This window comes from Lolium rigidum, chromosome 6 (genome assembly GCF_022539505.1).
Source record: "Lolium rigidum isolate FL_2022 chromosome 6, APGP_CSIRO_Lrig_0.1, whole genome shotgun sequence".
NCBI lineage: Eukaryota > Viridiplantae > Streptophyta > Magnoliopsida > Poales > Poaceae > Lolium > Lolium rigidum.
Window position 1 is genome coordinate 89219356 of NC_061513.1, and position 72089 is coordinate 89291444.

The 72089-nt window shown below is 43.7% G+C and overlaps 3 protein-coding genes across 3 annotated transcripts; 2 read left to right on the forward strand and 1 right to left on the reverse strand.

Annotated features, from left to right (window-relative positions):
* The first annotated feature begins 3033 nt into the window (after positions 1-3033).
* On the forward strand, positions 3034-17943 carry LOC124662930. Its single transcript, XM_047200708.1, has 24 exons — positions 3034-3208; positions 3945-4006; positions 4776-4863; positions 4949-5010; positions 5116-5212; positions 5374-5805; positions 5919-6770; positions 6873-7004; positions 7098-7214; positions 7651-7728; positions 8089-8218; positions 8317-8362; positions 8754-8881; positions 9358-9671; positions 10737-10793; positions 10889-10983; positions 12686-12742; positions 13564-14138; positions 14244-14344; positions 15042-15309; positions 16160-16265; positions 16620-16710; positions 16804-16866; positions 17080-17943. Exons 1-24 carry the CDS (start codon positions 3113-3115, stop codon positions 17743-17745), a joined length of 4713 nt encoding a protein of 1570 aa, XP_047056664.1. The 5' UTR covers positions 3034-3112; the 3' UTR covers positions 17746-17943.
* Positions 17944-22555: 4612 nt separating this feature from the next.
* Positions 22556-24060, forward strand: LOC124666690 (non-specific lipid transfer protein GPI-anchored 5-like). The gene is made up of 3 exons (XM_047204023.1): positions 22556-22842; positions 23181-23261; positions 23718-24060. Exons 1-3 carry the CDS (start codon positions 22602-22604, stop codon positions 23831-23833), a joined length of 438 nt encoding a protein of 145 aa, XP_047059979.1. The 5' UTR covers positions 22556-22601; the 3' UTR covers positions 23834-24060.
* Positions 24061-24754: 694 nt separating this feature from the next.
* On the reverse strand, positions 24755-29787 carry LOC124661543 (type I inositol polyphosphate 5-phosphatase 10-like). Its single transcript, XM_047199405.1, has 12 exons — positions 29500-29787; positions 29114-29236; positions 28952-29027; positions 28231-28293; positions 28073-28142; positions 27879-27983; positions 26975-27593; positions 26710-26903; positions 26518-26626; positions 26201-26349; positions 25519-25727; positions 24755-25157 (listed from the first exon to the last, which is right to left on the reverse strand). The coding sequence occupies exons 2-12, from the start codon at positions 29144-29146 to the stop codon at positions 25120-25122; spliced, it is 1665 nt and encodes a 554-aa protein (XP_047055361.1). The 5' UTR covers positions 29147-29236; positions 29500-29787; the 3' UTR covers positions 24755-25119.
* Between the last annotated feature and the right edge of the window lie 42302 nt (positions 29788-72089).

Consider the following 72089-nt stretch of genomic DNA (forward strand, 5'->3'; position numbering starts at 1 on the left):
ACGCCACAACGGCAACGAACCATCGCACGCGTCAGGCGATAATTGGAAAAACAAACGGATAAATAGCTCATCTACAGTGCATGAGTTAATCTAAGTGCGGTAATTTGATCAACTTTTATATAGTGTATTATAAGTGTAATCCTGTGACAAGTAGTAATAAATAGTAAATAGTAATAATCAGTGGAAAATTAAGGTACTAAGTAAAACCGTGGCAACTAATAAAATATCTCCCCACTTTGGGGCCCAATTTCCAACCTCTCGGATAGCTGTTGTATGTCGACTGGGCCAGCATAAATGGCGCTGCACTGGTTGGATCATATCGTGTACCTTCTTCGACTTCTAAAAAGGTAGGGTTTTCTTCAAAATTCCCTTTCGAAGAAAATAGTACTAGCACAGGTTAATAAAAGAAAAGTAAAGCAGCATCTTTAAACTTTTTTAATGCGTGTAAAGTTTAATCAGTTAGAAAAATGATGGGTCATATCAATTTTAGCGAAATCCCATGAAATAATATCTATGTTGTTGGCATTTCCCTAGATTTATTCCAGGATTTAACTGACGATATTCTTTTAGTGGGATGTTCGTTAACAACAAGCTGACTACGATAACTTCATCAACCTCAAGATATGTCGGCTCGATCACTCGGAAATGCTTATAGGATATGTTGTGTTGTGTGTATATATATTGGTGAGCGTACATTCCGCGTTTGATTGTGAGCGTCTGTGCGTTCTCAAAAAAATATGAATATCTATGGATTTTCTATAATTAGTTTATTAGATTACACTAGGGTTAATGGCAAGTGTCGTGGCTCCCAAGTTTGAGTGATCCTTTTCATTACAAAAAATAATAAAATTAATATTTGCGAGTTTTAGAAAATATATATTGTTTTCTGTACATAATCAATGATGTACATAACCTACAAGCATGCAAAATTACAATGCATAATTCTTCATAATATGGGCTAAACAAAAGTGACAAAATATGATAAAGTTGTCATTTTCATGTAGCTCAAAATACACATCCAAAATTTAGCAAATCTAAGACATCTATTTATGGATAGAGGTAGTATTTAAAATTTTATATTTTGCAGTTGTGGTATAAATCATCGACTACATCTGGATCTTTTAAATTCTTTAAAACTCTTAAATGTGATTTGTTTTAAAAATAGGATCATTAGGGATTGAGAGCCAAAAATCTCCACTTAGGCTCAAGATGGCAGTTTTCCCCGTGGGGACAGGTATCCGCGGGTATCTCGCCTGTTAGTGGCGGGGATGGGGGACCATTTCCCCCCCGCGGGGATGACGGGGCGGGTACCCGTTAGCTAGCGGGTACGGGGATGGGGATCAATTTGGCCCCGTGCAGCCCCGACGGATACCCGAGAAGCACCTGACATGTGGGCCATCTAATCTAGAAACCCTAAAAACTTGTCTCTGTTCAATTATCACCACCCTCCAGCCGCCTCTGTCCCTCCCCGCTCTCTCTCCCGAAGACGCTTCATGGCCACACACTTCCCACCCGCACGCCAGCAGCCGCCCAGCAGGCCATCACCTTCTTCTCCAATCTCCACCGGCGGCCGGTCAAGCAGCACGCGGCAGAGGCGCAGTCGAGCAGAGAGTCAACCTCCCCCGCGCCCTTAATCTCGACGGCCAGGAGCAGGAGTCTTGCAGCAGTGGTGCGTTGAGGGAGAGGAAGACGCTGGTGGATGTCGCGGCGAGGGCGTCCAGGACTCCAGGAATCGCTGGTGCGTCGCGGGGAAGGAGGAGACGCCGCCGCGTGAGCTCCCCGTGGAGTCTCCGACGGGGATCGGGTACCCGCTGAAGTCGGGGACGGGGGCCATTTCCTCCCCGCGAAGCTTCACGGGGATGGCGGGTATGGGTACTGCCGGGGATCGGGGCGGGGACGGCGGACTCATCCCCGGCCCTCCCCGGCCCCGTCGCCACCTTAAACTTAGGCCTTGTTTACTTCTAGAGTATTTATGGGGATATGAGGGGATTATTTTGTATCCCGGAAAATCCCCACTAGTCCGTTTACTTCTCCGGTTTTGAACGAAACAATCCCGAGATATCCCCTCCCATCCTCATATCTTTTGCCTAAATCAAAAACTCTATATCATGCTAGTGTATTTTTGGGGAAGAATATTTGAGGGGATTGAGTGAACACCAAATTCATTGCTATCCCCATACCCGTTGAGAAGAAAAATACAAGAGAAGTGAACAAGGCCCAATGTTGCAAAGGGTATATTGCTAGTTTGCTACATTGGGACGTGAACTCTGAAGTTTAGCTGGAAGGTTGTGCTTGTTCAGGGCATGAGCAATGGAGGCAGCTGTCCAATTAGGCTTGGATAAAACTTTTGACATATGCATGCCATGTTATGGTCCCATTAATATGTCTTTCTCTTAAAAGCTGATTTGGTTTTTCTCTTTCTCTCTCACATTTTTCACTTTATTGCTGAAGAGGTTGCCTCCTGATGAAGAGGCTGCCTCCTTATCCAAACCTAATTTGGACCACCCGAACCAAGATAAAGCTGCGAGGCAACACCCCTAGGGCTATACATTGGACATGCCCTCATTTGCTGTCCATAAAGCTCTGTTCCTGCACGGAGCATACTACTCGCTTGGCGTTTTAAAAAAACAGTCTGGAACATCAGGATTTTAAAAATCGAAGGGAAACGGTGCATCATCAGACCGTTGCTTCCAGCACGGAGCATACTACTCGCTTGGCGTTTTGCACGGAATCAATCAATCGACGCCTCCGACTCGATAGAACCAAGCAGCAAAGGTTGCCGTTAAGCTTTGCCAAAGTTAATAGTAATTATTTTCTCCCCGAACACAACACGTCGGCTCGCAGCCACTAATCCCCAACGCCTTTCTCGCTTCGCCTTCCCCATCCCTCTCCACTCGCCGCGGCCGCCATTCCCGTCTGCCTCCTCCTCCTCCTCCTCCCCTCCGGTAAACCCTAGCCGCCGACCCTCCAATCCCCCCACCAGCGCCCGAATCCGTCGCCCGCCGCGGCCCCGCTCGAGCTAGGGCTCGCCGATTCCGGGTCGAGCCGCCGATTTCACTGGGCAGATTTTTTTCTTCTTCCGGGGGGATTTTCTGCTTTATCCGGTGGAGATATGGGGAGCCGGAGGGAGGAGGAGAGGAACGAGAAGATCATCCGCGGCCTCATGAAGCTGCCGCCCAATCGCAAGTGCATCAATTGCAACAGCGTGGTAATCATCTCTAGGTTCCACTTGCTTTTACCGCGTTGCTATAAGCTGATTGCCTTCTGTTCTGCTTCGTGGATCGATCAGCGCGATGCTGTGGCATCCGGTGATTAGCTCAGATTTACGAAATTTATCGTCTCTGCTGCGAATTAGTGTTTGTTCGCTCATGTGTAAGCTGCAGCTGTCGGTGGGGCGATTTTACTTTTTGTCTTTGACCCCCAGGTTGCTATTACCTGTATCGTTGTTTTACGAGTTTATTAGGTCCTTGCTTGATCAACAGTGTCGTCCCTTGCTGGGTTACTTTGGGTTTATAAAACTGCTGCTAATTTCGTTGCAATTAAGTAATCTAGGATTGCTGATTTGGTCTGTCAATAGTTAATTCCTTGACTTCCCTAAAGCTTGCTAATTAGGTCACTCCTGTACGCAGTGGCTGCTCTTTATGTGATAATGAAGTTGCTTATAGCTGCCAAATTGCTGAAATATTAGTGTATTACATGTTGGTGGAAGCAATATGTGTGCCCTTGTGCAGTTTTGGGGCGATAGATTTTCTTAGTATATTGTTTCAAGGATAGTCGCTTAGTTAGCTGAAAAGTCACTACCTTGCTTAACTGTTGTTGAACCCCACCTTTGGAATGTTGTGTTAAGTATAATGAGGTCACACTCTATTTATTTAATCCTTTGACTGATGCCATTATCTTGACACTATTTTGAATCACCCAAGTACTATTTGCTTCTTTTGTAGGGGCCACAATATGTATGTACCAATTTCTGGACATTCACATGCTTGTCATGCAGCGGGATACAGTGAGTATTTTGCATATTTGGGAATTTAGCCGACCATATATTTATATGTGTTTAGTTGTATACAAAATCAGTCAGCAAGAAAATGCGGTGTGGTATTGGATACTACCTCCTCTCATTAATACTATGTCTTCCTAGAAAACATGCACTCGACACTTTATCTACTAATAATATGTAAAATATTTAGATTTGCAAGTTGAAAGTAAGTATCATTAAATTCAGCAGGAAGATTATTTTCACAATATAAATTTTCTACTAACATATGCCTACAAAAACTCATGCTCAAAGATGCATATTGGAGACCATGTCAACTTCTACAACGTCAACTTATTTATGAACGGATGGTACTTGTAGCAAAATTAAGGAGCATATGCTCTTTGTTTTTATCAAGTAGTTAATAATCCGATATCACAGTGTATTACACCATAACTTTCTAATCCTTAGGTCATACAAAATTTTCCGTTTTATCATTCTAGAACTCTAGGAAATAAGGTCATTCCATGATTGCCACTGTATGGTCTGGTTCCTCTTTTTTCTTTTCTTTGCGGGACTGGGGTTATGATTTATGAGGAATGCGGTAGACACATGGTGATATTTTAGCTAATTCCTAAACCAAACATCCAACTAGCCTGTGGGCATATTAGCATATAGCTGCAAACAAACAATTTTCCATTGTGGAAATCGATAATATAGTTATTTTCTACTGCTAAGATATTTCCTTTGCTGACATACCCCTGATAGCATTTTTTTTTTCATGTGTTTTATCTAACAGCCGTGAGTTTACTCACCGTGTGAAATCAGTGTCAATGGCTAAATTCACTACCCAAGAAGTGCGGGCTCTTGAACAGGGTGGTAACCAGGTAACTCAGTTCAGAACTGTTGTATTGTTTCCATCCAGAGTGACTTGTTCAACTTTACGGCTTACACTGGAGTTGATGACTGCAGCGTGCACGTGATATCTACCTAAAAGATTGGGATTGGCAGCGAATGAGATTGCCTGACAACAGGTGAGTTTATATCGCTCCCAAGTTCTTCATAGGCACTTCCTGCATTCCGCGCTATGAAAATTTCTGCATCTCCTCTTATGCTCCCATTTTTTTCTTCTGTTTCAGCAAACCAGATAGGATAAGGGAATTTATCAGAGCTGTTTATGTAGACAAGAAGTATGCTGGTGGGAAGTCCACCAACAAACCAGCCACCGATAGTGAGGTAAATGAGTTAATCTAAAGAGTGTTGATCTCGGATTCTGGAAGTGTTGCATTTGCCCTTGCCTAACCTTTAAGATTTCTAACACTTGGTGTTCATGCTGCAACCTTTTTTCATTATTTGCCATACCTCTGTGCTAACTATAGGTTCCATTTTTTCAACAGAGTGTAAAGAGCAACGAAAGTGAAATAAGAAGACCTGACTCCTATCATTCATACTCGCAAAGCCCACCGTATGATATGCAGTATGAGGATAGACGATATGGTAAGCAAGTTAACACGCTTGCTCGAAGGCCTTCGGATAGGGCACTCTTTGATGGGAAACTCGGCAGCATATTGTACAGTCCAGGTCGTGTCCGGGATCAGATGCATGAAGATCGATTTGCTAACGAGAGTCACGGGTCAAGATTTTCCGACTTTTCAGCCTCAAGCACCGGCGACTTGAGAAACGATGCACTTTCTCCTAGCTCTCAGGATACAGGGTACAGCAGCCCTTCCGTTCACCATTCAAGAAATGTATCATCTGAAAATCCCCAGTCCCAAAGACATCCAAATGCAGTTCCACAAATAGGTGTCAATGGTGGTCGACATTCACAGGTTATCGATCCTCCCATCTGCTTCTTCACTTTGTAGCAAAATTACATTTTGACTTGTGCAAATCTTGAAGTCGAGTGGCTTAGGCATAAAATATATCTCCTTCATATGTGCAGCGAACAGCTTCTTCTGGAAGTTTGGGATCATTTGACGGTAGCTCAGTATCTAATAAATCAGTTGATTCGGGTGTCCTACCTGATGCACCTACAGAGAGGCCAGTGACTGGGGCATCTTCTGTACCTCATTTGGCACAACCAAATGCCTTGCAGCGCAGTACAAACTCACCAGCCAGCCATATTGCTCCCACCCAAGGATCTGTGCAGCATTTGCCAGTTTCGCCGCAACCACAACCAACGGCTTTCAGCAATCAAGACCTCTTTGATATGTCAACAATGCCACAACCTGGCACTAGTTCTGCTTCAATAGATCTGTTTGCTGGCTTTAATCAACATACCGCATCAATTTCTAGCGGTCATTCTGATGTTGTGAATGGAAGTGCACATAATGCTGTGGTTCAGAAGGTTGTGACGCCTTCATCATCTGTACCAGCAGGAGCACTCCACACATCTGATCCTGTGCACCAAGATCTCTTCAGTCTGTCAATTTTGCAGGAACCAGTAACGTCCTCTTCCCCTCCGTCAGTGGATCTGTTTGCTGGCTTTGACCAACAACTGGCACCTATTTCTAATGTTCATCATACTACACCAGCCGCTCCATTACCTGCTAATGAAGGGTGGGCATTCTTTGACACACCTCAATATGGATCGTCGACTTCTGTTTCAAATGTGCAAGCTCAGGTCCCCGCTGCATTGCCTCAAAGTGATGGTATTACCAAAACAGTTGATCAATCAACATTGCCAACTCCACCACCAAATGCCATTATTAGACAAACATCTCTGCCTATTATGGATCAGTGGAGTTCAGATGCTGAAGAGGTGAAGATCCCTGTCCCCAAGGAAAACTCCCAGGTACTGTGACATTTTTTGGGTATATTGGAGCTTGTAAGGTTTCTTTTAGCCTTATTCTTACTAAGTTAAATATAAATTTTGATTTCCTCTGTTGCTCTCCAGACCTGGAACGCCTTTTGTGAATCTACTGAGAACATGCCTGATAATTTGTTTGCATTTAATACTATGCCTCAAGTACCAACTCATCAATTCACCGCACCCAGTGTTCCATATGTTGTATCTGGAACTCCGCAGGTGTGTAATTGGTGTTATTATTGCTAAATAAAAGAAGATGAAAAGAATATATCTCAAAGAAGGCTAGACTAACATATTGAATCATCCTTCTAGGTTTTGGCTAGGGGTGAGCCTGAAAGGTCAACTCCTGGGGATATGTTCCCTGGCTTCAATGTGTCACCTGGTGTCCTGGGTGAGCCATCATATCCTGCACCAATTCAACACGAACTGGTATGTGTTATCCATGATTGTTCTTTCCTCTGCTCCCATGTCAGTTGTTCCATATGATTGGAAGCTTGCATACCTGGATATATAAATGGATAGTATGCTATCTGATGTGTATTTTATGATTCATGTGTTTTAACTTACTGCAGTATTTATCTTTCTATAAGCTCTTTTGAGGTGATACTAGGCCTTATAGTTTTTAGTTTCGGCAGTACGGATTGAGGCATCCTGCATGCTCTTGCTTTTGCATCCATCGGTTTTGTGACTATGCACATTGTATGTAAACATTTTGTTGCTGTAGGAAGATTTGTGATGCTGTATTTGCTTTATTTGCCTGCCATGGAGCTAGTGGATAACTGAAGCCATTTGACCCCAGAAGTATCAGTTTGTCTCTAACTTTTTTATGTCGTCTCTTAAATTGTTCTTTTGAATATGGTTTCAGGGCATGATGTCTCAGCCTGCAAAATCAACAAATCCATTTGACATGGCATTTGAATCTGACATCGAAGCCAACGACATGGTGTGTAATTGTACTGCTATGTTCTGATATGCACTTCTAACTATTATAACGTGGTCTACTAATTAGTTCCCTTTGTTTGTTAAAACACGAAGATATACTTTCGAATAAGTTGTTGCTAACTCACGTAAGATCCTAGGGCTACTGAGATATTATCATAAACCCTTCTGTTTTTTGTGCTGCTATCTGCAATGTACTATCTCCGTTCCAAATTATAAGATATTTTGGAAGGCCAACGTCTTATAATTTGAAACAGAGGCTGTAGCTGTTTTCGTACTGACAAAACTCTCTTGAATTTTTCATAAAAGAAAACCAATGTTTCTATGTGTTATTATTTATGAGTTTTTTTATTCATGTTTTCAGTTCATGGATTTTACCTCGCTACAAGCAACATTGCCAGATCCTCATGTTCCCGCAGAGTACTCTGGGAACTTAGCAGAGTCATGGATTTCTCAGAATTCGACCGTGCCATATATTCCTTCTGTGCCTCATGGTAAACCACCTCTTCATTCCAAATTGATCCTCACATACAAGTAGACAAACACGTAAATGCATGGATTTTCATTTTTTAATATTTCATGGTGAATTCAGGAGGGTTGTCATACATCCCGGGACAAGTACAAGACCCCCACATGCTGTAAGCTCCTCTCAACCTGTTCTTATAGTTTGTACGACATCCGTTTAAAAATAGGTGTCTTAGTTTTGTCTAGGTACGGATTTATCTAGACACATCTTAGTTATAGGTACATTTGTATCTAGAAAAAGTTGAGATGCCTATTATTAGATGGAGGGGGTAATAGACTTTATTATTGACTAATACCCTGTAACAGGAACTCAACACAACAAGGATCGAGAAATCCATTTGAATGAGACAGGCTGGTAAAGATTGGTGCTCATGACGGACAGACGAGGAAGCCAATTTGCACTGCTCGGAGGAAGGACCATCGGGTGTACTATATGCTCGAAACACCACAGTAACTGTATATCTTGGATTTCATTGTCTCACTCTTGGCTCTCCTGTATATCAGAAAGGAATGTGCGACCGGGTGTGCTGGAGTCTTTCTATCCAAAGCAAAGCTGGTGTGTCCTTTAGCTCTGTTGTATATCCCTAGCTGGCGGTTTTGTGAAAACCATGCGTTTGCTGTCAAGTCTCACAGTATGCTATTTGCCTGTGCTTTACGTATGTGCTATACTCGAGTCCAATTGCTGATCCAAACCAGGATGTGATTGACTCGTTTCCTCATATGAGGGGATCATTGGCATTCTTGTGTCCATGATGATCTTGTAGCAGAAGTACGTCCTGGACCGCTATGAGATGTTTCTTAAACTGGCATTACCTTGTTTGGCAAGTTGAAGCTGTGTGCCCTTCCTTTGATCAATACATACATTTATATATGTTTCTTAGATGAACATATTGTTATTTTCTATAACGTTCTAAAATTATTATTCCTGGGATTGGGGGACAGAGATCCAGTGCCTTGCTAGTCACAAGGCACAGCTTGCCTTGTCCCCTCAGATCCACCCTTAATTCAGATCCAATGGCCACCAACAAACCAAGCCAAATCCCAGGATGTTGACCAGCTGACCAGACCCAGGCACGCACAGGACAGAGGCAAAATTAATCGCGGGAAGAGAAGGGCTTGCGCGGGCTGGACTTCCCAGGCGGAGCTCTGCCGGCGCCGCCGCAGAGGGAAAAGGGCGGGACGGAGCTCGGGCGGCTGCACCCGGAGAATAGGTCGCCGGCGAGGTCGTCCGCCCCCACCACGGCGGGCTCCTCCGCCCAGACCCATCTCGCCCAAGCCCGCCGGAGAAGACGCCGCCGGCAGAGGTACGGAGCTTGGGCAGCTGCGGCCGGAGAAGACGCCGCCGGCAGGCCCCTCCACCCCCACTACGACGACCTCCTCTGCCGAACGCCCAGCTCCGACGACGCCCTCTGCCCCGCTCCGGTCTGACTCCTCTTGCAGGTAGGCGACGCCGGCTCTGCCTAAATCGTTCTTGTTGTTTTTTTGGTGTATTATGCAATTGAATGGTCTGTTGTGAATTCGTTTTTTTACTGTTGAATGTGCAATTGAATGTGTTGTGCAATTTGACAGGAATCTATTACTCTGATGTCCAATTGTTAGTGTTGTGCATTCACAAGTATTTTGCAATGGGAGAAATTAATAAGGGGATGCCTCAAATTGGTATGAGGTTTAGAAATCCAGATGAAGCTTGGGTGTTTTGGGTTGCATATGGAGGCCGCGCAGGGTTTGATGTGAGGAAGAGAAACAAATATGCAAGCAAGATAGATGGCGAAGTTACATCATGCACATTTGTTTGTTCCAATGAGGGTATACGGAAAAAAGGGATAACAATGGATCATGTTCCAAAGCGTATTAGAGCTGAAACAAGAACAAATTGCAAAGTTCGGATGACTATATCATTGGATCGAGTGGCAAAAAATTATGAAGTCACGGATATTGTGGTGGGACATAATCATCACCTTCAATTGCCACAAACATGTCACTTGATGGCATCACAAAGGAAGATATCCGAACTACAAGCATTTGAAATAGAAGCTGCTGATGATTCTGGAATCATGCCCAAACAAGCACATGAGTTTGCTTGTCGTCAAGTTGGTGGACCACTTAACCTTGGTTACACTTGTCGTGATCAAAAGAATCTTTTGCGAACGAAGCGGCAAAGAGAGTTGGCTTTTGGACAGGCCGGTAGTATGTTGAAGTATTTCCATGACAAAATCATTGAGAATCCATCTTTCCAGTATGCTTTGCAGTTGGATTGTGAGGAACATATAACCAACATATTTTGGGCTGATGCTAAAATGGTTCTTGACTATGCACATTTTGGTGATGTTGTCACATTTGATACTACTTTTGGCACAAACAAAGAATATAGGCCATTTGGTATTTTTCTTGGCCTCAATCAGTTCAGAGAAACCACCATTTTTGGTGCAGCATTGCTATTTGATGAAACATGTGATTCATTTAAATGGCTCTTTGAGACTTTTCTAGCTGCACATAATGGGAAGCAACCTAGAACCATTTATACAGATCAAGATGCAGCAATGGGTAAAGCCATAGGGAAAGTCTTCACGGAATCATATCATGGATTGTGCACCTTTCATATAATGCAAAATGCTGTCAAGCATTTATCTTCATTGAAGGGTGAAGAAAAAGAAGAAGGGAAAGATGAAGGGAAAGGTGAAAATGAAGAGGAAGAGTCCCATATACTTACTGATTTTAGTGAATGCATGTATGGGTATGAGGACAAAGCAGAATTTCAAGAAGCATTTGACAATATGAGACAAAAAGTGCATAAGCAAACTTGGTTGGATAGTATCTTCAAGTTGAAAGAAAAGTGGGCTGAATGTTATATGAGAGATGTGTTCAGTTTGGGAGTGCGAAGTACACAGCTTAGTGAGAGCTTCAACAATTCATTGAAAACCCATTTGAAATCAGATTTTCATATTGTTCGTTTCTTGATGCATTTTGAGAGGACCGTGGAGGTAAAAAGAAGAAAGGAATTGCAATCTGAATTTGAGGCAAGGAAGAAGTTACCAAGAATCAAGATGCACACACCTATGTTGGTTCTAGCAAGTGAAGTGTACACTCCAATTATTTTTGAATCTTTCCAAAGTGAATATGAGAGATCCATGGCTGCATGCACTAGACTCTTGGATGGGAATAACAAATTTGCGGTGGCTATTGGAAGTTTACATGGAGATTTAAAATTTGAGGAGGAGCGCATAGTGATTGGTGACCCTTTGACCCAAACAACTTCATGTAGTTGTGGAATGTTCAATAGGACAGGAATAATGTGTGGACACGGTCTTAAAGTTCTCGATTTGATGAATATAAAGACATTGCCAACACATTATGTCTTAAAGAGATGGACTAGAGAAGCACGCAATGGAAGCATACAAGATAGACAAGGAAGGAATGTGGTAGAGAACCCAAAGTTGGAAGCCCAACTTCGGTACAAGGATTTGTCTCACAAATTTCACACTATGGCATATAAAATAGCTAACTCTTTGGAGTGTTGTTTGATGTTAGAGAATGCACTTGATTGTGTGAGTCCACAACTAGATGAAAAACTCAATGCAACTACCAATTCTATGAACAAGACTTGTGATGACCAAGAAAATGTTACTCCAAATGTGCAACTAACAAGTGAGTTTCTTAGTGCCGCAAAGCTCAAGAAAAAGGAGGTTCAATCGAAAGGTATGAGAAGAAAGAAAACTTGGCTTGATAAGTTGCTTAAGGGGAAGCGCAAGCCAATTAAAGTTGTCTCATCCAACAACAAAAAAGCAGATGTATGTTGCAATCTGTACATTTTCATATTGTTTCATTCATTTCTATACTACTTACTAGAATTTTTATTGTAGCAACAAAAGAAACATGAGCCTCAAGTAGGTGTGGAGAAAGACGACGTTGATAAAGGAACCAATACGAGGCTTCAAGAGTGCAGTGGGATCATCAGCTACACGCAGCTATTGACAGATCCCTCTTGCGATGTTTATGATGAAGATCTGTTCTAGCATGTATAAGTTTGATAGCTAGTATTTTGGACATGGTTGGATTTTGGACAGGGTTGACTATAGTATTTTGGTTTTTGGGGCTAACTATAGTCTTTTGGGCCTAAGTGTACAAGTAGATTGGCCTACTTTATGTACTTGAAGGATTATGTAAGAACATAAGGTTGCAAAAATTAACTGTGAAGTGCTACGAAGTCTGTTTGTTGTTCCGCCTCAAAGTCTGTTTGTTGTTCTGCCTCAAAATTTTGTTTGTTTGTTGTTCAGTTCATCATATCCAGTTCACTTCTTAATCCATTGTATAATCTATGCATCACGATTCTGCTAGTACATGGGTTAAACTCTTCTATTTACAGTTTAATTTTCAGTACAAATTTCGTGGCTATCTCTATTGAAATTAACTGAATCTACACTTAACTGAACATGCAGTTTACTGCCTCTGAACATGCAGTTTCCTGTGCGTGCCTCGCTCTGGTTTGCATCCTGGTATTTGGCTTGGTTGATTGGTGGCCATTGGATCTGAATTAAAGGTGGATCTGAGGGGACAAGGCAAGCTGTGCCTTGTGACTAGCAAGGCACTGGATCTCTGTCCCACTATATCTACCCCTGTCCCCTCAATCCGGTCACCATTGGCACTGCCGCGCCTGGGATCTTCTTGTCTCACGTTCCTATTTCTTCTGCCCATCCCTCTTCCAACGATCGGTTCCCATTTTTTTCCGAAGTTAAAATGTAGAAAATGATAAAAGGTTGATGTCATATACATGAATTATTTTTATTAGTGAATTTCAATGTTTACCTTCTAGTTATGCATTTGTGACATTAATTACCTCGTCGAGTGAAATTTTGTGAAAATTACCCATTTTAAAAGCTTTAGACCCTTGTTTTCTGATGTATATCCATTGGGAAAGGTGTTAGTGATGATCAGGGTCCAAAAATATCAAGATGATAGTGAGAAACGAAACATACGGATATGGATTAAGGAATTATGTATATAATCATCCATGAGGCTCTCCGATATTTACATACTTTGGTCGCTCACATCAACGTATGGTGGCTACTCCTATCGAACAATTACAAGCAAGATGTTAAATTAGGGCGAAAGCCAAAATATGTCCCAATTACACAACTACAGGGTAAAAAGTGGAATTCACTCTATTTTTATTGATATATACAGCCAATAAAGCATAACACTGTTTGAACAAAAAAATGTAATTTCTACGGTAGGCAAAAAGATCACACATGCTTTTTTTACATCACAGAAAAAGGCTATAAAACGATCACACCGAGTGTAGCACGCGGGCGTGAAGGAACGGTCAGACCACAGTCCTCGCCTCGTCTCCTTGCCGGACCCGTAGTCTAAAACCCTACCCAAAATCTTTCCCCACCCGCCTCCGCCCGCCCACCGACGTCACCATGCGCCCCTTCCACCCTCCCCGCCCCACCGCCGCCCAACCCCACCACCCGCGCCCCGGCGACCCCGGCCGCCCTCCCCTCCTCCCCCACCCCGCGCACCAGCACGCCGCGTTCCCGCCGCCCGGCCCCGGCGGCGGCGGCGGCGGCTTCGGCGCCGTCAACCCCATGGTGGCGGCGGCGGCGGCGGCGGCCAACCCTTTCCTCGCCATGCAGCTCTTCGGCCAGGCGCAGCAGCTCCAGAACCTCGGCTACCTCGCCTCCTTGATGCAACAACAACAACACCAACAACATCAGCAACATCAACATCAACAGCAGCAACAACCCTTCTTTCCAGGGGGCTTCACGCCGAATCCCAACCAGTTCGGGCCTTTCCCGGGCATGCAGGCAGGATTCAACGGCGGCGGGGGGTTTCTGCCTGGCGGCGCTGGGTTGGCCGGGCCGAGGCCGCCGCTGCCGATGATGGGCGGTGGTGCGGGGAATGGCTGCAACGGCAGCCCTGCCGGAGGTGTCGGGCCTGGTGGTGCTGGGTTGGCCGGGCCCAGGCCACCGCTGCCGATGATGAGCACTGCTGCAGGGAATGGCAGCGGTGGCGGTGGTGGTGTTGGGCCTGGTTCTCCGAGACCTGTGCTGAACGGTGATGGGAAGGATCAGAACAGTGGTGGGAGGGGCACTCAGGTGGGTGAATCATTTTCTGCTCTTTATTGCAATTGATCGATCGAAGATTGGTTATAGACCTAACTGTAAGCATTTAACCTTTAGGATCGTATGTATCAGCGCGCTCTAGTAGTTATAGGACATACTTAATTCTTCTTCTTCTTTCCTGAGGAATTGCATATTTTTTCTCCTATAGTCGCATATTGCATTCTCATCGCTGAGTGATGTTGTTTCAAGGATGTACTGCAATATTGGTTGGACTAGGGTACTCAATCCTCATGTTATGGTATACAAATAACTTGTGGCTGATTAATAATCTAATCATCTGTCTGCAATACATGGATTTATCTGTTCGTGCCTCTTGTATACAGTAACTGCTCTTACGAGCACCACATCCATCTATTAGGATTTAGGAATGCCCTTCTGTTGTTTAGCTCAAAGTTTGTTCTCTTCTCACACGTTTTTTTTACTTTTCTTAAGTATGTGGAAATGATTTCCTGGCCGTTCTAGAATGTTGTTAATCGATTGATATTGCTGATGCTGTAAGAAATTTGTTCGATAATTTCTATATATTTGCTAAACTCTCAAGAGCAGACTTGTTTTTACAACTATTTATGTGCTACTTTATTATTTTCTCATTAGTTTGATGTACTGGTTGCTGTTCTTATACACCGCAGTCTTAAATGATTTAGTTGCTGTTTCTCTGAATTTGTAACAGGTAAACCACACTAATAACAAATCAGATGGTATCTCCCAAGTTGTCTCTGAAAATGGCGAGAGGAACAATACAACAGATCAGAAAACCCGATTCAACCCTGGAACAGATGGTAGGGATGGAAGGCAATTCGGCCCATCTGGTGGAAGGGGCAGAGGAGATGGTAGGGGCGGAAAGCAATTTAGTCCATCTGGTGGGAGGGGAAGAGGAAGAGGAGATGCCAGGGATGGAAGGGGGAGAGGGAGAAATTTCAATCAAGGCCGCGGAAGAGGTACTTCGATTATGGCACACAAATAGAATTTACTCTGTTTCAGTTCATGCTTTTGAATATGCTTTCTAGCAATTGAACGCCACGACTACCTAACCTATACTTTCACAAAGTCGAGATACTATGTTTTGGGGAAAAGGTGTGTCCGTCACAATTAAGTAGGACTGCAGGGAGTGTCCATATAAATGCATGATATTTCGTTGCTACAATGCGTTCTTTTTGCCACTAAAAATTTAGTACTTGCATTCTTTGTATCACCTTGAAGTGTAATACATTCGATATAATTTGTGGGTACCTTTGTTACATAATTAATCTATGGGTACTTAAAGCTTCATTTTAATTTCTTATAGTCACTAACTGTAAAGAAAGTAGAAAGCGAAGGGACAGTAAAATGTTTGGACAGATTATACCCTCTGCTTCCTGGAAGGTTAACTTCATCAAAAGCATCCAGTTACTTCTAAATAGTGTTAAAGAGAAGGACAATCCCCCTCTGCTCAATTAGATTCACTATAGCTTAATTTTCTCTGTATATGTCTTGCTGTGTAGCCTACCCAACTGGGTTCCTTGCATAAGTTGTATTTCTCATGTTTATTCTATCAACTAAACTCATTGCCAGGGTCTCCCTACATAATCTCTTCAAAAAGAAGTATAAGAAAAGTACAATTGAATATACTGCACTATACCTTTTCATCTTATTTGCCCCAGTTTTGTGTAGCTTTGTGCTATTTTATATTCTTATGATACATTGTATTTGATCACCTTAGCTACATGGTAGAAGAGCATGCCAGCATACCATTGTTATCTACAATTTTTTCGTATCTTAGCTACATGAGCTAATTTATTACCTTTTCAGGAAGAAACGACTGGAGAGATGGAAAATCCAATTTTACAAATAGTGACAGTCCAACATCAGGAGGACGTCACATTGACAGTCCAACAGCATCTGAAGGAGGCCGAAAGTATGTAATATTGAGAAAGAGTTTATATACATTTTTTTGGATATCTGCATTTCTTCTAGTATGTTTGCAGTAGAAATGGCTTAGTTGATGTGGTTTCCCCATATTTTAGCGCTAACTAGCTTGTGGTAACAATATCTGTTACTCAGCTAGATGCTCATATTTTTGTCTAACCACCAGAACGTTTGTCCCTTTATTCTGAATTATAAAGCATGTTAATAGTTGTCTTGCAAATGACTAAACTCTTGTATGTTGCTATATATTTAGGTGTTAACTTGTTGGTTCTTTTCCAGTTGACATGTTCATAGAATATCTTGCTGGTTACCGTTGTTTTAGTGATTTAGTGTATTCTTGCAGGCGTCCTCCTATCATTTATGACCAAAACGAAGTTAAACAGTGGCTACAGGCACGCAAGAAGAACTACCCGACAAGTGTTAACGTAAACAAGGTCAATGTTTATATAAATGTCTTTTATTTAGATCTGAGCAACTCCATGTGAACATGGAAGGAACGTTTGCTGACTGCTGATATCCTAACACAGAAATTGACTCAGAGTCAGTTGGACGATCAAAAGAAAGATGAAGATGCCCAAATGCGCCGTCAGGTAAGCCACACTAGTTTTGTGATTCATATATTCCTTTCTTTATATTTTAAAGGAGAGGGGAATTGATTGCTTTAAGTGGGTCCTCTAAGTAGAAGCTTTGCCTGCAGTATTGAAGGCTTCAGCATACTGTATCTTTAGACTATGCTGTTCCAATATTTCCATCTATGGCATGTGTAATGTGTTAGTCTTACACACGGCTGTTTCGTGCTGTAGGAACTCAAGGAAGTCCTTGCAAAGCAGAAAGAATTGGGTCTTGAGCTCCCTGAACTACCACCAGGCTACCTATCTGATACCGACGGTCAACCCAGGGAACCTCAGGGCAACGAAAAGGAAAGTAAATGGAGAAATCAGCAGAGGGATTCTCGTTTTGGAAACCGCGGCAGGGGCCGTGGCAATAAGAGACAGAGGAACGATCGCGGAGGATTTCAGTCGAAAAGACCCAGGGAGTGGAACCATAGTCATGCAATGGTCAAGAGTAGAGAGCCCACCCTGTTTCAGAAGCTTGTTAGTTCTGATATCAAGAGGGACAGGCATAGGCTCCTGCACACGTTCAAATTCATGGCCCAGAACAATTTCTTCCAGGACTGGCCTGATAAGCCGCTGGAGTTTCCTAGTGTGAAGGTGAACCAGGTTGAGCTTGAGATTGATGATATTGCCGCAGAAGACTTGGATGATGATGACTTGCCGGATGCCGAGGCGGCCAAAGACGTCAGCGTTGAGCTGAATGAAAATGGTGATGAGCAAGTCTTGGGTTCCAGTAGTGACGAGGAAGCTGGGAGCAAGGAGGACGATGAAGCTGAAGAAGAGGAAGGCGAGGTTTCGGAGGAGGATGCTGGCGCGGAGGAATGTGATGCATCCGAAGAAGAATTTTCAGCCTGAAAAATCCGGCTGGTCCAAGCATCTAGCATGGTTTTTCTGTGTGTATAGTAAAGTCCGTACACAGGATATGTGCAGCTTGGTTACACATTATCTGATCCGCTTGAGCTATGAATGATTTTGATGTAATCTTGTTGAACGGTTAAACGATTTTGTTGTTCCAAGGAAAGGAAAAGACACATCCATGTGAGGGCATCATTTCCTTTGTCGTGTGCTGTGGATGTGTCGATGCTCCAACTAAACGATGTCTATTGTTCCTAGGCAATATTCTGTGCACACAGGAACTACCTAGGGGCTGATTGGTTCTTGGCGCCAGATTCCGAGGGAAGCTGTGGAATCTCTAATCACGTTCTGCAGCTAATTTGGTTGCCATCAATTCCATCTACGCTCTGTAGCAAAACCAAAGCCCCATTTGTTTGGTTGCCTCCAATTAACGTATCAAGTAATTGACAGTCGTTTGGTTACATGTAATTTCCATGATAGGTTACCTTGGCGGCAATGTGGCGAGCTACCAAACATAGAGACAACGGTTGTTCATGCAAGGACTAATATCTAGCACATAATCAGTACAACTAATATAGTAGCAGCAGCAGATTATAATCACAAAGATAGCAACACAAGCTCAACCTGGTTCACGAATAACTGCTCGTGATAGCAACACAAGTCGATAAACCAAGGGGGTTAGTACATTACACCTAGCAGAATATGGAAAACCTCAGCATCAGTTTTTATCAAGCCTAACTACTCCCAAAATATACATCATCAACACACAACAAGCACCACTACCACCCCATGAGAGCCTACTCCTCACAGGTAATACGTCCTTAGAAAGATAGTAAACCAGCTCATCACAAGATAACTGGTGGCAATAAGCCTTGTGCTTCATGACATACCTGAGAGCACGGTGGATCCTATACTCCGAAATCTGAAACTTACTACTACCTCTGACTTTTTTTTTTGAAAAAGAGGCAAAAGCTTTGCCCCATATATATTAATTAAGAAGAGGATGCTCGGTTTTTAGGAGAAAACCGAGCGAAAACCTACAGCAAGGGGCCAAGCCCACACAATCAACACACTCACACAAACCACAAAGCGACACAGACAAACACTTGAACACGAGACTCCAATGCCGTGCCAAAAAAGACAAGCCACGACACTGGCAGGCACCCGTCAACCAATTGCGGATCCGGGGAAGGCAACTGACAAGGTGGCGAGAAAATCGCAAACCTCTCTGGCGACGACAGCTCCGGGCACCGTTTGTAACGGCCAGACATAGCAACCCCATCACCAATAGAAACAACCTGACTGCCGGACTCAGACGAGAGAGAAACTGCAGCGTCACCAGCACCACACTTCTCAAAGGCCACCGCCTGACATGGCGGAGAAACCACATCCAAGGACTCGTGCGAGTTGGGCCTCACTTCCTCGACGGAAGGGGGCGAAAGCACACCACCACACAACTGTAGGAGCTCAGGCATGATCTGCATGACCGGAGCCGTGATTACCGAACTCGTCCTAGCACGAGGAGAGAAACAACCATGAAGGCTCGCTCCACTCGCACCCACTTTGTCATCATCAGGCACAACCAAAGGATCGGCATGCGTCAGGGAGAGCCTACCCAACGCCGCTTCTGCCCGCTCCAGAAAGCCCCCAATCGCTAGCATCCAGCCATGCAAGGAGTCAACGGCCTCGTGAAGAGGACGGATGGCCTCCTAAAAAAACTCAGCTTGCTTCTCTAAAGCGGATTCCATATCCGCTGAGGCCAAAGAGCCAACAGGAGCAGAAACAACTGACGCCCAGGACCGACGACGAGGCACATCAAACGGCAGCGAGACCTCAACCTGGGCCCGACGAGGAGCAGTCGCTTGGCAGGGCGATGACGCGGCAAGACCTGCCAACAAGCTGAGAGGACGCCAAACGTTACATGTTTAAAGTTTATCTAAATTTAAATGTATCTAGACACTCTTTGGTACATAGATACATCTAAATTTAGACGAAGCTTTCAACATCTATTAATGGACTGAGGGAGTAGTAAAGTTGACTTGGGGCTTACTGAGCAGCACCCTGCGTGTTCAGAAGGTCACCAGTGTCAATGTGTCGTTGCCTAGTACATACTGTATGAACATGCACCGCCGCCGTCGTGTCCTGATGGCCATCTCTTCCTCATTACGGCGTGACGCGAAACCTTGGTTTTCATTGTCACAACAGCGACGTCTACATGCATGTTCATCCTCCTGGATCTCCCAAGGACGGCTCATCAATGCCGACGATCGATCAGAGTTTTCCCCAACAGATTTCTGGAGCACGTAAATGGGTGAGCCTGAAACGCGGCCCACGTTTCCCCGCCTGTCCTGTCTCTCCCAGAGTCCCAGCTAGGCACAACGCATCGGGGCAGCGCTAGCTAGCTGTGCATTCATGGCGCGGCATCCAGGGTTGATAGTCAGAGTTATTCACACACACATGGACGGTTCTTCGTTTCGATGTTCCGAGCTGCTTCGCTGCAGCTCAGCGCAGTGATGGCGGGCGGGCCGCGGGCGGGACGTCGACCGCTCGCGCTACTGTCGCTCGCATTCATTCGCGATGCGGAGTAGCCTGCCCCAACCAGCAACGGCGATGCGTGCAGCGGAGCGGCTGGCCGGCGAGATTGGTCCGGAGCAGGATGGGCACCGTACTGTCGTGGACCCGATCACTCTTGGATTTGACCCATCTCACGCTGTATAGAAGTAGCTAACGAAACAAACGGCAGCTCACAGATGTTTGATCACGTATCAGTTTCGAAATTCTCTCCTGTAAACAGTGGCTCGCTCCGTGACAGCGCCTGCACACCGGCAGAGCCAGCACGGAATCGACGCTGCAGCTTCAGACAGGTCATCGGGACATCGGCCATGTCCTGCGCATTCAGTTCATAACAGTGTGTTTGCAATCTCGGACGACACCGCACGATGCGAATTAATCATACGGTGATACGGTACGGCCAGTCTAATCGCCACGGTCTGCATAGCGCAGAGAGGCTTGTGCGTTTGGATTTACTTGAAACGAACTGGTTTGTTCGTCGATTCATTCCTGAACCGGGACTGGCTTGGAGTGCTCGGCTGGGTCTGTATAAAATTGCATTGCCCCATCTAATTTAAGTTTAACAACAAAGGGGAGTGAGTACTCCAGAAGAACAGCGTTGCCTGGCTGGCTGACAGTATAATACTAGCAAAATGTACAAAGCGAGAATGCGTCGAGCCACACGCAGCTACCCTAGCTCCACCGAACGGTGCGCACCACTCCACTTGCAGCGATAGCTTGTGCTGATTTCAAGGAAACCACAAATGGAGCCCGATCTCCATGGTAGCGTTCTCTTTCTTCTGAAAAAAAAAATGTAAACCCACATTTGTAAATTCTCAGACAAAAAATCCTAGGCGTAGATAGTGTCGAACTCTAACAGAGCGCAAAATCTCAATCCAAAATTCGTTATGTTCTAGTCTATACAAAACTGATATTGCCTCTGTTCAAGAAAAGATGTCGCAAGTTTATCTAGATTTAGATTGTAGATACTTTATAGCGTATAGATATATATCCAAATTTAAATAAATCTTCGACATCCTTTTATGGATGGAGGAAGCATGATAATTCTGCTAAGTTTTCGAGTTATGAAAATGTCTAACTCTGCTGCTAGTTCTACGTCAACCGAGAACTAAGTTTATTTAAGATCAACTCTAAAACCGTTAGATTTGCGCTGAGACCCATGCACATTACACATGGGGTGTGCATTTGCATGTCTTTTTTTTTTCATAGCACAAATTAATTACACATGAAATTAGGTGACCAATTAAGTTAGTTGTAGATCAACCGAGAACTAGCTGTGTGTCCAATGTCTAATGTTCACCACACGCAGATCTACATATTTGGCACTTGTTCTCAGCCTTAAATACAACGAATTTTGGACCGTTCGGTAGTAGATTTCATCATTAGATACATCTAGGATATTTTTCGATTGCTTTTAACTTTCAAATGTCATTCAAATTTTTTTATCAAAAAAATCGAACACCGTTGGGAGGGATTTGTCTGCTCTCGTGCTATTCCCCAATATATATAACCACACATGTACTTGTAGACGCGTGCCTCAAGTGTTTAATTGATATTTGAAGTGTTCGTAGTGTTCAATCGATGTTGAAGTGGTAAATTTGAAGTTTGAAATGTCGAATTGAAGTTTCCAAATAGTCCCTGGTGCCCTAAAATGCATCATGACATAAAATATCTTCTCAACCTAAAACTGAGTTGGTGATGTAAATTTCACTTGTTAGTTGTAATGCAAAAAATTATAGGACACCTATTTAATTTTAAGTGCCTTAAAATACATCATCTACTCAAAAGGCAGTAATAGCAAAATGTCCAAAACAAAAATGCACCTAGCCACACGCAGCTACTCTAGCTCGACCGACCAGCCCACTTTGGTGCGCACCACTCCACTTGCAACGATAGCTTGTGCAGCTGTGCTACGAGTTTTTCCCGGCTTCCCGCTATATATAAGCACACATGTACTGGTACACGCGCAGAGACATCGCCTCCATAGTCCATACTCCACAGCATCACTCCTCCCAAGTCCCAAGTGACGCACGCACGCTCGATCGATGGCGATGCTGCGGCTGAAGTGGGCGGCGGCGCTCGCGTTGCTGGCGGTGGCGGTGAGCACGGCGTCGGCGGCGCATAGTTCCGCTCCTGCCCCTGGTGCTGCGGCTCCGGCGGCGCATCATTCTGCTCCTGCTCCTCCCATGGCCGCGACACCGCCGGCGCATCACTCTCCTGCTCCTCCCATGGCCGCGACGCCGGCCCCGGCGCCGGCGCCGGGGGCGACGATCAGCCCGGAGTGCATGGACGCGGTGCTCAACATGTCCGACTGCCTGCCGTACGTCACGAGCGGGAGCACGGACAAACACCCGGACAAGGCCTGCTGCCCGGAGCTCGACGGCCTGCTGCAGTCCAACCCCGTCTGCCTCTGCCAGCTGCTCGCCGGAGGCGGCGAGTCCTACGGTGTCAGCGTCGACTACAAGCGCGCCATGGCGCTGCCGGGGGTCTGCCGCCTCAACGCGCCGCCGCTCAGCGCGTGCGCAGGTACCTGTCTCAGACACATTTCGAACCTGTATAACTTGTTAGTGGTAGTAACTTTTTTTTTTTTGCGGGTAGTGGTAGTAACTTACATGGAGGAAAAGAAAAATTATAGATATATGCTCCGTTGAGTATGCACAGAATATAGATTTCTTCTCCGAGAGGTGATAATTTGGTGGAATAAGGGAGATCCTCGTTTGCTCATACCATAGCTTTAGCAGCAGTGTGACCAATCTTTATCTGGATATGGTTTCTCCAACTCAATTGTTCGACTTAACATTCAAGTATCATCGAATTACCCTCGCAAATAACTTATTAACCCAAATTTTTTTTAACATATGCAGCTTTTGGGGTCCCTGTTGGGCCTTCTGCTTCATCGCCATTAACAGACGTCTCCCCATCCGGTACTGGACCGCAAATGCCTGGTGAGCCATTACTACTCCTCTGCTAGGCTTGCTGCTTCAGTCCTTTTTTACTAGAGTAACTCTTACTAGTAGTGTCCTCGACATGATTGCAGTCCATACCTATCTTGAAAAATCAGAAGTTACTATCCTTTTACTACTGCTCCAGTTTTTCCGTCGTAAGATTACTTTTCACATATCCGTTTAGAAGTCAAGCAAAAGTTTTGTACAATAAGGCATTGGAAGTATCTAGAAATCTGAATGCAAATTTCTCTAGATATTTCATATTTCATCCCACTCTACATAGGAGAACAGAGGATAGTTCTAGTGTTCTACACAATGTTCATTAGAGTTCTTAACTGGTGTGCTGTTTATCATTCTACTTGAAGATGGAATACTTGTTCGCTCTTCATTGGAGCATCGCACACTGCTAAATTTTGCTTCTGACGTTCATCTGCCCCGTGTGTGCTGTGTGTGCAGAGAACCCGCCTTCCCTATCGCCGTCCAAGTCGGCCAGCTCCAGCCGCTTCACCGCCCGTGGACTCGCCGCTCTCGCCGCGCTACCGCTCGTGATCACGGCCGCCGCCATGTTCTAGACCAACATGAGTTTGGGGCTGTGACATGTTCTCACACGTCTAGCCCGATGATTACATTCTTCTCCATTCTTGCCTCACATTGTCTATCGTCCGAGAGATTTTTTTCCGGTTAATTCGTTCCTTGTGAATTGTGATACTACCTCTTTTACTTGCTATATTGCTAAAGACGGTGACCTCCTGTGTAGTTCGTAGTTTTACATCGCTATCTTCATCTTGTTACAATGTTACCTTTGTTACATGTTGATTCCTCCTATAGACCAAAGCATAAATCGCCATTAATTATCGTGGCAAGCTGCTGGTCGTGCGATCACGTGAAGTGTTCGCTGATGAATTTGAGCATTTATTTGGCCGGCAGAGTTGGAGGTTGGAGAGGCTCGCGGTGTGGGAGTGAAGAATCATTGTAGGAGTAGTCGCCATCGGCAAGCAATGCAATCGTGACAGGCCGGCACAGACGATTGTTGTTGGTTTCATCAGTGTCGAGATTCGTTCGATTCAATTCCTCAGCTGCTACCTGTACTCGGTAGCTCTCCGGCGCCTCTCCAAAACCGCACCTCCCCGTCTGAATTTGCCTGCATTTATACACGAGTCTGAAGAGGCGATTTCTTGCCGTCCAATAGGAACAGTTTTCTACGGCACAGCTGCCTCCCATTCCCATGAAGAATACAAGTCATTTTCTGACTTTGAGCACATATACTAAAGCACAGACGAACAGCTTCAGGCGCAACTCCTTTTCTCCTGCTGTGAACTTTCGGTCTGAAAACGAGCTTCTTTTTAACACCGCAGCCAGAAGAAATAAGAGGACGTCTCAGTTTACGGACAGAAAAAGCTCTACTGAATTCGACTGGACCACGTGCAACTCACACGATTCTCATGGAACTGACAGTGCAAAAAAGGGGTCTTTTGCATTTCAAAACGTTAGTGGCTTCGTGATGTCATAGTGCAACTAATCATTCTTCCACGTAGCAAAGATAATAGAGAAAAGAATATTAGGCGGTTAAATCATATCAGATATATAACCAAACCATTTCATTGAGAACAAGACTTGTCTTTTCTTTGCAAGGGCATTGGAAAGAATAGCTGAATCGGCTATACAGATTAGACATTATCCTTATACCTCCCCAGACATTTTTCAGAGAATTGTATATACCAATCACTGCTGAGCATGTTGCCCCGTTTGAAAGAGGAGCACCAGGCTGGGTTTTTATCCACCGTCCAGACAGAACCCAAGAGGGATTCTTGAGAACATGGTGCATATACGTCTTTTCCTTGTACAACTGGTATGCACGCTACTGTGGTGTTTTAGAGCTCAGACTCCGTGATAGGCCTGCAAAATGGAAGTGACAAACGTAGTGGGTAAATCAGTCTTCCATATGAGTCCAGAGCTAAAGTGCATGTAGTTATTACCTTTTCAAATCTATTTACGGCTTCATAATATAACTAATCCTGCCTCTCCAGATAGTTCTATGTATTTTAGGAGAAAATGTAATAGAAAATTCTGTAGTTAAACAATGAATCAGGTTCATTCAATTATGTTTCTGTAACCTAACCAGAAACTAAAAAGGAGGGAGTCTATTGTTGTTACTTTGTAGTTGTGACCTATACGCACACACCTGTTTAGTTATTATACGAAAGCTTAGGATATGAAAGATCTAGAAAAGGACCACTGTGTGTAAGAAGTGCAGTACCTTTACCCTTATTCTTGTCCTTTGGTAACAGCTCTTCAGCACCAATTCTCATATCAGCATTAGACGAGCGCCTCCTTGACTTTCTATCTAATGCCTCGACCTCGACGATGAAGGTTCCACAGACAGGACGATGATCTGAAAATTTGGACTCCCCGCGGTAGTAGGATAACTGTGAAGTGCCATCTCCACGCCACAATATCCTGTCACACCTGAGCAAGTTCTACTACTTGAGACGTATTCAATGCAACAAGTCACGCAACAGATGGTTCACACACATAATACTCAGTCACTGGAAGAAAGTAACTTTAACTACATTACTGTACATTAAAACTACATCATGCAGCATTTAATTTTTTAATATGCTGTGGCATGGAAGTAATTAGCACCACATGCTAAGGCCTCTTTGGTTTAATGGACTCTCAAAGAACTTTTGGAGGATCTTGATCCTTACGAATTTTTATGTTCTAAGATATGCAAAGTGTTTACATGTTCTAAACAAAACTCTTCGAAACATTCCAATGCTTCCCCTATGGTGCAATAAAATAACCATTCAACTTTGTAGGATTTAAGATGGCATAACAATCACAGAGGCCCTGTGTTTGTGCCAGATTAAGACATTATTGTTTCCATGTTTTTCAAACAGGGCTTCATTTTCACAGAACTAGTTAAAAATGGTGCATACCATGCTGGTGTTCTCCTCTTTTTATTTGATGTTGCAGTCTCACCAGCATAAGCATCCGAGTTGCAGGAGTACTTGTATGTTGGAGCAAAATATATCTTCCCCTCATTCCACCCCTTAAACACTCGTCCAGCATCCCGTTCAATTTTAAGCTGAAGGACAAAATAGGACATAACATTAGGGAAGAAAATATTTGCAGAAGAGAATTACAGTTGCCAGAATAAGGACATCTTTTGAAATATTTTATGTTACCTTTTCTGATTTATTTAGTAGCACTAACTTCTTACAAAACTGGAATTTGTCAACTAATAAGAAGTTACCTGATCCTTTTCAAAAAGGGCATCCCAATTATTTTCTGTCAAAAACTTTTTTGTATCTGCGTAGCTCAGTGCAATACGGTAGTTCAAATCCCCAAACCATATCACCTTGCTGAGACCAACAGTGAACTAGTTAATTCTAGAATACGAAACTGACAAGAAGATGTACAAACATAAATATCACTGCACTCTTACTCATGCTCAAGAATTCTCTCTGGGATTCTTCGCCCAGCTCTCCTGCAAAGCCTTGAAAACAGCGTGAGCCGCAGTATCTCTAGAACATCAGAGTTTCTTTTGAATTCATCGCCTTCTTTCTGACCTGAAGCCAAATGGCTGCAGATGAAACAAAAGCTTGTCTGGTGCACTGTCATGCTTACTGATATGCATCCCTGCAGTAGAAGTGTATTCAGGATACGGATAATTGATTACAGGATTACTTCAAATCTGATTCAGTCCTGACCTTGTTTCCTAGACAGCCCAGAATTCCTCGCCCTATGCACGACGTTCTTAGATGGCCGATGTGCTGCACTAGTTCTTTCTTTACCCAAACAGTGACAAAAATACCAACCATTTGTTTGCACACTATGAGATTATATTTTAGTTGATCCCTTGCAGTGGGAGCAGAAATTACTTCACTTAGAACAGAGCTGCGAGAATCCCTTGTATTCTCTTTCTCTTCCTCTCCCGAGGAATCAGTCTCGTCAACGTGTTTTTTCGGGCGTCGAAAGCAAGCATCCTTGTAAGATGATTTGATCATTTCGATTGGGCAGTTGCAGGTCTTAAGCTGCTTTCTGTGGAGTGGCATGAAGGGTTTACTAATGGATTTCAGAAAAGACTTCTGAAATATTGTAGAACCACTTGCTGTTTTTGTTAAGTCAGAGAATGAAGCATCGAGGCTTGAAGAAGCTCGGGAGGAGGTTGATTCGTTGGAGGGAGATGGCTGATGCTGAAAGACATTGGTATCATTGTCAGCAGGCCGGTTTAATGCTTGGTTTATAAGAACAAGCCATTTTGCAGCTGGTTCGTTGTCTTCTACCACAAGCACGTTACCAGCATTGAGCGGAACAATTTCCTGAAAACTGTTTAACGATTAAATGAGAAGAATTGATGGCATGAATAAAAAAATCACTAGATACCCTTGAAACTTCAAAATGGACCAGGATTTATTGTGCTGAATACAAATACTAAATGTCTCAATGACAGTCCATTGCCACATCAAACAAAGTTTACTTGTAACTTTTCAGCTATGCACTGAATCTTTTTATATGAGAAGAATTATATTCAAGCATTAAACAAGCTTTATAACTAGTAATGTTGGCAGAAAAATATCTTTGTATCTGTTAAAAGATCAGTGGAAAACCTACCCCAAAACATAAATATCTGAATTGTCATCAGGTGGAACAAAATCATCCATGTTCAGTTCAGCAGTAGGTGCTTTCCCACCAACATTCCAGGTAGAGACAAATATTCTGTTAACAAAAGTAGAGAGTAATGAATCTGATCTGTTGGTATTGAAAGGGATGGGAAAATGGTAGGATACGAAATTTCAGCTATGTACCTGAGGGTCTCAGTTGTTTTATTCATAGAGGGTTGGGCCAGGAAATGGCTGAGACGTATGCTCTTAACTCCTGGTTTGAATTAAAGCGGCAAAAGAAATCGATTGAAATAATCAAAATAATCAGACAAAAGCACAGGTTCTGCTAGATATTAAAGTACCTGATAATGTTCTCAGTGGGGAAGAGGATACTGTCTTACAAGAACTTAGTCCTAGGTCACCTGCTGTAGTAAATATAGGAGCATATAGCACAGTTAATTCCTGCACGTTGTTTCGTGACTATGGTGGAGCTTCACATTAATATCTATATAATTTTAGACCATGCTTCCTAAACTGAAACAATGTCATGCTTTGGTTTGTTTTGGTTCTACAAAACGATGCAGTGTTCAGAAAAATGAAATGACGGGTTATGGTCAAAGCCTTTATGTTACATGCTTGTTTGGAGTTTCGACTTTGTTAATCGATTTTACAAAAGCATGCTTTCTGGGTAAAACTCGCCACTGTTGATTCAAAGTGGTTATTCAGTTAGGGAACAGTGTGGTGAAAATGTTGCTTGACTAAAGTTTGTTTCAAATTTTTCCTTCAAAAATATTGTTGTACTGTTTTTATTTTGAGTTTTGCAGAAAACAGGAAAGACTTTTTTTTCTTCTTAATATTCATAATTTCGAGTTATGAATATTTTTTCAGGTTTAACGAAGCAAGGTTTTAGATTCACGACCCACACTGAAATAGATTGAATTAAATCTAGCTTTGGTGAAAGATAGGATGAATACAGCCCCCACAGATATCTCCATATGTCACATAGGAAAGGTAAAGGGCAAATGGTAGATTAGTGTTTCCCGAAAATGAAGGTATGTTGTGAAGGGGTGGATCTGAACCAACCTGCATTGTAGCTTGAACCGTCTGTCCTCTTTGCAGATTTCTTCTCCTTTGTACCGAAAAGTTTTGGGTGACAACCCTGGAACGCAAATCCAGTAGTATCTTTTTTAAGACAAAGTTTTTTTTTACATCTATAGACAATGCAGTTGAGGAAATGCATGTCACCTTCATTTTTTCCTCGCCGCCGGTGAAGGCCATCACATCAATAGCTGAACCCAGAACAAGCCTCTCCCTCTCTCAGTTCCAAGTCCGGTCAGCAAGTCCTCCAATACTCCAAGGTCGAAGGATCTGCAAGGAGAGTTCATCACAGGATTCATACAAAGATGCAAAATTGGAACCATAGCACTGCAAATTATGTTGATGAAACAAACGATCGAAAAAAAAAACACCCGGCTGAGACAGAGCAGGAAGAACACACCGATCCTCGTAAAAATCCCCCAACAGTTGTGCGTCGTCAAGATGCAATTCTGTATCGCACGCCTCCTCTACGGATCCTACGCACCCCAAATTGATAATGCCAGAAGGACGGACGGACGGACGGACGCACCCACCTTTAATCAAAGAAATCAGCCTCCTCCGGGCAGATCCTGGCGCTCCCGCGATCCCAAACCAAAACCCTCTCTGCTACTACAACTCCGCTGGCGGCGGCGCGCGGCGAGCCCTGGAATCCGGCAATGAGGAATGCAGGGCCATCGGCGCGCGGGGACCCCACTCCCCCTCCGTATAGTACCTCCTTTAAACCAATGCAGGGGACAACCGCGGCGGAAGGAGGGAATAGTTTAAGGGCCGGGCTGCCGCGGTGGCCCGAGGGATGGGAGGGAAGGAATGCGCCTCGACGATCCGCGTCTGCATGCGGCGGCGGCGGGCGGGCGGGCGGGGGTTGACCGGAGCAGCGAGTTAGAGGGGCGCACGCACGTGAGGCGGAGAGTGGAGGAGGTGGGGAGAAAGTGGGGGAGGAGTCGGACGCGACGCCGACCGTGTCAGCCAGCCAGCAACGGGATTTCCTTGGATTTTGGTGGTTTGGATGGACGTGGTGGTGCTGCTTTGGGTTCTCATGGAGATCCGTGGAGCGGGCGTCATGTGCCTCCCATAATTCCGTTCCGGAGCCGACAGCAACGTGACACACGTCGACTCATGATTCCCGAATCTATCCAACGGAATGCCACACTCGCAAAAAAAAAAAAAAACTCCCTGAGTCGCAAAATGGGCCATTTTAGGCATACTAGTTGAATGCCCGTGCGCTGCCACAGTTAATCCCGTGTGTTTTTGAACAGTCACATGTACTATTTTATAAACATTTAGATTCCAATTCGCTTGAAGATATTACTTAGGTAGTTGCAAAGTGTTTATGCATGAAAAAAATTATAGACATGCTTTAGTTGATTTCTAATTGCACGGTGACTTAGTTCGCCCTCTTGTTTTCCTCCGAGCTTCCTTCTGCTCAGCCCTCTTCTTGATGCTTGTTGTCAACATCAAATCTCTTTTCTCAGCCCAGCATTTGGATCACCATTTGTCATGAAGATGCAGATCGGAATATTTGCCATTACAAACAAGAAAGTGCAATATTAGTACCTTGAGACATGCTTCAGAAAGGTATAGCAGCATCATTTGGGAGATACAAATCTTAACAATCATGTTTAGGAGAAAATCATGCCACTATGAGCTGAAATAAACATTTCCATTCTACTAACAATGTGTTCATGATAGATATATATATCCAAGAAAAATCAATGAATAGACAAGTCACTTGAACTAATGATTAGGAAGGCAAAGACAGTAAGATTAAGGTGGCAGTAAGAGATCAAAATCTCGGCCATAATTTGCAGTTAACTGCCATGGAAAAAATCTGCATATGGTTATAGCTTTCTGATTTTGAATGTAAAAAGTAGAAGACATGAGATGCATGTGGATTTAACTCGTTTTGGCTGTTTTTTACGCAGTATATGCCGATTGAGCCCAACATTAGTACCAAAACGGACGAGCAGTTTTAGAAACTTAAAGAAAACTAAGAGATTAGTCTGCCAGATCCATCACTTAGCATATACACACATGCACAAAGCTCACAACTTATTTCATTTCACCATTAATACTTGAAAGATCATAAGACTAAGAGATTACTGCTTTTATTTGTTGAACTCTATCCCCGGTCAGTTTCCACCTCATGTGATCGATGCAGAAAGAACTCAGGCTAAGGTGGCCTTTGGGTTCTAGGGATATCTTTTGGACAGGAAAGAAATCCATCAAGCACTTCTTGAATTTTTGCAGAATACAGAGTTAAGGAAGGATAGGGAGAAGTCACTGATGAAGGATAGGGAGGGGAGTGGGGGGTGAGAGGAGAGGCGTACCTCAACGCGATAACTAAAGTGAGAATTCTCATGGTAGCCGATATGACCATTTTATTTTCAAATTGATGCTTCAAGAAAGAATACGCACAAATTTCTTAGCTCAAAAACGAGCTGCATACCTACAGATTAGAAGAAATAAAATTTAGTATCATGCATTCTAAAAACTATTTGGACCAGGAAATTTTGTACGTACGATAGTGGGTCATTCAATATTCATAGATGTCAAAGAAAGCTCGTAATACTTTTAATGCAAAAATATTTCTACTCAAACTCACGGGCTGCGAAACAATGTAGGTCAATCATCTGCATTGCAGATTTTGGAAGGACATATGTATGAAAAGTTCATTACTACGCAACCGATGAAAATATGATGAAGAGTATTCACTAAGAAATCTGAAGTGGCGATATCCACTATGGAAGTACCCATCAAATGATCATGAGAAACTTGTCAGAGATATAAAACTGGTAGGAAGATATCAAGATGATGCCAAACATATATGTTTCAGAAAAAGGTCTAGCCATCAGTATAAGCGACCCCATTTGAATCCTCTCACCAGCATGAATCACCTCACCAGCATGAATCACGCTACCTTCTACTCTAGCCATCAGTATAAGCGACCCCATTTGAATCCTCTCCCCGTCCGCACCTTCTTGGCATGCAGTTTCAGCTCCGATGGATTTAGTTTACCCCAAATCCGACAACCCAACACAAAATCTCTCTCCCACAAGCCATTTCCGGGTCGCATACCTCCTCCACCATGGTGAAGCCTCTTCGACCTGCGCCCACCGACACTTCACCCGTGCCACCGCGATCCTCAAACTTATGAGTCACTCCTCCTCATCACTTCAGTACTATATATTTTACCTAGGACCGAAGCTCCATGCACATATGCCTCCATCTTGCATGCATTTCAATTATTTCCATTATCGCTGGCTTGTACTGTGCATTTGTTAAAAAATTATAATGCTACACTCGAAACAAATTGAAAGCAGTCTCTGTTTGACACTTCCAAGCAAATATATATTTTAGTAATATAGATTAGAACTCCAAGTGTTGATAATCCTTGCAAAAATTTGGGTAAGAGAGTGTACTTAAGTCATGGCAGAGATACATTTATACTTTTCTGATTATTGAGGTTGTTTTTGCAATTTTCAAAAATAAAGATGGTTATACTGTATATAAAGATGAAAAATAAAAGGGAAACAAACTGTGACTACCAGCATATGCTTCTGATCCCTCAAGATTACTCTGGTACTGGTATTCGGTATTCGCTCATCTTCAGAATACATGGATTTAAGTTATAGCATTTCTCGTCTTGAATGAAAAGATAAAATCTGCACCGAATGAAATTAATTCAGAATTAAAGAATGAGTAATCTAAGTAAAACAATTGGCAGAAATAAATTTGGAAAATTGGATATGAGTAATACATAGAGACACAAATGGCAGTTTATATCAGGGCCGCAGACTAATAGAAATATTCCATTTCCATTTTGAATACAATGGTATACTCTTGCCCTTGAATTTACTTGAAGAAACTGTAGGCCGGTAGAATCCTTGCACAAGAGATTGATACGATTCTGCAAGGTGACAGTGACAAGCACATCTAGGATGGAACTCGAATTGAATTCAGATAAGCTGACTTAGCAAGGAAATCGTGTTCTTCTAGTAGTAGAAAAATGATACAGAACACATATTCAGCAGCACCTTGCATACGCATCACGAATTGCTGATTTGCTCATGTCCATGTACTGTCCTAGTCTGTTTTCAGATACTCGTCGACATGAATCTCCACAGCTGAACAAATCTTTACAATATTTATCAACTCTTGGATTTGGTTATTTATCTAGCAATGTAATAAGTAAAAAACCACGAAGAATGTTAACAGAACCAGAAAAGAAGGCTTGTTGTAAACAAAAGCTACTGGAGAAGACAGTGCGGATGTCGTGAAAAAAACATGCTGACATTTGGCTTTCATGGTGGAGAAACAAGGATCTGTGCACAGGGTCAACACGGATCGCCGCGTGAGCGCCGGCAGTTGGGATAGAAATCTTGCTGCCTCCAGGCCACGCCGCGGACATCCACCAGGAGATGCAGTGCGGCCCCGATCCCCAGCTTGTCGGCGTCGGTGCACAAGGATATTGGCGTACACGGCGCGCAGAGGAGATGGCCGAGGGGATGGCTTTGGTTCTCTCAAGCTTGGAGTGATGGGCATGGCGCACGGTGCCTCTGCATCCGGCGGCGGGACCAACGCAACATGCGGTTGAGGAGGCGGTTCCTCGCCTGAATGGAGATAAGGGGGCGTCGCAGAGGTGGCGGAGGGGTGGCGGCGCGAGAGGGGGCTCCAAGAAGGTCGTGGGGAAGACAGACATGGGCATAGGCATGGTCGTGGGGAAGATTGGCTGCCATGGTGGTTCCAATCGGGAGAGATGTGAAGAGCGTCCGTTTTTCAATTTGCGGATCGCTCCATTTTTTTTTTGTGCGGGATGGGTAGGGGCAATCCGGATGTACCAACCATCTCACCACCTCTAGCCATTTAATATACTCCCTCCGTCCCGAAAAAAGCTGCGCGGGGGAGAATTTTTTTGAACTGTCGACCATTTTACAGAAAACCCCTTTACACTTTGAAATCAGCCCAACTAACTCCCCACAATCAGCGCACGGAAATAACGCACTGAATCAGCGCCGCGCGCGTGATCCGGCCGTGATCCGCCAGCGATCCGGCCGCGATCCGCGCTGCACCCCTGCATCAGCTCGCCGACGCCCTCCACTAGCTCGCCGGAGCCCTCCACTAGCTCGCCGGCGCCCTCCACCAGCCGCCGCGAGCAGCTCCACCTCCGGCGGCCGTCTGCCGCTCTACTCGCCGTCGGAGGGGCCGCCGCCGCTGTGAGCAGCTCCATCTCCGGCCGCCATCCGCCGCGACCACGCGCAGGGGCCGCTGTGAGCAGCTCCATCTCCAGCCACCGTCCGCCGCTCCGCCCTCCGTCTGAGGAGCCGCCGCGACCACGCGCAGGTGCCGCCGTGAGCAGCTCCACCTCCGGCCGTCGTCCGCTCACAGCGTCCTCCGTGCGCTCGCTGTAGCTTCAACGAACGTGGAGGCCATAGTTCTCCACCTCCTCGCCATCCGCCGCTCTTAGCCGAGGGTGTCCACTCCTCTGCCACTATCCATGTATGGCGAGTGCGTCGCCAAAAGAAGAAAGCAGCAGCTGCTGCGACTCTAGTCAATTTGTCGGTGAAGGAAAGGTACCTACAATTCCCACCAAACTTGGAAATAGCTGTCATCAGAGATTATCTGGGTGATTACTTTCCGTATGTACAGACTGGTAATGGTAAGAAGCATTACCTGACATGCTGAAACATGACTCAATCCATCAGTGTTGGTCTTCTGATCGTCCACATGATCACCTTCCCTGGCAACCTAGACAACATTTACCTCATGCAAATTTGGGTGATTATAGTTTCCTTATTTACCTCATGGTGTTCACAGAAATATAGATGGTGGCAAGAAATCCTGGTGTATCATGCAAATTTGGGTGATTATAGTTTCCTTATTTACCTCATGGTGTTTCACAGAAATATAGATGGTGGCAAGAAATCCCGGTGATATCATGCAAATTTGGGTGATTATAGTTTCCTTATTTACCTTATAGTGTTTCACAGAAATATAGATGGTGGCAAGCAATCCCAGAGATATCATGCAAATTTGGGTAATCATAGTTTCCTTATGTAGTGACACAGTAATGGCAAGATTGCATTACCTGACATATTGAAACATGTCAACTCAGTCCATTAATTTTGGTCATCAGTTTTGGTCTTGTGCTGGTCCACATGGCCACCTTCCCTGACAACCTTGACAACATTTCAATTTAAGCTAAAAGCAACTGTAGCAGTTCACATGTCTCAATTATGTAGAGTTGCTGATAATGCACAGTGCATTTGCATATCCATAACAAGAACATAAGAAAATGATAAGCATAGTTGTAACTTCAAGGACAACAGGTACTGAAATGCCATTTCGTTCAGAGAATGATTATCTGCTAAAGTTAATGTGACCAGAATTTTATTTGCTAAAATGAAATTGCAAATTTAAACTGGCCTGTTTGCAGATAATAACACATCAATAAGGCCGTATCTGCCTGAACTCATTACTTATCAGCTGCTCCTCGCAGGTCTTCCTTTCAATTGCTCCTCGCCGGTCTACCTTTCAGCTGCTCCTCGCCGGTCTACCTTTCAGCTGATCAGCAAGTTCACTATGGTGTTCCCAGACCTCAACAACGCCCCACTTGACCTCAACTACACTCCACTTGACGAAGATGATGTCCACATACCTGCAGTAGAAGAGGAGATGTTGGTAGATCAAGATGAAGAAACCAATATGGAAGGAGCAACTAGTAACAACAGACACGCAAACCTAACAAATGAGCAAAGATGGGGGCTTTACTTTGCTTTAGAAGTAATCAAACAAAGAGATGGAAAAGTTGACAAGACAGACAAGCAGCTTGTTGCATGCCTATTGAAGACAAGCCTACGAACTGTCGAAACGATATGGAAACAAGCAAATGACCAGATTAAGGAAGGTCTAGAAGTTGATGTGTCGAGCAGAAAGAAGGGAAATGTTGGTCGTAAGAGAAAGGACCTCGACCTCGAGAGGATTTTGACGGTCCCTCTTAACAAGAGAAAAACAATTCGATCACTATCCAGGGCCCTTGGTGTTTGTCCCTCCACATTACACAGAAGGTTCCAGTGGGGTCAGGTGAAGCGTGTCACTAACACTTTAAAGCCGTTGCTAACGGCAGCAAACATTTTGATGGCAAAATCGGCACGTGGGCTTTTGTGACGAAAACCCCAGCGGTTAAAAAGAGCAAAAACAGGCCAAAAGGGACAATGATAGTGCAACCATTGAAAGTCACTCGAGAGGTTATGCGGAACTATATGTGCAACCTAGTGATACCTGCTATACAGGACAAGTGGCCAGACGAGGATGTAGGAAGAACAATTTACATACAGCAAGACAACGCGAAACCTCACATCCTACCTCATGATGAGGTTTTCCGACAGGCCGTAGCACAGACAGATCTGGACATTAGGTTGTTGCAGCAACCTCCTAATAGTCCAGACATGAATGTGCTCGACTTATGTTTCTTTCCATCTTTACAGTCCCTCACTGATACTAGAGCACCTACAAGTATCCGGGAACTGATAGAGGATGTGCAACAAGAGTATGAGAACTACAAGGTCAACATGTTATATCGAAGCTTCTTGACACTCCAGGCATGTATGAGAGAGGTCATGAAAGCAGGAGGGGGAATAAAATACGAGCCCCCGCACTTGCATAAGGACCTGAAGGAGAGAGAAGGAAGGCTACCAATCGCTCTATCAATCACATCCGAGCTACTTGTAAAAACTAAAGAGCTTATAGAAAAAGGAGAGGCAAATTAGAAAGAGTATGAGTGGAATAGGAGTGTTATTGTGTTCATATGGATATTGTAGAGAAAGGAAGAGTAATGCTACTGTAGATAAATGAGTATTGTTTTTATGTTGTAATTATGCCTAGTTATAAGGAGAAACTTCGGCTCTGTTGCTTCAAGTACTGTCATGAGGAGCTAGTGGGTTAATTTCCTAACTCTGTCCATATGTTTGTTTTAATGAACTAGTCTCAATGACGCAACTTCTATGTGCTCTACACTAATTTGACTGTCTATGTTTGTTGCATCCTTCTGTGGAAACTCAAAGCATTTGAGTAGCAAACTGGCAGGATATTTGGATATGCTTTAAGAATTATTGGATGTGCTCGCAGCAGCCTTTACTGTTGTCGTACTGCAGCTTTCACACTATGTGAAATGTGACAAGTAGACAGATAAACGATACTGAAAATGGGATTATAAACTGTAACTACCAGCTTGACAGTTAACCCTTGGTTTAAATTTGGTTTCTCGGCATGCTTGGGCAGGTTAGGTGCCGCTTCAAGAACATAATGCCTAGGCACCTAAGTTAATAATGTGGTTAAAAAAGGAGCGGGAGTTTTTTGTGTTCTAACCCTTAGCCGACATATAGAGTTTTACAAAAGAGAAAAACATAATCTCGCAGGCATCTGATAAACGAGTACTCGAGCGAGATGGTTTACCCGAGAATGAGTCCCGGAATGAGTCCTCGAGCGAGCCACCTTCTCGGACCTTCCCTTCACCGTCGGCGGCCACTTGATGTCGACAGAGCCGTCCAGGTTGTACTCACGAGCTTCTGAAGCTCTCTTTTTTTTTGGCAAGAACCGTGTTCTCCCGATCTGCTGACCTGTAGACGCAATTGCTTAGAAAATAAACATCGAATTTTCCATAGATCAATATCTATCAGGACATCAAGTGGGAATGAATCAGAATAGTAGACCATCAGCTAGCACAAGCTTAATCAGTAATAACAAGGTGACACAAGGCAAACCATAAGATATGTGCCTTGAGGTACCCAAACTATTCTGAATCATATGACAAACAGCTTCTAAAGTTCAGTGAAGGAACTCTCAAAAGTCAAAACTGCACAGTAAAATCAAATGCGTGTACACTGCCCTTTACAATCAGGAACACACCATCGCATCAAGCATACAAATGGGAAGCAAATTGCAGATTAGTGCTCTAGGGAGGAACGGATCTGAAATTCTGAAAAGACAGCAAAAACTGCCCCAGTAAACTCGGCCACGAACCCCACGACCAAGCAACAAGCAAGCAGTTGGCGCAAAAGCAGAGGCGTTTTTCAGAAATATTTAGGCAAGCACGAGCTTAATGCAGCACGGGGAATGTCGCGAGAGACGAGACGCACGCACCTGGTGGAGGCAGGGAGTCGGTTGCCTCGCCGGAGGAGGACGCGCCGTGCGCCGAGCGGAGAAAGAAATCCCCTTCCCTTGCGTCGGCAGCTCTCCGCTCTATCTATCCGTGGCCCTGCAGCAGCGCGCGGCGGCGCGGCACTGGGAAACCGGATCATACGATTCGCGGCGGCGGCACATCGTGGGCGGACCGTCGCGGCCGACGGCGCAGCCTGGCACCGGCGCGGCGTGGGCGGACCGTCGCGGCGGCCGGGCAGCAGCGGAAGGACGACGGGTTCTCATCGCCTCGCCGCTGACCACAAAGAATCGATTTTGGATCCAAAAATCGATCCTTGCCAGAGCATGGGCTAGGGTTTGTGGTCGGGCTGCCGGATAAAGCTTCCATGCCATGGGATCGACAGAGGAGGAAGAAGGGTTTCCGTAGCGCTGGTCGGGTGGCGTCGGGAGCGCGGCGGAATCGGCCAGCACCGGCGACGGGACGGAATCGGGATTGGGGATCGGTGGTCGCGGACAGATGTTCTCAGGTGAAAAAGCGCGAGGGGGTTTTCGCAAAAACGTCAGCGCGCAGCTTTTTACGGGACGGAGGGAGTACCTGATTTCTAACTATTGCCTGGGCACGCTGTAGTTTTACACGGTGCTCCCCTCTCGCGGTCGTCGGATCGTGATCGAACGGCTCGAACAAAGCAGCGCAAGCGAGAAAAAAAAAAGACGACTACCTCTTCCCCGTTTCCCCGTTCAAAGTCAACTTCGTCCTCAACTCCTCTCCTCTCACATCTCAAAAAAAAAAAAAAAACTCCTCTCCTCTCTTCACCCGTGTCCACTTCCTCTTACCCCCTCGTCGATCTCCCCACTAAATCAGCCTCGTCGGCGACGAGCGGTCCGCCGGGAAGCCGGGGGGTGCTCGTCCTTGTGGGTGCGAGCGGTGGAGCAGCCTCTCTGCGGACGGCGCGGATCGACGCGTCCGAGGCTGGCGCTGGGATTCGACGCATTTGAGGTGGGTGGACGGGCTTGGAGGCGGAGGCGAGAGGGCATCGGCGGCGTGGTGCTGTGTCCAGGCTGCGGTGTACTTCCGTCCTTTTTTGGAGCTGCTTCGATCTCGGGTGTTTCCCCATCCGGTTGTTGCTTTTCCGCGGTGCTGATGTAGGGTCGACGTGCTTTCGATTTTAGTTGCTTAGCAGTCGATTCGCATTTGATCGTAGTTGCAGAGATATAGCCCCGGCTAGCCTTGGAAGATGCGCAGGCTATGGTGGCAAATACTTCGTCGAATTTTTAGGACTGAACGAGTGTTCCAGCAGGTATACTCGTAGCAGTCGTAGGTCTCCGTTGTTGCCATGCTCCATGGACGAGCTGGCTCCGCCCAATGCTTGATTTCTACCTCTTTATCTAACATATTTCTGTCACGGTGGTGCTTGTAGGGCAGTTTCAGCGTCGCTGTTACATGCCTCTGTTTCAGTTTTAGTGCATGGTGCAGATAACCCATGTAGTTCATACATGTTTCTTTTTTCTAAATGGTGTTGATATATTATCAAGTAGAAATGTCAGGGTTATAATCAATCACTGTTTAGCTGGTGCAGAGCAGTACATCACACCAGTAGTCAAGGTTCTATGACTATAAGCTGCCAGGGAGGTGCGCCGTTGACTGATCTTGGGATTTTCTGAACATCTAGCCTATAAGTTTCGGATGGAATGGGCAAACTGCGCGGATTAAGCATACAGCAAGATGGCTTGAGAACTTCCCCAGGAACTAGAGTTTAGAGCATTAACAACATCCTGACAGTCACACTCCATGGTTATGGGTTGGTTGAGAGTGGTCTCAATCTTCATGCTTCATAGGACAGCCAAGGCTTTAGCTTCTTTTGTTGATTGGCATCACATAATAGAGCCTCAAGCAGACATGATAATTTCCCCTGTATGGTTCCTGGCTATTGCCCCCAGTGCCCCGTACCATCTTCAGAAATGAAGGAGGCGCCGGTGTTGATTTTCAGCCGACCTGTACTAGTATTGCTCCAGGAAATGCAAGAATATCTGCCAGTTATAATATGATCAGTAGTAACACGTTCAGGAAAAAAACGTGATCTTCCCTTTTCCTTTATGGTTGTGTTTGTTCCAACCATTCTTGATCAAAATGGTGGTGTTAAGATAGTTTATAATGAACTAAGCTGAGTTATTGATCAAAGCATCACCTATGCCGAAGATGGTGTCGTTGCGCAGATGCCACACCATCAACCATAAGAACAAGAGCTTTGATCTCATTTCCATTATATGATTGTCTAGGATGACCCATTCATCCTCAGTTTTCCCCGCGTCTTCTTCTTTGGGTAGATGCCAGACCTCACGCATAGCCTAACGGAGGGCTTGAGCTTTGGTGCATGACATGACCGCACAGAGTTCAGGTCATACATGTTTCTCCATACCATAGTATGTTTTGATGCATTTTTATAGTGTGCAGCTATGTGCTCTGAGTTTTTTCTGTTAAAATAGCACTTTGTCGTATGTTCAATTTTTGTTGTGAAGCAAATGTGTTCTTAAAATCTTATGGATGTAACAGATCCACTCAATCAATAGTACCAGATGTATTTTTTTATACACGGGGTGTAGGTTTATATTTTTCACTTTGAAGGTTTTGATCATACACACTGGCTAGTTTTCTGAATATCATGTAGGATGTAAATACATCCTGTTTCGCACGACTGCATTGTCTTGCCTACACGTAGGATGTATATTTCATATTCCTGAGTTTTTTTCATAAGGATATACAATATGATCTTCCAAAAGTTAATTGGATGGAACAAACACATGAAATCATTAGTATTAGATGTATTTTTTAAATGTTGGATGTATGTTCTCATACATGAACGTTAACATCATTACTATTATATGTATCAAAATACTAAGTATGTTTTTTGATCGCTGTTTGTACAATAGCTGGATGCATATTTCCATGTTTTAAGAAGTAATTTGTATGTAACAAACTAATAAAATCATTAGTACTAGTTGTAGTTTTTTTCACATGAAGATTTTTTTGAGAATAAATGGTTAATGCATAATCTGTAGCATGTAAATATTAGTCATTAAATACGCCCTGGTTAATGAATAATCGATTGGACTTCATCGTCGCCTTTGAATCATAGATTGATAGCGCGTTTTTCTGTTGACAGTTCCATGTCAGCGGTGTTGCTCCCAGTAACTTGCTTGCCATGCTTCGCTGGTTTAGTTACATCTAGAGCTTGTGTTCAGCTTTGATGTCAAGCTTGTTCCATAAGTGGTGGTGCCTTCTCTGCCGTCCCAAGTGTGTTCCGTGTAGTGTAGTTGTGCTCCTGCTTTTAGTTTTAGCTTGTTGTTTGATCAACTTTGCAAGAGGTTCTCCTCAACACCTCTTATCGTTCGGCCGTGATGGCTTTATTAATTTAAAGTTGGGCTTTATAGCCTTTTATCTATCAAAAACTCAACATGGTAGCTGCCTGATGCCCACTATTAGATCGGTTTGAACATGTGGGGATTGAACCCGTAGCTGGGAACTAGTTTGGATGGGTTTGTGTGGAAAATTGTTGTAGTTTGGTTTGGTTTGGATCCTAGTATGCAGCATTTAGTTTGGTTGGGATAGGTTGGTACACACTTTGTACAATTTGGGTTGGATTTGATCTGGTTTGAAAGCATTAACAGCCGTAACAGTAAGGGATCTTCTAATTTTTTGCTTCAACTGTAAGTAAAATTATGCGTATGGATGTATTATTATGCCCTTATTGTATCATATGATGTACTTTTATATTCCTTGAAGTTTTGGTCAGATTAAACTGTAGGTTTCTTGTTTGATTTTTTTATTCAACATGATGTATTTTCATAATAATATTGTGCATACAGGATGTATTATTGTATCATAGGAAGTACTTTTGCATCCCTTAAAGTTTTGTTTCACATTACACAATAGGGCTCTTTCCTAATTATTTTTTGATTCAACATGATGTATTTTCTCGTTAAAAATTTGCATATGGGATGTATATTTCTAGTCATATGATGTTATATTTTTATTCTCTCAAGTATTGGGTCAGATTAGACAGTATATTTTTCTTGATTCAACATGATGTATTTTTTATTCTGATGCATGTTATTCTTACATCCCTCGATTATTATTTTTAATCAAAACCACATCAATGTGTTTTCAATGGTATATGTAGTTTTACAACTAATGAATTGCATATGTTGTTTTCGATTTAGTCTGCATTGTCGCACAACCATAATGTAGTTGTTAATAGTTTGTGATGTATTTTTCCATGTAATATATTTGCTAAAAAATATTTACACAAGCAATCTGGATGTAATTTTACAACTATCAGCTGCCATGTGTTTTTACTGTGATGTAATTTTAGTGTAAAACATAATAGGTTTATTACATCCATCTATTTGTTTTCATTTTTATCTAATACTCTCATTTTCCTTGGTACCTAGATTTATAGATCTAACTCATTTTCTCTGCCTGTATTTTTTTGAACACAAGATTAACTCACAGATGTAAATAAACCCAATATATTTACATCTACGTGGCGGCAGGGAGAGGCCTGGTACTTCTTGTCGATTACGTAGAGAAAAAATTCATCTACGGGTTGCAAAGCAAGCAATGTATTTTGTTACACTAAAAGGACGATGGTGCAGTTGATATTTTTTTGGGTTTTGCCGACCCCAGATGTGAATGTATTTTTTACTGTACAAGATTTACACTTTATTTTCCATGTACTAGTACTAGGGCGTTGGACTTTTGGGGTCCGCATTAATTGTGGTACCTGTACAAATCGTGGGAATACTGCGCACGGCACACTGCAGTAAGAAGAAAGGCTGGGCGGTCAAACTTCCCCTTTTAGGCCATGTTTGTTTGGGCTGCAGCTTTTAAAAAGCAGCTGTATCTGTTGAGCTGTGGAAAAGCAGCTGTAGGAAGCAGCTGTGAGAAGCTGAGATTTGATGTTTGGTAGGAGTACAGTGGATGGCTGCTGTTGCTGGTAAGAAGGATGAAATGTCTGAAATGCCCATGAATGTTGAAGTTGTATAAATACTAATTTGACACGAATTAGCTAATTCTAACTATTTTTTCATATTAAATATAAAACATCTCATATATTTAAAGATAATAAGAGAGTATCTTTGGTTAGGCTAGGCATTTGGCATTATCTTAAATACATTTCTTAGGCTAAAATAATTTTAAATACGTTTTTAACCAGAATATATTATCTTAAATTACATGTTTCTTGGGCTAAAATAATTTTAGAGGGAATACACATATCTCAAATTTTGGAATCACACACAGATCTATACACACATATCTCAAATTTTGGAATCATCCATGTACAAAAAAAAAGGAGAAATGGTGGGACTGCCGGAGAAGAACTCGGGGATGATGGCCGATCTCGGGGATGGTGGCTCGGGGTGGCGTCCAGAGAACTGCGGTCAGGGAGCAACTGGCGCTGGCGGTCCTGATGGCCCGGTGGTGCGCGCGGAACTCCTGGAGGTCGTCGAACCGGCTGGGGAGCGGGACCGGCGATGGGCGGAGCTCCAGCGGACTCGTCCTCTGCAGAGAGGAGAGTGTGGTGGCCGACGGGGACGAGCTCCGCCCAGTCGATTCGCCGCGAGCTCGACAAGGTCGGGAACGGAGAGGAGGAGGAGCCCTTGTACTTCGGCGGCGGGATCTGTGCCGACGAGGCTGGGGAACGGCGGCGGCGGCCAGGGCGCTGCAACCCTAACCCTAGCCGGCCAAGGATAGGAGATGGGGATGAGGGGGGAAATGGGGTCGGGGAGGAGGAGGTGTCGGGCTGATTGGGGATTGCAAGGGCAGATGGAAATATATATATGAATGGCATTGTTTTCTTGATTATTGCGAAGTGTAGGGGGTATGTTGGTCCAGTGTATGTCAGGAAGCAGGACAAAGCTCGGGAAGCACCTCGCCCGGTGCTTTCGCTGCTTTTCAGCCTTGCAGTGCATTTGGCGAGAAGCGATTCTCCACCACGCTTTCCTATTTCTCGCTGTTTGTTTGGGCTTCCGCTTTTGCAGCCTAAAAGCAGAAGCAGAAGCCCAAACAAACGGAGCCTTAGTAATGGCGCGGGTCAGTGCTTTCCGTTTTTTGGAGGGGCACTGTGGAAGACTACACGGTGCTAGGGCACTGTGTAGCCACGTCCTTTAATATACTCCCTCCGTCACGTAAAACATGTCGCACCTCTCCCTTCCCACAGCTCATTTTCATTTTTGCAGAAACCCCCCTAAAACATTTTGATTGTTTTAAATCTAGGCCTGAAATCAAATTTGAAGCAAGGTTCTTCTCGCCGGCGTGGTTCCCTGGTGCGGACGCCGTCCTCCGTCGCCGGCGTGGTTCCCGCGGAGGTGCACAGCTGCAGGCGACCAGATCGAGCTGCCGGACTCCATCGAGGACGCACACGACCTCCAGGACTCCATCGAGGACGCCAGCATCGCGGAGGCGCAGGAGCTCGCCGCAACGATGGACGGGGCAGCTCGACCTGGCAGCCGGCCAGCCTGCTAGCCCCGCTCCTTCCTCCGTCAGCGCCGCCCCGGTCGTCGTTCTCCCCCACCTCTGCAGCCTGCACCGAGCGCGGGCCTCGCCGCAGCTCCCTTGCACCCCGCGCGCGATTCACACCACCGGGGCTGGAGTCGTCCTCGCCGGTGAGCAAGCAGTCGCCACTTCGCCCCTCCTCCCCCGAAGCCGCCCTACCCCGCACGCATCCATTCCCGGCCGCCTCGGCGACATCTGAATCTCCGCCCGCAGGCCACCTGCATCTCAGGCTCTCCGCCCGCACACCGTCGACCTCGCGCTCGCCCTCAAGCACAGCCAGATTCCCCCATCCTGACCTTCTCCTCGACCTTCTGCAGCCGGTGTCCAACAGAACCAACCTCTTCTGCCCCGACGTCCTCCTCCAGGAGCTCAAGGTCAGCTGAATCACTGAAACCTGTGCATCTTGGTACTGTTTAACTGGAACTGTGTGCAGTTTTGTACTCCTGAAATGAAATCAGTGAGTATTGTTAACTGAAATGAAATGGTACTGTAAGGTGCGGAGGGGTAATAGACCAAACACTCATTTGACGCCCTATGCATATGAAGGTTGCTAATGAATTCAGAACGAGTACCAGACTGGAGTACAATCAGCCCCAACTTAAAAATAAATGGGACAAACTGAAAAATGACTTCAAAATTCATGTACTGTACTCCAGTTCTTCCGTATCTGAAAAATGACAAGACTGGAATACATTCAAATGGAACAGAGGGAGTATTCAAAAATATTCCTGTACATGCAATCAGTTCTTGCATATCTGTTACAGGGAATGTGCACCACTGAAGTAACAACACTGTCTACTGAAGGAAGGGTGAGCCCAGCCAAACATGTCTATGAAGCTCTGGATTATGCAACATTCATGCATGCAGTTTTAGGCCAAAACGCACCTTTTCCGGATGTGTATTGCAATCATCAGCAAGGCTGCAATCATCAGCAATCTTGCATATCAGGTTCTTGCATATTTTAGATGAACTCAAATCGAGTCCGAGAATCCAAAAGAGGTTGCTCAGAAGAGATAGATGTATCCCAACCGCTATTGCTCTCGCGTAAAGACTTTTTTTTACGCGACAGGAAAAAATGACTACGAATTCCCCTTTTTGTCCTAAGACTGCGGAGGAAATTAGGTGAAGTACTCCAGATACAAAGTACGGAAAAGTATCTAGAACTTCTCCCCCTGGTCCTACTCCCCAACCTAGAGTAGCTAAGTGTGGAAGTAAAATTAAGCCTTGTTCATACATGGGCTTTTCTGGTACGAAATGAGCCACTTCAAATAGGTTCATTGCTCCGGCCCAGAATACGATTAATCCGGCATGAGCTACGTGAGCTCCAAGTAGCTTACCGGACAAATTGATAAGTCTGGCATTCCCAGCCCACCAAGCAAAGCCGGTGGTTTCTTGGTCACGACCAGCTAAAATGAAAGTTCCATTAAAGAGCGTTTCCACGTGGTAGAACCTCCTCAGGGAATATAAGATTTTCATGAGGCTGATCCTGAGCTGCCATCCACGCACGAATACCCTCGTTTAAAAGAATATTTTTGGTGTAGAAAGTCTCAAATTCAGGATCTTCCGCTGCACGGATTTCCTGGGAAACAAAGTCATAGGCACGTAAGTTCAGAGCCAGGCCTACTACGCCAATAGCACTCCTTTAAGAATAGTTTTGCGCCATACCAGTGTGCTGGTTGAATCTGCTGGAGTATTTCTCTTTCTCCACGGGTCTACCCTCCTAATGATGCTGAGCTATCCTCTTCAGATACAGTCCGACTTCGCTGGAGTAGTAGAGATCTAGCGGGCTGACCCAAATCGTCAGATAGTGCATCCAGCGAAGTCACCCATTGGATCCGCTGGCAATTTGGACCGCACACAGAAAACAAACAATTTAGATTGAAGTTCAAAAAGCGCTCGAAAATTTGATAGAAATTTCAATAATTCAAACATAATTTACATAGTTAAAAACTAAAATATAAACCCTAGTTTGTTGCGCCGCCGTCTTCTTCATCGTCGGAGATGAGGTCAACGAAGGACGGGGGCGCCCACAACTGTTGCGCCTAAGAAGGGACCTCTGGCGGTTGCGGCACATGATGCGGCTGATGCGACATCTACTACGGTGGTTGCACGTACTGCGGTGGTGTCGCTGGCGGCGCGTACTGCAGAGGAGGTAGGTCAAGAGCTGGATGATGTCCACCAGCCCTAGCCAGGACCACTTCGACTCCTTGTCAGCCTTTGATGCGGCCAGGACGACGGTCGTGGCCGCCTCCTTGTCGTAGTCGTCGGGGACGAGCGCCTCCAGCTTCACAGTGGCTAGAGGCACGTCATCCATCTCGTCGCCCTCCTCGTTGTCGTAGCCGATCTCGTCCTCGTTGTCGGGTGCGGCATCCCCGAGCAGAAAATCCCCTTACTGTGGATCGTCTGGCGTGCCTCATGCTCCGAGGCAAGGAAGGCGCGCCAGAAATCTTCGCACCGATACACCTCCTCGTGCTGCAACGCTGGCGATAGCTGCTCGATTCGCCGGCGCATCTCCTGGCGCAGCACTCGTCGGTCCGTGGGAGGAGGCGGAACAGGGAGCCTCCACCTGTTCAGATGCCACCTGTGTGGCCGGGAGACGTTGCGGTGGCATCAGGGGTCGCCCTGCGCCCACCGCCGATGCCCCTCCAACACCGGCAAGTATCGACGGTTGTGACCTGGTTGCCGCGGAGGAGGAGTTGATGTCACCGCCTGTAGACCAAAAAACTACACCGGCTGTGGGGGTGGAGGAAGCAGGCGGGCGCTCACAGGGTTACTTCGAGGCGGAGAATCCTGGCGGGCACCGGCGGCCGGACGAGGACCCAACCTCGTGGTCGTTGGCGGTCTTCTTCATCCACTTTGGGAGCTTCATCATGGCGAGATCACGGAGGAGTGGCAATGGCGGCAGCCGTGGGAGTGGGGGAGAAGAGGCGGGCGCAACGGGGTTTAAGTATCGCTGGCCATCAATGCCGGCGCAGAATTTGAGGCGGCGAGTGCAGTGGTCAGCGGCGGCCTTGATGGCTAAATGCTACTGCCGGCTAGCCTTCTGTTGTCGGGTCTCTTCCAAGCGGACTCGCAGCACGCGCGATGTCAGCGCAGCGTCCGCGTCAACGCATCGGTTCCCCCAAATTTGGTAGGCTGATGAATCGCGGTGGATGGGTCAGTCCGTTTGGGTTGTCCCACTGGAGCATGCGCGGTCTGTCCGTCTGCCCACGCGGACCATTTTGGACAGCCCAGGAGCATTTGGGTCAGTCCTTTGGACATACCCTTAGAGAATCTTCACATGACGCCTTTAAATAGACATCGACAAATAGCATTGTCACATCCTCCCTTAATTTTGAGGAGTGGCTGCTCACCCTGATGTCTTTATAACAAACACCCTCACCCCTCCCCTGCCCCAGGACGAAGTTGAGGTTGCCGATGTCCGCCTCATAGGCCACATCTTCTGGGCGGTGGTCGTAGTCGTCGTCCTAGAACAACAAGGAGAAGCCGTTGTTCGACTCGCTGTCGACGCAGATAACAACACCACACTCGGTGGAACACCACCACTTGGCGTACTCAGGGTCCACGGGCGCTATGTCCAATGACCGAAGGATCACCTTAGTCAGTGATGAGTGCATTTTTGAAGTATGGTTATCTTATGTTTCTGTATGAGTAGTGATAGGATTTTGGTATTTTATGACGCTCGTGCGCACCTTTTATGCTTGTATCCACATCATCCCAAAATATGATGATATTGATGAACGTATCCGTCGAAGCTATCATACTGAAAATAAGCATGATATTTTGAATGATAAAAGTCATTTAAATGATTTTCCACGCACCTAGGTGGAAGTGTATGGATCCCCCATGTGTGATTTTGGTAATTAATGACAATCCCTATGGACTAATATTTGCATTGAGTTATATTTGTAGGAGTTGTCCATAGACAATGGTTGAACCATATGTTGGCTTCAAGGTTGCAATTAGAAGAAATTGATGAAGAATATCAAGTGTTAAGTATGTCTTGAAGATGAAGATGAAGTGAGGTGTAAGGGTACATTGCCCCTATGTGTGGTTTCGGTAATTAATGACAACCCCTATGGACTAATGTTTTCATTGAGTTTATATGAAGGAATATTCCATAGGTACTACTTGCTCTCCATGTGTTGGATTCGAGTATGGATGCCATGAAGATAAAGATATACCTTGTGTATTGGCATCAAGATCATCAGTATGAAGATATATATGTGATATGATCAAGAAGAAGAAATGAAGATGGAGTTCCTATGTGGAACTCAATATTATCCATGCTCTATCTTAAGTGAGTATGAGAAGATACAAGGTTGAGTTGGGCAAGTTCAAGATGAGCATCTTGAGCGGATCACATGCTTGAAGCTTGCCGTCCATTTGGTGATAGTGGACATGTGAAGATGTGCATCAATGAACCTTTCCCATCATAGTGTATGGGGGAGCATTTGTGAGTATACACAAAGCGACAATGATCAAGTGATGGGATGCGCAAGGCAAAGGTATGACCTTGATAGGTTTTCCTTTTACCGGTCTCGAGGTGGTTGATGGGAGACCGGATTATAGGATAGATAGCCGCACTATCAAGAGGGGCTTTCGGTTGGTTAACTTGATCACATCGTCTTAGGGAGCTCAATCCTTGCATACTTTGCATATTCTTATTGCTTCTTGTTATTTCTCGGTGTGAGGTTCTTGAGCTTGTTGCTAGCTTTACAACAAGCCCAAGTTCATCGAAAACGGAGTTCACATGCATCTTCTATTGCGTTTTCGAGGTTGGGTGATTTTACCGGTTATTCATGATATAAGGTTCTACCTTTTATATTTATGATAAAATCCCCTCCTACAGATTCTTGGGTTTTCACTTTCTATAAGATAGCATTCGTTGTTATCTTCCAAACAAAATTGGTTTCATGCGATTCGGAGTTCGGGAGCATTTGTTATTAAAGAAAAGGGAAAAAGAGAAAAGGATAAAAAGAAAAGAAAAGAAAAAAACAGAGGGGTGGCAGCCGGCCGGCCGCCCGGTCAGCCGGGCCGTGCGCCGGCCCACCCGGTCCCAAACCGGCCTGGTGACCGGTGCCATCCGGGCCGCAGCCAGAGGCCTTTTGGCCCATGACCGGCTGTAGGCCCGGTCCCTGACCGGCCAGCCTGGCGGGTGCCCCGGTCCGACCGGATTCGGCACCTGGGCCGCCTCCGCCCCGCCGGCCCACACGGCCTCCCCAGCCTCCGCGCCGCCCGCGCGGCTATGGGCCGCCTGCCCGCCCGCGCGCCGCGGCCGGCTGCCCGCCCGCGCGCCGAAGCCCGTGCTGGGCCGCCTCCCCGCTGTGAGGCCCACGCGGCCGGGCCGCTTCCCCGAGCGGCTTGTTGGCTTTCGCCGCCTGTGCGCACCACTGCCCAGCCCCGGTCGGTGGGCCGGTCCGACCGGGCAGGCCTCCGGCCGCTCCGGCCCAGGCTCCGGTCAACCGGCCTGCTGGCCGGCTGGGCTGCCTTTTAGAGCGTTTTTTCAGCCCGTTTTACTTTGTTTATTTCCTGTCTTTTTCCCCAACAGCTCTATTTCTCCCTTTGCTATAAATAGGCTTCTTCCACCTTGAGCCAAGGTAGTTCTTCCCATTCTCTCTCCTCCATTGCTACTATTTGAAGAACTTGCTCTCCCCTTGAATCCTCCAACCATTCTTGCTCATATTTGAGGATTTGGGAGAGGGGATCTAGATCTACACTTCCACCGATCGATTTCTTCTCTAAGTGAGGGAAACTCTTGGGATCTAGATCTTGGAGTCTTTGGTTGACTTTCCCCCTTGTTCTCCCTCTCCAATCTCATCCTAGCATTCGTTGCTTTGGTGGGATTTGAGTGTGAAGGACTTGAACACCTCCGGTGTTCTTGCTTTGCATCATTGCATAGTGTTGAGCTCTCCACCACGATTTGTTCGAGTGAGAGACCGTGAGCTTGTTACTCTTGGAGGGTGACCTCCTAGTTGGCTTGGTGATTGGTGCTCCGGTGATCTCTTCAAGAAGATTGTGAAGAGGCCCGGGCTTCTCCTTCGTGGAGCTTGTGAAGTGGTTGTGGAGCTTGCCATCTCCGGAGCGGAGGAAAAGCTAACCATAAGGAAAGGGGCCATTATCCTTCGTGGGTGTGGTTCGGAGAATAGGGTGAGCCTTCGTGGCGCGGGAATCCTTCGTGGGACCTCCACTCCTCCAAACGTGACGTACCTTGTTGCAAAGCAAGGGAACACGGGAATACATCCTCGTCTCCGCGTGCCTCGGTTATTTCTATACCCGAGCTCTCTTTCCTTGTGATAGCCATCGTGCTTGAAGTACATATATCTTGCTATCACTTGTGCTACATATATCTTGTGCCTATCTTGCTTAGCTCTAGTTGCTATTGTTACACTTAGTTGAGCTTAGCATATTTAGGGTTTGTGCTTGTAAACTAAACGATAGTTTAATTCCGCATTCATACAAGACAAATCCGCAAGAGTTTGTAATTGCCTATTCACCCCCCCCCCTCTAGGCGACATCTCGATCTTTCAATTGGTATCAGAGCAAGGTCTCTCCTTGTTTAAGGCTTCACCGCCTTGAGAGTAAAGATGTCGGCTAGTATAGTGCACAATGACACAATTGTCTTTAATGGCACAAATTATCTTTTGTGGAGAAATTGCTTGCTTTGTAAGCTTCGGACCTTGTGTCCACATATAGAGCAATTTCTAGATGTCGGTTTTTCTCCTCCGATGGATTCTCAAAATCTATCCTTAGAGGATGAGAAAAACTTACATCTTGAAGCTCAAGTATCTAATGAGCTTTTATTCTCTTTGAGACCCGATTTTCGTAGGTTCTTGATATATATAAAGCGAAAATCGTCTCATGAGATGTGGATCAAGCTTAAGGAAATGTTTGGTGGATCCACTTCTCAATTGGTCGGTGGTGACTCCGAGGAGCTCTCTTCCCCTTCACATCATGAAGAGCTCCAAGTTGCTTCCACCTCCGGTCGTGATGATATATCATCTTCTTCCACTTCACCAACGTGTTGCAAGACACAAGGTAATGATATGGTGAGTGGTGAGGGAAATTGCAATGTTGATATTGTGCTCAATAGTGATGACTCTTCATCTCTATCTCATTGCAATGTTTCCTCTTTGGACTTAAACACATCTTGCATTGAAAATAATCTACATGCTTGTGTTGATAGTCCTTGCATATCATGTGTAAATTGCTTACATAGATCTCATGAGGATATGCTTGACTTGTCTTGCTCCCATAATCAAAATGCTTCTATTTCCTCTAGTTGCTTGTTGACTAACAATGTAGAGGAAACCGAACACTCTATGGATCAAGACATGATTTCAAATGAGGATTCAAGAATACCTTCATCTTTATCCTCCGGTATGCACATGTGCCTTATGGCAAATGGATCAAAGGTATCTCCTACTTTGACTCCTAACACATCCTCTAATGATGAGAGTGATGATGATGATAATGATGAAGAGTATAATACCTTGGTGCATAATATGGCAATGATATATGCTTCTCTTCATGGTAATAAAGAAGCTCGTGCTAATCTCGAATACTCTATGGATATCTTGAATAAATATAAGGAAACCATAGTGAAGTTGGAATCCCATGTTGAAAATGAGGAAATGAGATTCACTCTCCTCAAGCATGAGCTAAAAGATGAGAAGCATGCTAATTTCATGCTTACACAAAAAGTTGAATCCTATATGCATGAAAATGAGAAAACTATTGTTGATACTTGTGCTACTAACTCTAATTCTTGTGAAGCATCGACCTTAAAGGAGAATGTTGAGCTAAGGGCTCAACTTGAGTTGCTAACTAGCAATTATAGGGAATTGGAAGAAAGTCATAAAAAGCTCTCAAGCTCTCATGATGAACTTCTAATTTCCTATGATGGGCTAAAGTTGGCTCATGAGGCTAGTATCACTAAGGTAACATCTTGTGAGCCTCATGTGGACATTAGCACAATCTCTACTACAAATGCTATATCTTCATGTGCTAGTCCTTATAATCCATCTAGTCAAACTAGTGATACACCTTGTGTTGGATTACTCACTTTGCCTTGTTGCTCTAACAATGAAGCTTCTACTTCCTCTAGTACTTGTATTCCTACTAACCATGTAGAGGAAATAAAAGAGCTCGAGGCCCAAGTCCTTTCTTTGAAGAAAGACTTGGAAAAGCGTCATGAAGGGAAATCCGCACTTGACAAGATGCTAAGTGTGCAACAATCCCCCAATGACAAGAGTGGACTTGGATTCAACTCCAATAACAAGAACAAGTCCAAGAGCAAGAGCAACAAGAAGAAGGGCCAAGACAAAGTCAAGGATCCGGCCAAGTTGGTTTGTTTCAAGTGCAAGGTTGAAGGGCATCATGTTAGATCATGCCCATTGAAGAAGAAGAAGAAGCACTTGAGTGAGAAACAACAAGGGAAACGGCCACAAGGTAAAGGTCAAGCTCATGCTCGACCTCAAGTTGAAGATAGGCCACTTCCCAAGAAGAATCAAGATATTGTTCCCCAAGAGAAGAAATCAATAAAGAAGAGAAAGGGGAACACTTGCTACTTATGCCGTGAGAAGGGGCACTTTGCTTCTTCTTGCTTAGGTGGTACCTTATCTAACCCTATAGTTGTTGATAATGATTATTCTCTAGGGAAGGATAAGGATGGCAATGTGTTTGCCAAGTTTGTTGGAACTCAAAGTGGTTTCAAGAAAAGAACCATTTGGGTTGCCAAGCCTATTGTGACTAATCTCTTAGGACCCAACTTGGTTGGGGACCAACAATCTCAAACTTGATCAATAGGTGCATGTGGAGGGCATTGGAGATTTGGCTACTTCATGAAGAATTAAGGGATCTTCATATATTATATTTTGACCAAGCCAAGTCGTATGGATTATCATCTATATCTCATAATCCAATGTTCCTCCTTGCGGTAACTTATACTTCAACTCTTCATGTTTATTGTAAGTTACTTGCCCCTTTGCATGTTTGGTTTTGTACCAAATATGTGTATGTATGTGTTGTGTCTTACTTGCTTATTTGTGTATTCAAGTATGTTTGTTTGACTCACCATATACTTGTGTATTGCTTTGAGCCTAATGCATCTTGATGATATCTTATTTGGCTCTCTTTGAAGTGATTAATGGAACATCCCATTTTGGGGGAGTGATATGCTTTGAGCATCTCTCTTTCTTTAAAATGTGTGTACATGGGTACCACCACTTAGTATTGATATTGCAAGATTATCTAGTCACTATGTGGTGTGCCATACTCATGAGAAATTCAATTTCTAAATATCCATTAATCATCTCTAGTTGAATTTTAGTTGCCTCTTATTTAGAAGAAATGTTTTATCACATTATGGGGGAGTAATATGTTTTGTACATATCACAAGCCTAGAAAATGTGAACATATGAGGTTATGCCACTTAGAGTTGATGCTCTTAATTATCTTGTTCCTAGGTGGCATGTTTGCTCAAACAAGCTCCATTCCTAATAAAAATATTTTATTACTCATCTTGTGGGTTTTTGTTTGAATATGAAATTCTTGGTGCGGTTTTTCCTCAAGTACATATCTCTATATCTTATTTGGGACACCGTTTGCTTCAAGTTATTCTAATCATTGCCGTGCGTGATTGTGTGACTAGTTGAAGCTATCAAGAATCTTCATCCGTGCATAGTGCTCAATTCTATATACTTATCCTATGCCTTTTATTGTGAAGTTGATCCTTTCTAACATTGTCAATACTCCACCGGAAATTATTTCCAATATACTCATTGTCTTTGACAATTGATAACCTTGTATGTGGTTGAATTTTTGGATCATCTTCACCTTGGATTGTTTCTTATTGCCTTATTTTACTTCCAACAAATCTTTGTTGCTCCCATGTGTCTTCCTTGTCCCTTTGAAAAATCTTTTGATAAATTCTCTTGATTCATATCAAGTGTTTGTTTTGGAAGACAAACCTTTTTCTTACGGTACATTGTGCCATTGTGAAAAGTGTATAGGGTTTGGTTTATTTTGTTTGAACCTTGCTCTTTTGGGGAGTTTGCTATCTCATTCTTTCTTACATGATTTATTTGCTTGAATGAGATAAATCCTTGAGCATGTTTGCTTTATTTCATCCGTTATGCTCAATGGTTTCTTCTTAGTTCATTTGTTGAACTTTGTTGAATAAATCTTTTGTGATTTGCTTCTTAGATATATCTTGGACAACAAATTTGTTTTGTGGCACCTCTATGCCTTATCTAATTCTTTTGATGTTTTGTCCAAAGTATATCTTTCTTGGATCTTTAAAGGTTTTGGTGCATGCTTATATGTAATTTGTTTATACTTGTAGTATGCTTGCTTTCTTTTGATCCATTATGTAGGATATACTCCATCAAATCCTAAATGGCTAAGATGTGCATGAAATTCAAACTTCATCTAAATATGCACATGTTTATATGGAGTGTGTCCTATATATTGTGGTTAGTCTAACCATGTTGGACCCAATGAGTTTGGGGACCAAGATGTACTTGAATGATGTTTTAGGTACATTGGAGATGCAATGGAGGCTTGTCTCATCTATAAGGAAGGTGTTATCATCATATGAGAATTGGAGTCAAGCTAGGATGATCGATGAACTATTACCTACTACATCAAGCCATTGCTATCTCGGTAACAAGTATCTTATTCATGCATACTCATATATCATCCAACCTCTTGTAGGTTGCATCTTGGCATGAAATTCCTTATTTCGAAAATATTGAGGTTCTTGAAAAATCCTTTTAAAAGAAAACTTCTTATTGTACACTTGAGTAATTTGAGAAGATGCATATGGTAGGTTATATATATATATATCATATTTTATGATTCACCTATCACAAATATGCCCTCTAGCAATTTATTGCATATCAATTCCTCAAAGAGCTCTTGTGTGCAATATTGATGAATTTGTGAAATAAATCCATTTTTGTGATACTTGTTGCCTTTCTCAAAACACTCCAACTAGCTCTACTTCCCTTATTGTTAGTTGTAATGTTTTTGAGGTTTAACTTGGTTGATGTTCATTCATATACCATAAGTGAAAATTGGAGCCATAGGCTATATATGCTTCTTAAGCAAACATCCTTTGGTATATTTTATGACTTCATCTAGGATATCTTGTCTTATCTATTTTGTTAACCTCTTGTGTGTGCATGTTTCTTTATGGATCACTTTGTCCACTTTAGAAACTCATATACATAAGAGCGTTAATCCATCATCTTGATATCCTTGCCCTTTACCGACCATCTTTTCCTTTTTTTTGTTTTTTTTGGGTTGGTAAAGAAAATTTATGAGTGCTTGGTTTATTTATTTTCTTCATGCACTCATATCTCGTAATTGTTGGACTAAAGTTGTTCTTGATAAGCATACTCTCTTCATCTTAGTTGTGTTCTAAATGATATATAGGGAGTGAGGATTCCATGTTTGTGCATATTGTATTCAAATGCAAATATTATAAATTGTGCACGAACCTTGGGGAGCTTTCTTATTTCTAGAAGCACTATATCTCTCTTATCATGATATCTTTGTTTGTCCAATTGGATCTTTGTTTGCTTGCTTTATTTGTTGAAGCTCACTTCACCATGTTATCTTTATGCATCTTTGATCCTCAATATAGTTTGACTTCCTTCAAGTATTCATCATTGGATATGTGCATTTGTTTTCACTCAAATTATGAGAAGTGCACACTTTGGGGAGGAACTCACATTATATTGGCCTTCTAAATTTTTCACCCATTTTGACAATCGATGCCAATGGGGGAGAAGTTTAGAGGGTTTAAGGGAATGGTTTTGTACTTAAGCTTGGTTTGTGCTTAAGTGTTTTGCCTCTCATGCATTCCATATTTATATGTCTTGCATGGTTGTATATATATAGTGGAAACTATCCCAAAGGTTAATCTTGGCAATGTATGCAATGAATTCATGTTCATCACACGTGCATACATTGTGGGGGAGTTTTCTCTATATATATTGGTTCTACTCACATTCATTGCATTTGTTGTAGTTGTGTGAGTAGAGCCGGTTTTGATATGGACTAGTAGCTTTGTGTTACTTGACCATATCAAATACAACCTCTTGTATACAACTTATTCTCGGATAAGTTGCGTACTTGTCACTAATATTCATTATATAAACCCTCTTATTGTGGTTGTCATCAATTACCAAAATGGGGGAGATTGTAAGGGTACATTGCCCCTATGTGTGGTTTCGGTAATTAATGACAACCCCTATGGACTAATGTTTTCATTGAGTTTATATGAAGGAATATTCCATAGGTACTACTTGCTCTCCATGTGTTGGATTCGAGTATGGATGCCATGAAGATAAAGATATACCTTGTGTATTGGCATCAAGATCATCGGTATGAAGATATATATGTGATATGATCAAGAAGAAGAAATGAAGATGGAGTTCCTATGTGGAACTCAATATTATCCATGCTCTATCTTAAGTGAGTATGAGAAGATACAAGGTTGAGTTGGGCAAGTTCAAGATGAGCATCTTGAGCGGATCACATGCTTGAAGCTTGCCGTCCATTTGGTGATAGTGGACATGTGAAGATGTGCATCAATGAACCTTTCCCATCATAGTGTATGGGGGAGCATTTGTGAGTATACACAAAGCGACAATGATCAAGTGATGGGATGCGCAAGGCAAAGGTATGACCTTGATAGGTTTTCCTTTTACCGGTCTCGAGGTGGTTGATGGGAGACCGGATTATAGGATAGATAGCCGCACTATCAAGAGGGGCTTTCGGTTGGTTAACTTGATCACATCGTCTTAGGGAGCTCAATCCTTGCATACTTTGCATATTCTTATTGCTTCTTGTTATTTCTCGGTGTGAGGTTCTTGAGCTTGTTGCTAGCTTTACAACAAGCCCAAGTTCATCGAAAACGGAGTTCACATGCATCTTCTATTGCGTTTTCGAGGTTGGGTGATTTTACCGGTTATTCATGATATAAGGTTCTACCTTTTATATTTATGATAAAATCCCTCCTACAGATTCTTGGGTTTTCACTTTCTATAAGATAGCATTCGTTGTTATCTTCCAAACAAAATTGGTTTCATGCGATTCGGAGTTCGGGAGCATTTGTTATTAAAGAAAAGGGAAAAAGAGAAAGGATAAAAAGAAAAGAAAAGAAAAAAACGAGAGGGGTGGCAGCCGGCCGGCCGCCCGGTCGGCCGGGCCGTGCGCCGGCCCACCCGGTCCCAAACCGGCCTGGTGACCGGTGCCATCCGGGCCGCAGCCGGAGGCCTTTTGGCCCATGACCGGCCGTAGGCCCGGTCCCCGACCGGCCAGCTCGGCGGGTGCCCCGGTCCGACCGGATTCGGCACTCGGGCCGCCTCCGCCCTGCCGGCCCACACGGCCTCCCCGGCCTCCGCGCCGCCCGCGCGGCTATGGGCCGCCTGCCCGCCCGCGCGCCGCGGCCGCCTGCCCGCCCGCGCGCCGCTGCCCCTGCTGGGCCGCCTCCCCGCTGTGAGGCCCACGCGGCCGGGCCGCTTCCCCGAGCGGCTTGAAGGCTTTCGCCGCCCAAGCGCACCACTGCCCAGCCCCGGTCGGTGGGCCGGTCCGACCGGGCAGGCCTCCGGCCGCTCCGGCCCGAGCTCGGTCAGCCGGCCTGCTGGCCGGCCGGGCTGCCTTTTAGAGCGTTTTTCAGCCCGTTTTACTTTGTTTATTTCCTGTCTTTTTCCCCAACAGCTCTATTTCTCCCTTTGCTATAAATAGGCTTCTTCCACCTTGAGCCAAGGTAGTTCTTCCCATTCTCTCTCCTCCATTGCTACTATTTGAAGAACTTGCTCTCCCCCTTGAATCCTCCAACCATTCTTGCTCATATTTGAGGATTTGGGAGAGGGGATCTAGATCTACACTTCCACCGATCGATTTCTTCTCTAAGTGAGGGAAACTCTTGGGATCTAGATCTTGGAGTCTTTGGTTGACTTTCCCCCTTGTTCTCCCTCTCCAATCTCATCCTAGCATTCGTTGCTTTGGTGGGATTTGAGTGTGAAGGACTTGAACACCTCCGGTGTTCTTGCTTTGCATCATTGCATAGTGTTGAGCTCTCCACCACGATTTGTTCGAGTGAGAGACCGTGAGCTTGTTACTCTTGGAGGGTGACCTCCTAGTTGGCTTGGTGATTGGTGCTCCGGTGATCTCTTCAAGAAGATTGTGAAGAGGCCCGGGCTTCTCCTTCGTGGAGCTTGTGAAGTGGTTGTGGAGCTTGCCATCTCCGGAGCGGAGGAAAAGCTAACCATAAGGAAAGGGGCCATTATCCTTCGTGGGTGTGGTTCGGAGAATAGGGTGAGCCTTCGTGGCGCGGGGAATCCTTCGTGGGACCTCCACTCCTCCAAACGTGACGTACCTTGTTGCAAAGCAAGGGAACACGGGAATACATCCTCGTCTCCGCGTGCCTCGGTTATTTCTATACCCGAGCTCTCTTTCCTTGTGATAGCCATCGTGCTTGAAGTACATATATCTTGCTATCACTTGTGCTACATATATCTTGTGCCTATCTTGCTTAGCTCTAGTTGCTATTGTTACACTTAGTTGAGCTTAGCATATTTAGGGTTTGTGCTTGTAAACTAAACGATAGTTTAATTCCGCATTCATACAAGACAAATCCGCAAGAGTTTGTAATTGCCTATTCACCCCCCCCCTCTAGGCGACATCTCGATCTTTCATGAGGCCTTGATACGTCTCCAACGTATCTATAATTTCTGATGTTCCATGCTTGTTTTATGACAATACCTACATGTTTTGTTCACACTTTATGATGATTTTATGCATTTTCCGGAACTAACCTATTGACAAGATGCCGCAGCGCCAGTTCCTGTTTTCTGCTATTTTTGGTTTCAGAAATCCTAGTAAGGAAATATTCTCGGAATTGGACGAAATCAACGCCCAACATCTTAGAATTCCACGAAGCTTCCAGAACACCCGAGAGTCACCAGAGGGGGGCCACAGGGGCCCCACACATGTAGGCGGCGCGGCCAAGGGGTGGGTCGCGCCCCCCCCCCTATTGTGTCATCGCCTCGTCAGCCTTCCGACTCCGCCTCTTCGCCTATTTAAAGGTCCCTGACCTAAATCTTCGATACAAATAAGCCACGGTACGAGAAACCTTCCAGAGCCGCCGCCATCGCGATGCCAAGATCCGGGGACAGAAGTCTCCGTTCCGGCACGCCGCCGGGACGGGGAAGTGCCCCGGAAGGCATCTCCATCGACACCACCGCCATCTTCGTCACCGCTGCTGTCTCCCATGAGGAGGGAGTAGTTCTCCATCGAGGCTAAGGGCTGTACCGGTAGCTATGTGGTTAATCTCTCTCCTATGTACTTCAATATAATGATCTCATGAGCTGCCTTACATGATTGAGATTCATATGAGTTTTGTATCACTATTAATCTATGTGCTACTCTAGTGATGTTATTAAAGTACTCTATTCCTCCTCCATGATGTAATGGTGACAGTGTGTGCATCATGTAGTACTTGGCGTAGTTTATGATTGTGATCTCTTGTAGATTATGAAGTTAACTATTACTATGATGGTATTAATGTGATCTATTCCTCCTTTCATAGTATGATGGTGACAGTGTGCATGCTATGTTAGTACTTGGTATAATTGTGTTGATCGATCATGCACTCTAAGGTTATTTAAATATGAATATCGAATGTTGTGGAGCTTGTTAACTCCGGCATTGAGGTGCTCTTGTAGCCCTACACAATTAGTGGTGTTCATCATCCAACAAGAGAGTGTAGAGTGGTTTTATTATGTGATCAATGTTGAGGGTGTCCACTAGTGAAAGTACGATCCCTAGGCCTTGTTTCCAAATACTGCAATTATCGCTTGTTTACTGTTTTACTGCATCTGTACTTCCTGCAATATTACCACCATCAACTGCACGCCAGCAAGCACTTTTCTGGCGCCGTTACTACTGTTCATATACATTCATACAACCTGTATTTCACTATCTCTTCGCCGAACTAGTGCACCTATACATCTGACAAGTGTATTAGGTGTGTTGGGGACACAAGAGACTTCTTGTATTGTGGTTGCGGGGTTGCTTGAAGGGATATCTTTGACCTCTTCCTCCACGAGTTCGATAAACCTTGGGTGATCCACTTAAGGGAAACTTGCTGCTGTTCTACAAACCTCTGCTCTTGGAGGCCCAACACTGTCTACAGGAATAGAAGCGTGCGTAGACATCAAGCACTTTTCTGGCGCCGTTGCCGGGGAGGAAAGGTAAAAGGTACTCAGACGCTGGTCCCAGGTAACCAAACACTTTTCTGGTATCGTTGTGAGTGCTCGAAGCTATTTCCTTTGGATCCTGCAATTGCATCTTTTTGTTTCTTGTTTACACTAGTTAGGCATAATGGACAACAATGAGCTTCTTAGTCTATTTCCTGATTTAAGACATGGATGGTTTGATGCGGAAATTAAAAAACCTATGGAACCTTATTTGCATGCTAGTAGTAATGATATTAGTATGAACGCTTTGAACACCATTGTTGCTAATGATATGGAAAATTCTAAGCTTGGGGAAGCTGGTTTTGATGAGCATGATATTTTTAGTCCCCCAAGCATTGAGGAGAAAATTTACTTTGATGATACTTTACCTCCTATTTATGATGATTATAATGATAGTAGCCTTTTGGTGCCACCTACTATGGAGGATAAATTTGATTATGATTACAATATGCCTCCTATATTTGATGATAGCTACTTTGTTGAATTTGCTCCCACTACAATTAATAAAATTAATTATGCTTATGTGGAGAGTAATGATACTTTTATGCATGAGACTCATGATAAGAATGATTTATGTGATAGTTATATTGTTGAGTTTGCTCATGATGCTACTGGATATTATTATGAGAGAGGACAATATGGTTGTAGAAATTTTCCTGTTACTAAAACGCCTCTCTTTTTGCTGAAAATCTTGAAGCTGCGCTTGTTTTATCTTTCTATGCTTGTTGCATTATGCTTCATGAACTTGTTTATTTACAAGATTCCCATTCATAGGAAGCATGTTAGGCTTAAATTTGTTTTGAATTTGCCTCTTGATGCTCTCTTTTGCTTCAAATACTATTTCTTGCGAGTGCATCATTAAAACTGCTGAGCCCATCTTAATGGCTATAAAGAAAGAACTTCTTGGGAGATAACCCATGTGTTTATTTTACTACAGTACTTTGTTTTATATTTGTGTCTTGGAAGTTGTTACTACTGTAGCAACCTCTCCTTATCTTTATTTTATTGCATTGTTATGCCAAGTAAAGTCTTCGATAGTAGAGTTGATACTAGATTTGGATTGCTGCGCAGTAACAGATTTCTGTCTGTCACGAATTTGAGTCGCCCCGTCTGTAGGTAACTCAGAAAATATGCCAATTTACGTGCGTGATCCTCAGATATGTACGCAACTTTCATTCAATTTGAGCATTTTCATCTGAGCAAGTTTAGTGCCCCAGAAAAATTCGTCTTTACGGATTGTTCTGTTTTGATAGATTCTGCCTTTTATTTCGCATTGCCTCTTTTGCTATGTTGGATGGATTTCTTTGTTCCATTAACTTCCAGTAGCTTTGTGCAATGTCCAGAAGTGTTAAGAATGATTGTGTCACCTCTGAACATGTGAGTTTTTGATTATGCACTAACCGTCTAATGAGTTTGTTTCGAGTTTGGTGTGGAGGACGTTTTCAAGGGTCAAGAGAGGAGGATGATATATGATTAAGAAGACTGAAAAGTCTAAGCTTGGGGATGCCCCCGTGGTTCATCCCTGCATATTTCAAGAAGACTCAAGCGTCTAAGCTTGGGGATGCCCAAGGCATCCCCTTTTTCATCAACAATTTATCAGGTCACTTCTCTTGAAACTATATTTTTATTCGGTCACATCTTATGTACTTTACTTGGAGCATCTGTTTGTTTTTATTTTTGTTTTGTTTGAATAAATTCATGCTTGTGTGGGAGAGAGACACGCTCTGCTGGTTCATATGAACACATGTGTTCTTAGCTTTTAATGTTCATGGCGAAGGTTGAAACTGCTTTGTTAATTGTTATATGGTTGGAAACAGAAAATGCTACATGTGGTAATTGGTATGATGTCTTGAATAACTTGATACTTGGCAACTGTTGTGCTCATATAGATCATGTTTAAGCTCTTGCATCATGTACTTTGCACCTATTAGTGAAGAAATACTGTAGAGCTTGTTAAAATTTGGTTTGCATGATTGGTCTCTCTAAGTCTAGATATTTTCTAGTGAGGGTTTGAACAACAAGGAAGACAGCGTAGAGTCTTATAATGCTTGCAATATGTTTTTATGTGAGTTTTGCTGTACCGGTTCATACTTGTGTTTGCTTCAAACAACCTTGCTAGCCTAAGCCTTGTATTGAGAGGGATTACTTCTCATGCATCCAAAATCCTTGAGCCAATAACTATGCCATTTGTGTCCACCATACTACCTACTACATGGTATTTCTCTGCCATTCCAAAGTAAATTGCTTGAGTGCTACCTTTAAAATTCCATTCTTTGTCTTTGCAATATATAGCTCATGGGAAAAATAGCTTAAAAACTATTGTGGTATTGAATATGTACTTATGTATCTTATTTCTTAATAAGTTGCTTGTTGAGCGATAACCATGTTCCTGGGGACGCCATCAACTATTTCACCTTTGTTGAATATCATGTGAGTTGCTATGCATGTTCGTCTTGTGCTGAAGTAAGGGTGATTTATCATGATCAAATGGTTTGAGTATGCATATTGTTAGAGAAGAACATTGGGCCGCTAACTAAAGCCATGTATCATGGTGGAAGTTTCGGTTTGGACAACAAACCTCAATCTCTTATGAGAATTTTATCTCGTTGTTGAATGCTTATGCATTAAAGAGGAGTCCATTATCCGTTGTCTATGTTGTCCCGGTATGGATGTCTAAGTTGAGAATAATCAAAAGCGAGAAATCCAATGCGAGCTTTCTCCTTAGACCTTTGTACAGGCGGCATAGAGGTACCCCTTTGTGATACTTGATTGAAACATATGCTATGCAATGATAATCCATGTAAATCCAAGCTAATTGGGACAAGGTGCGGGCACTATTGGTAATCTATGCATGAGGCTTGCAACTTGTAGGATATAATTTACATGATACATATGCTTTATTACTACCGTTGACAAAATTGTTTCTTGTTTTCAAAATAAAAGCTCTAGCACAAATATAGCAATCCATGCTTCCCTCTACGAAGGGCCATTCTTTTACTTTTATGTTGAGTCAGTTTACCTACTTCTTTCTATCTTAGAAGCAAACACTTGTGTTAACTGTGCATTGATTCTTACATACTTGCTTATTTGCATTCATCATATTACTTTATGTTGACAACTATCCATGAGATATACATGTTACAAGTTAAAAGCAACCGCTGAAACTTATATCTTCCTTTGTGTTGCTTCAATGCCTTTATTTAGAATCTATTGCTTTATGAGTTAGCTCTTATGCAAGACTTATTGATGCTTGTCTTGAAAGTACTATTCATGAAAAGTCTTTGCTATATGATTCAGTTGTTTAATCATTATCTTTATCATTGCTTTGAATCACTGCATTCATCTCATATGCTTTACAATAGTATGATTAAGATCATGTTGGTAGCATGTCACTTCAGAAATTATCTTTGTTATCGTTTACCTACTCGGGACGAGTAGGAACTAAGCTTGGGGATGCTGATACGTCTCCAACGTATCTATAATTTCTGATGTTCCATGCTTGTTTTATGACAATACCTACATATTTTGTTCACACTTTATGATGATTTTATGCATTTTCCGGAACTAACCTATTGACAAGATGCCGCCGTGCCAGTTCCTGTTTTCTGCTGTTTTTGGTTTCAGAAATCCTAGTAAGGAAATATTCTCGGAATTGGATGAAATCAACGCCCAACATCTTAGAATTCCACGAAGCTTCCAGAACACCCGAGAGTCACCAGAGGGGGGCCACAGGGGCCCCACACATGTAGGCGGCGCGGCCAAGGGGTGGACCGCGCCCCCCTATTGTGTCATCGCCTCGTCAGCCTTCCGACTCCGCCTCTTCGCCTATTTAAAGGTCCCTGACCTAAATCTTCGATACAAATAAGTCACGGTACGAGAAACCTTCCAGAGCCGCCGCCATCGCGAAGCCAAGATCTGGGGGACAGAAGTCTCTGTTCCGGCACGCCGCCGGGACGGGGAAGTGCCCCCGGAAGGCATCTCCATCGACACTACCGACATCTTCATCACCGCTGCTGTCTCCCACAAGGAGGGAGTAGTTCTCCATCGAGGCTAAGGGCTGTACCGGTAGCTATGTGGTTAATCTCTCTCCTATGTACTTCAATACAATGATCTCATGAGCTGCCTTACATGATTGAGATTCATATGAGTTTTGTATCACTATTAATCTATGTGCCACTCTAGTGATGTTATTAAAGTACTCTATTCCTCCTCCATGATGTAATGGTGACAGTGTGTGCATCATGTAGTACTTGGCGTAGTTTATGATTGTGATCTCTTGTAGATTATGAATTTAACTATTACTATGATGGTATTAATGTGATCTATTCCTCCTTTCATAGTATGATGGTGACAGTGTGCATGCTATGTTAGTACTTGGTATAATTGTGTTAATCTATCATGCACTCTAAGGTTATTTAAATATGAATATCGAATGTTGTGGAGCTTGTTAACTCCGGCATTGAGGTGCTCTTGTAGCCCTACACAATTAGTGGTGTTCATCATCCAACAAGAGAGTGTAGAGTGGTTTTATTATGTGATCAATGTTGAGAGTGTCCACTAGTGAAAGTACGATCCCTATGTCTTGTTTCCAAATACTGCAATCATCGCTTGTTTACTGTTTTACTGCATCTGTACTTCCTGCAATATTACCACCATCAACTGCACGCCAGCAAGCACTTTTCTGGCGCCGTTACTACTTGATGTCTACTCATGCTTCTTTTCCTGTAGACAGTGTTGGGCCTCCAAGAGCAGAGGTTTGTAGAACAGCAGCAAGTTTCCCTTAAGTGGATCACCCAAGGTTTATCGAACTCAGGGAGGAAGAGGTCAAAGATATCCCTCTCATGCAACCCTGCAACCACAAAGCAAGAAGTCTCTTGTGTCCCCAACACACCTAATAGGTGCACTAGTTTGGCGAAGAGATAGTGAAATACAGGTGGTATGAATGTATATGAGCAGTAGTAACGGCGCCAGAAAAGTGCTTTGCCCAGGACTGGCGTGTGATGGATGGTGGTAATATTGCAGAAAGTACAGATGCAGTAGAACAGTAAACAAGCAGCGATAGCAGTATTTAGGAACAAGGCCTAGGGATTATACTTTCACTAGTGGACACTCTCAACATTGATCACATAACAGAATAAATAGATCGATGCTAGACTCTACACCCTCTTGTTGGATGATGAACACCACTAACTGTGTAGGATTACAAGAACCCTCAATGCCGGAGTTAACAAGCTCCACAATATTCAATGTTCATATTTAAATAACCTTAGAGTGCATGACAGATCAACATAACCAAACCAAGTACTAACATAGCATGCACACTGTCACCTTCACGCTACGAAAGGAGGCATAGATCACATCAATACCATCATAGTAATAGTTAACTTCATAATCTACAATAGATCACAATCATAGCCTACGCCAAGTACTACACGATGCACACACTCGTCACCATTACACCGTGCGGGAGGAATAAACTACTTTAATAACATCACTAGAGTAGCACACGGATAAATTGTGATATAAAACACATTGCAATCATAAAGAGATATAAATAAGCACTTCACTATGCCATTCATAACGGTGAATAAGTATTCCGTGAAATATAGCCTAAGAGACCCACACGGTGCACACACTCGTCACCTTTACACACGTGGGACAAGGAGTCTCCGGAGATCACATAAGTAAAATCCACTTGACTAGCACAATGACATCTAGATTACAAGCATCATCATATGAATCTCAATCATGTAAGGCAGCTCATGAGATTATTGTATTGAAGTACATAGGAGAGAGATTAACCACATAGCTACCGGTACAGCCCTTAGCCTCGATGGAGAACTACTCCTCCTCATGGGAGACAAGCAGCGGTGATGAAGATGGCGGTGGAGATGGCAGCGGTGTCGATGGAGAAGCCTTCCGGGGCACTTCCCGTCCCGGCGGCGTGCCGGAACAGAGACTCCTGTCCCCCAGATCTTGGCTTCGCGATGGCGGCGGCTCTGGAAGGTTTCTCGTACCGTGGCTTTTCCGTATCGATGTTTTAGGTCAGGGACCTTTATATAGGCGAAGAGGCGGAGTCGGAGGGGCGACGAGGCGATGACACAATAGGGGGGCGCGGCCCAGGCCCTGGCCGCGCCACCCTGTCATCTGGGGCCCCTGTGGCCCCCCTCTAGCGGCTCTCATGTGTTCTGGAAGCTTCGTGGAGTTTTAAGACTCTGGGCGTTGATTTCGTCCAATTCCGAGAATATTTCCTTACTAGGATTTCTGAAACCAAAAACAGCAGAAAACGAGAGCGGCACTTCGGCATCTCGTCAATAGGTTAGTTCCGGAAAACGCATAAATATGACATAAAGTATGCATAAAACATGTAGATATCATCAATAATGTGGCATGGAACATAAGAAATTATCGATACGTCGGAGACGTATCAGCATCCCCAAGCTTAGTTTACGCTCGTCCCGAGCGAGTAAACGATAACAAAGATAATTTCGGAGTGACATGCCATCATAACCTTGATCATACTATTGTAAGCACATGTAATGAATGCAGCGATCAAAGCAATGGTAAATGACATGAGTAAACAAATAAATCATATAGCAAAGACTTTTCATGAATAGTACTTCAAGACAAGATCAATAAGTCTTGCATAAGAGTTAACTCATAAAGCAATAATTCAAAGTAAAGGTATTGAAGCAACACAAAGGAAGATTAAGTTTCAGCGGTTGCTTTCAACTTGTAACATGTATATCTCATGGATAGTTGTCAATGCAAAGTAATATAACAAGTGCAATATGGAAGTATGTAGGAATCAATGCACAGTTCACACAAGTGTTTGCTTCTTGAGGTGGAGAGAGATAGGTGAACTGACTCAACATAAAAGTAAAAGAAAGGTCCTTCAAAGAGGAAAGCATCGAGTGATATATTTGTGCTAGAGCTTTGGTTTTGAACACAAGAAACAATTTTGTCAACGGTAGTAATAAAGCATATGTGTTATGTAAATTATATCCTACAAGTTGCAAGCCTCATGCATAGTATACTAATAGTGCCCGCACCTTGTCCTAATTAGCTCGGATTACCTGGATTATCATCGCAATGCAGATGTTTTAACCAAGTGTCACAAAGGGGTACCTCTATGCCGCCTGTACAAAGGTCTTAAGGAGAAAGCTCGCATCGGATTTCTCGCTATTGATTATTCTCAACTTAGACATCCATACCGGGACAACATAGACAACAGATAATGGACTCCTCTTTTATGCATAAGCATGTAGCAACAATTAATTTTCTCATATGAGATTGAGGATATTTGTCCAAAACTGAAACTTCCACCATGGATCATGGTTTTAGTTAGCGGCCCAATGTTCTTCTCTAACATTATGTATGCTCTAACCATTTTAGTGGTAAATCTCCCTTACTTCAGACAAGACGGACATGCATAGCAACTCACATGATATTCAACAAAGAGTAGTTGATGGCGTCCCCAGGAACATGGTTATCGCACAACAAGCAACTTAATAAGAGATAAAGTGCATAAGTACATATTCAATACCACAATAGTTTTTAAGCTATTTGTCCCATGAGCTATATATTGTAAAGGTGAAGAATGGAAATTTTAAAGGTAGCACTCAAGCAATTTACTTTGGAATGGCGGAGAAATACCATGTAGTAGGTAGGTATAGTGGACACAAATGGCATAGTGGTTGGCTCAAGGATTTTGGATGCATGAGAAGTATTCCCTCTCGATACAAGGTTTAGGCTAGCAAGGTTATTTGAAACAAACACAAGGGTGAAGCGGTGCAGCAAAACTCACATAAAAGACATATTGTAAACATTATAAGACTCTACACCGTCTTCCTTGTTGTCCAAACTCAATACTAGAAATTATCTAGACCTTAGAGAGACCAATTATGCAAACCAAATTTTAGCAAGATCTATGTATTTCTTCATTAATGAGTGCAAAGTATATGATGCAAGAGCTTAAACATGAGCACAACAATTGCCAAGTATCACATTATTCAAGACATCATACCAATTACTACATGTAGCATTTCCCGTTTCCAACCATATAACAATTAACGAAGCAGTTTCAACCTTCGCCATGAAAATTAAAAGCTAAGAACACATGTGTTCATACGAACCAGCGGAGCGTGTATCTCTCCCACTCAAGCATTTATTCAAACAAAAACAAAAATGAAAACATACAGACGCTCCAAGTAAAGCACATAAGATGTGACCGAATAAAAATATAGTTTCAAGAGAAGGAACCTGATAATTTGTCAATGAAGAAGGGGATGCCTTGGGCATCCCCAAGCTTAGACGCTTGAGTCTTCTTGAAATATGCAGGGATGAACCACCGGGGCATCCCCAAGCTTAGAGCTTTCACTCTCCTTGATCATGTTGTATCATTCTCCTCTCTTGATCCTTGAAAACTTCCTCCACACCAAACTCAAAACAACTCATTAGAGGGTTAGTGCACAATCAAAATTTACATATTCAGAGGTGACACAATCATTCTTAACACTTCTGGACATTTCACAAAGCTACTGGAAGTTAATGGAACAAAGAAATCCATCAAACACAGCAAAAGAGGCATTGCGAAATAAAAGGCAGAATCTGTCAAAACAGAACAGTCCGTAAAGACGAATTTTAAAGAGGCAACAGACTTTCTCAAATGAAAATGCTCAAATTGAATGAAAGTTGCGTACATATCTGAGGATCACTCACGTAAATTGGCATAATTTTCTGAGTTACCTACGAGAGAATTAGGCCCAGATTCGTGACGGACGAAATCTGTTTCTGTGAAGTAATCCAAATCTAGTATGAACCTTACTATCAAAGACTTTACTTGGCACAACAATGCAACAAAACTAAGATAAGGAGAGGTTGCTACAGTAGTAACAACTTCCAAGACACAAATATAAAATAGAGGTACTGTAGCAAAATAAACATATGGGTTATCTCCCAAGAAGTTCTTTCTTTATAGCCATTAAGATGGGCTCAGCAGTTTTAATGATGCACTCGCAAGAAATAGTATTTGAAGCAAAAGAGAGCATCAAGAAGCAAATTCAAAACACATTTAAGTCTAACATGCTTCCTATGCATAGGAAATTCAAAACACATTTAAGTCTAACATGCTTCCTATGCATAGGAATCTTGTAAATAAATAAGTTATGTAGGCATAATGCAATAAGCATAGAAAGATAAAACAAGTGCAGCTTCAAGATTTTCAGCAAAAAGAGAGGTGTTTTAGTAACATTAAAATTTCTACAACCATATTTTCCTCTCTCATAATAATGTCCAGTAGCATCATGAGCAAACTCAACAATATAACTATCACATAAAGCATTCTTATCATGAGTCTCATGCATAAAATTATTACTCTCCACATAAGCATAATCAATTTTATTAGTAAAAGCGGGAGCAAATTCAACAAAGTAGCTATCATTATTATTCTCATTATCAAATATAGGAGGCATATTGTATTCATAATCAAATTTATCCTCCATAACAGGCGGTACCAAAAGACTACTATCATTATAATCATCATAAATAGGAGGTAAAGTATCATCAAAGTAAATTTTCTCCTCAATGCCCGGGGGACTAAAAAGATCATGCTCATCAAAACCAGCTTCCCCAAGCTTAGAATTTTCCATATCATTAGCAACAACGGTGTTCAAAGTATTCATACTAATATATTTCATGGGTTTTTTAATTTTCGGATCAAACCATCCATGTCTTAAATCAGGAAATAGAATAAGAAGCTCATTGTTGTCCATTATGCCTTACTAGTGTAAACAAGAAATAAAAAGATGCAATTGCAGGATCTAAAGGAAATAGCTTCGAGCACAAACACAATGGCGCCAGAAAAGTACGTTACACGGAACCGGAGTATGAGTGCCTTTTACCTTTCCTCCCCGGCAACGGCGCCAGAAAAGTGCTTGATGTCTACTCATGCTTCTTTTCCTGTAGACAGTGTTGGGCCTCCAAGAGCAGAGGTTTGTAGAACAGCAGCAAGTTTCCCTTAAGTGGATCACCCAAGGTTTATTGAACTCAGGGAGGAAGAGGTCAAAGATATCCCTCTCATGCAACCCCGCAACCGAAAGCAAGAAGTCTCTTGTGTCCCCAACACACCTAATAGGTGCACTAGTTCGGCGAAGAGATAGTGAAATACAGGTGGTATGAATGTATATGAGCGGTAGTAATGGCGCCGGAAAAGTGCTTTGCCCGGGATCGGCGTGTGATGGATGGTGGTAATATTGCAGAAAGTACGGATGCGATAGAACGAGTAAACAAGCAGCGATAGCGATATTTAGGAACAAGGCCTAGGGATTATACTTTCACTAGTGGACACTCTCAACATTGATCACATAACAGAATAAATAGATCCATGCTAGACTCTACACCCTCTTGTTGGATGATGAACACCACTAACTGTGTAGGATTACAAAAACCCTCAATGCCGGAGTTAACAAGCTCCACAATATTCAATGTTCATATTTAAATAACCTTAGAGTGCATGACAGATCAACATAACCAAACCAAGTACTAACATAGCATGCACACTGTCACCTTCACGCTACGAAAGGAGGCATAGATCACATCAATACCATCATAGTAATAGTTAACTTCATAATCTACAAGAGATCACAATCATAGCCTACGCCAAGTACTACACGATGCACACACTATCACCATTACACCGTGCAGGAGGAATAAACTACTTTAATAACATCACTAGAGTAGCACACAGATAAATTGTGATACAAAACACAATGCAATCATAAAGAGATATAAATAAGCACTTCACTATGCCATTCATAACAGTGAATAAGTATTCTATAAAATATAGCCTAAGAGACCCACACGGTGCACACACTGTCACCTTTACACACGTGGGACAAGGAGTCTCCGGAGATCACATAAGTAAAATCCACTTGACTAGCACAATGACATCTAGATTACAAGCATCATCATATGAATCTCAATCATGTAAGGCAGCTCATGAGATTATTGTATTGAAGTACATAGGAGAGAGATTAACCACATAGCTACCGGTACAGCCCTTAGCCTCGATGGAGAACTACTCCCTCCTCATGGGAGACAGCAGCGGTGATGAAGATGGCGGTGGAGATGGCAGCGGTGTCGATGGAGAAGCCTTCCGGGG

Coding starts and splice junctions, on each gene's coding strand:
- LOC124662930 (XM_047200708.1), top strand. CDS start 3,113: ATGGGGAGCCGGAGGGAGGAGGAGAGGAACGAGAAGATCATCCGCGGC. Junction 9,672..10,736: donor ACGCCCTCTGCCCCGCTCCG/GTCTGACTCCTC, acceptor AGACTTTTCTAG/CTGCACATAATGGGAAGCAA. Junction 16,711..16,803: donor CAAGTGTTAACGTAAACAAG/GTCAATGTTTAT, acceptor ATCCTAACACAG/AAATTGACTCAGAGTCAGTT.
- LOC124661543 (XM_047199405.1), bottom strand. CDS start 29,146: ATGGCCTTCACCGGCGGCGAGGAAAAAATGAAG. Junction 29,028..29,113: donor GCGGCGAGGAAAAAATGAAG/GTGACATGCATT, acceptor TTTGCGTTCCAG/GGTTGTCACCCAAAACTTTT. Junction 26,627..26,709: donor GAGAGAATTCTTGAGCATGA/GTAAGAGTGCAG, acceptor TGTTGGTCTCAG/CAAGGTGATATGGTTTGGGG.
- LOC124666690 (XM_047204023.1), top strand. CDS start 22,602: ATGGACGCGGTGCTCAACATGTCCGACTGCCTGCCGTACGTCACGAGC. Junction 22,843..23,180: donor GCCGCTCAGCGCGTGCGCAG/GTACCTGTCTCA, acceptor TAACATATGCAG/CTTTTGGGGTCCCTGTTGGG. Junction 23,262..23,717: donor TACTGGACCGCAAATGCCTG/GTGAGCCATTAC, acceptor CTGTGTGTGCAG/AGAACCCGCCTTCCCTATCG.